Below are 60,948 nucleotides of genomic sequence, written 5' to 3' on the forward strand. Positions count from 1 at the left end.
TTTGGAAGCACAGAGGGCAACATAAAAGGGAGGGGAAAAAAAATAAACAATTAAAAATCGCGGATTGTGAGCCCTACGGTAACTCCCCCAGCGGAGAAGCAGTGCAGACGCCAGCACACGGCATTAGCAAGCGGGGGCTGGGCAGGGAAGCGCGGCGCGGGCTGTGTCCCTTAGAGTAAGAATCCGCCCGAATGTCCTGAGCGCTATCTGAGCAAAATAATTTGGGCTAGCAAACCAGACTGTGGGATATCTACCACGCGAAAAGCCAGCCCTAACCTAAGACACCGCCAGGCCCGCGCACGGAACAAAGGACTGAGCAGAGATAGCTGGCTGCAGACCTTCCCCCTCCGGTGACAGGCAGCCAGAGCTGGAAGGGGGCAATCGCAGCCCCAGAGAGACACTATCTATAAAACTGTAAGCAGGCTTCTTTGCTAACTAAAACTTCTTGGGGGTCTGGACAGTCAACATCTGCCTGAGAAGGTGCGCCGGTTTTACACCCAGATAACCGAGTGGCGGGGAGGCGATAAGTCGCAGCATTGGCGCCCGCCAAACACATCACCTGAGCTGCTCGGATCTGGGAAGAGCACAAAACGCAGGCCCAACCGAGTCTGCGCCTCTGAGGACTACCCGAGTGCCTGAACCTGAGCAGCTTGGACCTGGGAGCTCAGCCCAGGGCCGGCCTCTGATTGTTCCCGGCGGAACAACCTAGAGCCCCAGCAGTGTGGGCAGGGAGGCTACACGCGCCGTGAGCGGGGGCAGACCCAGTGTGGCTGAGGCACTGCGAGCGCACGCCAGTGTTATCTGTTTGCAGCATCCCTCCCTCCCTCCCCACAGCGCGGCTGAACAACTGAGCCTAAATTAAAAAAAAAAAAAAAAAAAATAGTGTCCTCAACCATCCCCTTTGTGTCAGGGCGGGAACCAGACACTGAAGAGACCAGCAAACAGAAGAAGCTGTAACAGAGGGAAACGCCTTGGAAGCTACAGGCCATAGATTAAAACCCTGTGGTTACTACGGATTACATAGCAAGGGGCCTATAGATCTTGAGAAATATAAGTCGGACTAAGGAACTGCCAAAAATGAACTGAACCCACAATACTCACAACAAAACCAGAGAAAGACCTAGATATATTTTTACTATTTTTACGATCAATCTTTCTTTCTTTTTTTTTTTTAATTAAAAAAGAAAAAAAATTTTTAAGTCCTCTATTGTCCTTTAATTTTCACTTTTATAACTATTACTTTGCAAAAAAAAAAAAAAAAAAGACCCTATTTTTTTTTTTTTTTCTTCTTCAGCAAACTTCATATATATATTTTATAATTTTTTGACTGTGGTTTTTTTTTTTTTTCTTTTTTCTTTTTCTTCTTTTCTTTAACATTGTATTTTTGAAATTCCAAACTGTACTCTAGATTTTTAATTTTAGCCTTTTGATATATGCTATCAATTTTGTACCTATAGTTTTTTTCATAATTTATGTGACTTTTTTTTTCCTCTGTTTCTTTCTCTTCTTCTTTTATATAACATCATATATCTGCAATTCCAAACTCTACTCAAGATTTTTAATTTATGCTTTTTGGTATTTGATATCAATTTTGTACCTGTATTTTCTTTATAATTTTTGCGACATTGTTTTTGTTGGTTTGTTTGTTTTCTCTCTTTATTTTTCTTCTTCTTCTTTTTTTTTTTTAACGTTGTATTTTTGAAATTCCAAACTCTACTCTAGATTTTTAATTTTTGCTTTTTGGTATTAGTTATCAATTTTGTACCTGTAGTTTCTTTATTACTTTCACGACCTTGTTTGTTTTTCTTTGTTCGTTTTTTCTCTCTTTCGTTTCCTTCTTCTTTTCATTAACATTGCATTTTTGAAATTCCAAACTCTACGCTAGATTTCTAATTTTTGTTTTTATGTATTTGTTACCAATTTTGTACCTTTAAGAACCCAATCTTCAGGACCCATTTTTCACTAGGGTACGAGATTACTGGCTTGACTGCTCTCTCTCCCTTTGGACTCTCCATTTTCTCCACCAGGTCACCTGTATCTCCTCCCTAACCCCTCTCTACTCTACCCAACTCTGTGAATTTCTGTGTGTTCCAGACGGTGGAGAACACTTAAGGAACTGATTACTGGCTGGATCTGTCTCCCTCCTTTTCATTTCCCCCTTTTATCCTTCTGGCCACCTCTGTCTCCTGCCTCCTTCTTCTCTTCCCTGTATAACTCCGAGAACATCTCTGAGTGGTCCAGTTGTGGAGTGCACATAAGGAAGTGACTACTGGATAGCCCACTCTCTCCACTATTGATTCCACCTCATCTCATTTGGGTCACCTCTAACTCCCTCCTCCGTCTTCTCTTCTCCATGTAACGCTGTGAACCTCTCTGAGTGACCCTCACAGTAGAGAAACTTTTCATCTTTAACGTAGATGTTTTATCAGTGGTGCTGTATAGAAGGAGAAGTTTTGAAACTACTGTAAAATTAAGACCGATAACTGGAAGTAGGAGGCTTAAGTCCAAACCCTGACTCCAGGGAACTCCTGACTCCAAGGAACATTAATTGACAGGAGCTCATCAAACGCCTCCATACCGACACTGAAACCAAGCACCACACAAGGGCCAACAAGTTCCAGGGAAAGACATAACAAGCAAATTCTCCAGCAACAAAGGAACACAGCCCTGAGCTTCAAGATACAGGCTGCCCAAAGTCACCCCAAAACCATAGACATCTCATAACTCATTACTGGACATTTCATTACACTCCAGAGAGAAGAAATACAGTTCCATCCACCAGAACATCGACACAAGCTTCCCTAACCAGGAAACCTTGACAAGCCACCTGTACAAACCCACACACAGCGAGGAAACGCCACAATAAAGAGAACTCCACAAACTGCCAGAATACAGAAAGGACACCCCAAACTCAGCAATTTAAACAAGATGAAGAGACAGAGGAATAGCCAGCAGATAAAGGAATAGGATAAATGCCCACCAAACCAAACAAAAGATGAAGAGATAGGGAATCTACCTGATAAAGAATTCCGAATAATGATAGTGAAATTGATCCAAAATCTTGAAATTAAAATGGAATCACAGATAAATAGCCTGGAGGCAAGGATTGAGAAGATGCAAGAAAGGTTTAACAAGGACTTAGAAGAAATAAAAAAGAGTCAATATATAATGAATAATGCAATAAGTGAAATTAAAAACACTCTGGAGGCAACAAATAGTATAATAACAGAGGCAGAAGATAGGATTAGTGAATTAGAAGATAGAATGGTAGAAATAAATGAATCAGAGAGGATAAAAGAAAAACGAATTAAAAGAAATGAGGACAATCTCAGAGACCTCCAGGACAATATTAAACGCTACAACATTCGAATCATAGGGATCCCAGAAGAAGAAGACAAAAAGAAAGACCATGAGAAAATACTTGAGGAGATAATAGTTGAAAACTTCCCTAAAATGGGGAAGGAAATAATCACCCAAGTCCAAGAAACCCAGAGAGTCCCAAACAGGATAAACCCAAGGCGAAACACCCCAAGACACATAGTAATCAAATTAACAAAGATCAAACACAAAGAACAAATATTAAAAGCAGCAAGGGAAAAACAACAAATAACACACAAGGGAATTCCCATAAGGATAACAGCTGATCTTTCAATAGAAACTCTTCAAGCCAGGAGGGAATGGCAAGACATACTTAAAATGATGAAAGAAAATAACCTACAGCCCAGATTATTGTACCCAGCAAGGATCTCATTCAAGTATGAAGGAGAAATCAAAAGCTTTTCAGACAAGCAAAAGCTGAGAGAATTCTGCACCACCAAACCAGCTCTCCAACAAATACTAAAGGATATTCTCTAGACAGGAAACACAAAAATTGTGTATAAATTCGAACCCAAAACAATAAAGTAAATGGCAACGGGGTCATACTTATCAGTAATTACCTTAAACGTAAATGGGTTGAATGCCCCAACCAAAAGACAAAGACTGGCTGAATGGATACAAAAACAAGACCCCTGCATATGTTGTCTACAAGAGACCCACCTCAAAACAGGGGACACATACAGACTGAAAGTGAAGGGCTGGAAAAAGATTTTCCATGCAAATAGGGACCAAAAGAAAGCAGGAGTAGCAATACTCATATCAGATAAAATAGACTTTAAAACAAAGACTGTGAAAAGAGACAAAGATGGTCACTACATAATGATCAAAGGATCAATCCAAGAAGAAGATATAACAATTATAAATATATATGCTCCCAACACGGGAGCACCGCAGTATGTAAGACAAATGCTAACAAGTATGAAAGAAGAAATTAACAATAACACAATAATAGTGGGAGACTTTAATACCCCACTCACACCTATGGATAGATCAACTAAACAGAAAATTAACAAGGAAACACAAACTTTAAACGATACAATAGACCAGTTAGACCTAATTGATATCTATAGGACATTTCATCCCAAAACAATGAATTTCACCTTCTTCTCAAGTGCACATGGAACCTTCTCCAGGATAGATCACATCCTGGGCCATAAAGCTAGCCTTGGTAAATTCAAAAAAATAGAAATCATTCCAAGCATCTTTTCTGACCACAATGCAGTAAGATTAGATCTCAATTACAGGAGAAAAACTATTAAAAAATCCAACATATGGAGGCTGAACAACACACTGCTGAATAACCAACAAATCACAGAAGAAATCAAAAAAGAAATCAAAATTTGCATAGAAACGAATGAAAATGAAAACACAACAACCCAAAACCTGTGGGACACGGTAAAAGCAGTCCTAAGGGGAAAGTTCATAGCAATACAGGCACACCTCAAGAAACAAGAAAAAAGTCAAATAAATAACTTAACTCTACACCTAAAGCAACTAGAAAAGGAAGAAATGAAGAACCCCAGGGTTAGTAGAAGGAAAGAAATCTTAAAAATTAGAGCAGAAATAAATGCAAAAGAAACAAAAGAGACCATAGCAAAAATCAACAAAACCAAAAGCTGGTTCTTTGAAAGGATAAATAAAATTGACAAACCATTAGCCAGACTCATCAAGAAACAAAGGGAGAAAAATCAAATCAATAAAATTAGAAATGAAAATGGAGAGATCACAACAGACAACACAGAAATACAAAGGATCATAAGAGACTACTATCAACAATTATATGCCAATAAAATGGACAACGAGGAAGAAATGGACAAATTCTTAGAAAAGTACAACTTTCCAAAACTCGATCAGGAAGAAATAGAAAATCTTAACAGACCCATCACAAGCACGGAAATTGAAACTGTAATCAAAAATCTTCCAGCAAACAAAAGCCCAGGTCCAGACGGCTTCACACCTGAATTCTACCAAAAATTTAGAGAAGAGCTAACACCTATCCTGCTCAAACTCTTCCAGAAAATTGCAGAGGATGGTAAACTTCCAAACTCATTCTATGAGGCCACCATCACCCTAATACCAAAACCTGACAAAGATCCCACAAAAAAAGAAAACTACAGGCCAATATCACTGATGAACATAGATGCAAAAATCCTTAACAAAATTCTAGCAATCAGAATCCAACAACACATTAAAAAGATCATACACCATGACCAAGTGGGCTTTATCCCAGGGATGCAAGGATTCTTCAATATCCGCAAATCAATCAATGTAATACACCACATTAACAAATTGAAAAATAAAAACCATATGATTATCTCAATAGATGCAGAGAAAGCCTTTGACAAAATTCAACATCCATTTATGATCAAAACTCTCCAGAAAGCAGGAATAGAAGGAACATACCTCAACATAATCAAAGCTATATATGACAAACCCACAGCAAACATTATCCTCAATGGTGAAAAATTGAAAGCATTTCCTCTAAAGTCAGGAACAAGACAAGGGTGCCCACTTTCACCATTACTATTCAACATAGTTTTGGAAGTTTTGGCCACAGCAATCAGAGCAGAAAAAGAAATAAAAGGAATCCAAATTGGAAAAGAAGAAGTAAAGCTCTCACTGTTTGCAGATGACATGATCCTCTACATAGAAAACCCTAAAGACTCCACCAGAAAATTACTAGAACTAATCAATGACTATAGTAAAGTTGCAGGATATAAAATCAACACCCAGAAATCCCTTGCATTCCTATACACTAATAATGAGAAAACAGAAAGAGAAATTAAGGAAACAATTCCATTCACCATTGCAACAGAAAGAATAAAATACTTAGGAATATATCTACCTAAAGAATCTAAAGACCTATATATAGAAAACTATAAAACACTGGTGAAAGAAATCAAAGAGGACACTAACAGATGGAGAAATATACCATGTTCATGGATTGGAAGAATCAATATAGTGAAAATGAGTATACTACCCAAAGCAATCTATAGATTCAATGCAATCCCTATCAAGCTACCAACAGCATTCTTCACAGAGCTAGAACAAATAATTTCACAATTTGTATGGAAAAACAAAAAACCTCGAATAGCCAAAGCGATCTTGAGAAAGAAGAATGGAACTGGAGGAATCAACCTACCTGACTTCAGGCTCTACTACAAAGCCACAGTTATCAAGACAGTATGGTACTGGCACAAAGACAGAAATATAGATCAATGGAACAAAATAGAAAGCCCAGAGATAAATCCACGCACATATGGACACCTTATCTTCGACAAAGGAGGCAAGAATATACAATGGATTAAAGACAATCTCTTTAACAAGTGGTGCTGGGAACTCTGGTCAACCACTTGTAAAAGAATGAAACTAGAACACTTTCTAACACCATACACAAAAATAAACTCAAAATGGATTAAAGATCTAAATGTAAGACCAGAAACTATAAAACTCCTAGAGGAGAACATAGGCAAAACACTCTCCGACATACATCACAGCAGGATCCTCTATGACCCACCTCCCAGAATATTGGAAATAAAAGCAAAAATAAACAAATGGGACCTAATTAACCTTAAAAGCTTCTGCACATCAAAGGAAACTATTAGCAAGGTGAAAAGACAGCCTTCAGAATGGGAGAAGATAATAGCAAATGAAGCAACTGACAAACAACTAATCTCGAGAATATACAAGCAACTCCTGCAACTCAACTCCAGAAAAATAAATGACCCAATCAAAAAATGGGCCAAAGAACTAAATAGACATTTCTCCAAAGAAGACATCCAGATGGCTAACAAACACATGAAAAGATGCTCAACATCACTCATTATCAGAGAAATGCAAATCAAAACCACTATGAGGTACCATTTCACACCAGTCAGAATGGCTGCGATCCAAAAGTCTACAAGTAATAAATGCTGGAGAGGGTGTGGAGAAAAGGGAACCCTCTTACACTGTTGGTGGGAATGCAAACTAGTACAGCCACTATGGAGAACAGTGTGGAGATTCCTTAAAAAACTGGAAATAGACATGCCTTATGATCCAGCAATCCCACTGCTGGGCATACACACTGAGAAAACCAGAAGGGAAAGAGACACGAGTACCCCCAATGTTCATCGCAGCACTGTTTATAATAGCCAGGACATGGAAGCAACCTAGATGTCCATCAGCAGATGAATGGATAAGAAAGCAGTGGTACATATACACAATGGAGTATTATTCAGCCGTTAAAAAGAATACATTTGAATCAGTTCTAATGAGGTGGATGAAACTGGAGCCTATTATACAGAGTGAAGTAAGCCAGAAAGAAAAACACCAATACAGTATACTAACGCATATATATGGAATTTAGAAAGATGGTAACAATAACCCTGTGTACGAGACAGCAAAAAGAGACACTGATGTATAGAACAGTCTTATGGACTCTGTGGGAGAGGGAGAGGGTGGGAAGATTTGGGAGAATGGCATTGAAACATGTAAAATATCATGTATGAAATGAGATGCCAGTCCAGGTTCGATGCACGATACTGGATGCTTGGGGCTGGTGCACTGGGACGACCCAGAGGGATGGAATGGGGAGGGAGGAGGGAGGAGGGTTCAGGATGGGGAACACATGTATACCTGTGGCGGATTCATTTTGATATTTGGCAAATCTAATACAGTTATGTAAAGTTTAAAAATAAAATAAAATTAAAAAAAAAAAAAGTGAATAGGTGGTGGGATTTTCCTTTTCAATTAAACCTTGTCTCAAACCTAAAAAAAAAAAAAAAAAAAAAGCAGAGACATCACTTTGCTGACTAAGTCCATATAGTTCATATGGCTTTTCCAGTAGTTCTGTATGAATATGAGAGTTGGACCATAAGCAAGGCTGAGTGCCAAAGAATTGATGCTTTCAAATGTGGTGCTGGAGAAGGTTCTTGAGAGTCCTTTGGACTGCAATGAGGGCAAACCAGTCAATCCTAAAGGAAATCAACCCTGAATATTCATTGGAAGGACTGATGCTGAAGTAGGAAGCTGATGCTCCAATGCTTTGGCCACCTGATGCGAAGAGCCAACTCATTGGAAAAGACCGTAATGCTGGGAAAGATTGAAGGCAAAAGGAGAAGGGGGTGGCAGGGGATAAGATGGTTACATAGCATCACCAACTCAGTGTATATGAATTTGAGCAAACTCCAAGACATAGTGAAGGACTTGGAAGACTGACATGTTGCAGTCCTTGGGGTCTTAAAGAGTCAGACACGACTTACAGACTGAACAACAGCAAGGAAAGTCAGGGCTAAGAAGTACCCTCTGAGGATACTAGAGAAGGTTATGGAAACATCGTCCTCATGACCTGCTCATGACCCAGACCTTGTGTTCCTTCAGGGACCAGGGTTGGCAGTTGGAGCCGTCTTTCCAGTTCTCTTCACCCTCTCACCTAGACTATACTATACTACAGTGAAGCCAGTATAGTCTACAGCCCTCAGCTGGAAGAACCAGGTCACAGAGAGGACACGAGGGAGAGGGAACCTTCGTGAGTAGGGGCTGCCCCCAAATCCCCTGAGGGTGGCTATGCAGTCAGCACCTGCACACACAGAGTGAGCAGTAGCCTTGCACCAGGCCGTTGGCTGCAAGTCACAGACCCCCTGGGGGAAACTTTACCACAATTCTTAGGTTTAACTGTGACAGAGGGCCCTCAATGTGGCAAGCAGTGGGAGGAGATAACCTTTAAAGCACTTTTACCATCAGGCAAACCTTCTGGCATGCATGTCATGTTCACCCATGGTTTGTTTTACTAGTTTACCCCATTTCTTCACTTTTAGTCTTTTGACATGCATTCAAGCCTTGATCATCATATTACTGATGATCATCATATCATCATCCACTTCATGAGGTTAGAATAAATCAACAAATTAAACATAATAATGTGGTGTAAGTAGTTCTAATTGGCATAAGAAAACTAGTTGTGAAAAACAAATGGTTACAATGACTCTATGTCAATGGTATATTTTTATATTCATCTGCCTCTACTGCAACTATGTAGCCAGGCTACATTGTATTCCATTAATGTAGCTTAATTATATGAAAAACTACCTTAAAACCATTAAGTTCCTAGATAAAGAGTTTCCCTCCTCACACTGCACCTTCTATTTTTCATTCTCCCTGACCAAAACCCCAATTAATTCTTGATACTATTTCTGTCAATGGATTAACTTTCAACTTTACATAAATTTAAAAAAAATAAGTGACCCAAAAAATGGGCCAAAGAACTAAATAGACATTTCTTCAAAGAAGACATACAGATGGCTAACAAACACATGAAAAGATGCTCAACATCACTCATTATCAGAGAAATGCAAATCAAAACCACAGTGAGGTACCATTTCACGCCAGTCAGAATGGCTGCAATCCAAAAGTCTACAAGCAATAAATGCTGGAGAGGGTGTGGAGAAGAGGGAACCCTCTTACACTGTTGGTGGGAAGGCAAACTAGTACAGCCACTATGGAGAACAGTCTGGAGATTCCTTAAAAAACTGGAAATAGAACTGCCATATGATCCAGCAATCCCACTGCTGAGCATACACACTGAGGAAACCAGAATTGAAAGAGACACATGTACCCCAATGTTCATCGCAGCACTGTTTATAATAGCCAGGACATGGAAGCAACCTAGATGTCCATCAGCAGATGAATGGATAAGAAAGCAGTGGTACATATACACAATGGAGTATTATTCAGCCGTTAAAAAGAATACATTTGAATCAGTTCTAATGAGGTGGATGAAACTGGAGCCTATTATACAGAGTGAAGTAAGCCAGAAAGAAAAACACCAATACAGTACACTAACGCATATATATGGAATTTAGAAAGATGGTAACAATAACCCTGTATACAAGACAGCAAAAGAGACACTAATGTATAGAACATTCTTTTGGACTCTGTGGGACAGGGAGAGGGTGGGATGATTTGGGAGAATGGCATTGAAATATGTATAATATCATATATGAAATGAGTCGCCAGTCCAGGTTCGATGCACGATACTGGATACTTGGGGCTGGTGCAATGGGATGACCCAGAGGGATGGTATGGGGAGGGAGGAGGGAGGAGGGCTCAGGATGGGGAACACATGTATACCTGTGGTGGATTCATTTTGATATATGGCAAAACCAATACAATATTGTAAAGTTAAAAAATAAAATAAAATTAAAAAAAAGTAACTTAAAAATTGGGGAAAAAAAAAAGAATAAAAAAGACTTCCTTTGGCAATTTGAGTGGGAATATCTCTGTTCGTTTCCAAGGCAAACCATTCACTATCACAGTAATCCAAGTCTATGCCCCAACCAGTAACGCTGAAGAAGCTGAAGTTGAACGGTTCTATGAAGACCTACAAGACCTTTTAGAACAAACACCCAAAAAAGACGTCCTTTTCATTATAGGGGACTGGAATGCAAAAGTAGGAAGTCAAGAAACACCTGGAGTAACAGGCAAATTTGGCCTTGGAATATGGAATGAAGCAGGGCAAAGACTAATAGAGTTTTGCCAAGAAAATGCACTGGTCATAGCAAACACCCTCTTCCAACAACACAAGAGAAGACTCGGTACGTGGACATCACCAGACGGTCAACACCGAAATCAGATGGATTATATTCTTTGCAGCCAAAGATGGAGAAGCTCTATACAGTCAGCAAGAACAAGACCAGGAGCTGACTATGGTTCAGACCATGAACTCCTTATTGCCAAATTCAGACTGAAATTGAAGAAAGTGGGGAAAACCACTAGACCATTCAGGTATGACCTAAATCAAATCCCTTATGATTATACAGTGGAAGTGAGAAATAGATTTAAGGGCCTAGATCTGATAGAGTGCCTGATGAACTAGGGACGGAGGTTCGTGACACTGTACAGGAGACAGGGATCAAGACTGTTCCCATGGAAAAGAAATGTAAAAAAGCAAAATGGCTGTCTGGGGAGGCCTTACAAATAGCTGTGAAAAGAAGAGAAGTGAAAAGCAAAGGAGAAAAGGAAAGATATAAACATCTGAATGCAGAGTTCCAAAGAATAGCAAGAAGAGATAAGAAAGCCTTCTTTAGCAATCAATGCAAAGAAATAGAGGAAAACAACAGAATGGGAAAGACTAGGGATCTCTTCAAGAAAATCAGAGATACCAAAGGAACATTTCATGCAAAGATGAGCTTGATAAAGGACAGAAATGGTATGGACCTAACAGAAGCAGAAGATATTAAGAAGAGGTGGCAAGAATACACAGAAGAACTGTACAAAAAAGATCTTCATGACCCAGATAATCACGATGGTGTGATCACTGACCTAGAGCCAGACATCCTGGAATGTGAAGTCAAGTGGGCCTTAGAAAGCATCACTATGAACAAAGCTAGTGGAAGTGATGGAATTCCAGTTGAGCTATTCCAAATCCTGAAAGATGATGCTGTGAAAGTGCTGCACTCAATATACCAGCAAATTTGGAAAACTCAGCAGTGGCCACAGGACTGGAAAAGGTCAGTTTTCATTCCAATCCCAAAGAAAGGCAATGCCAAAGAATGCTCAAACTACCACACAATTGCACTCATCTCACACGCTAGTAAAGTAATGCTCAAAATTCTCCAAGCCAGGCTTCAGCAATATGTGAACCGTGAGCTTCCTGATGTTCAAGCTCGTTTTAGAAAAGGCAGAGGAACCAGAGATCAAATTGCCAACATCCGCTGGATCATGGAAAAAGTAAGAGAGTTCCAGAAAAACATCTATTTCTGCTTTATTGACTATGCCAAAGCCTTTGACTGTGTGGATCACAAGAATCTGTGGAAAATTCTGAAAGAGATGGGAATACCAGACCACCTGACCTGCCTCTTGAGAAATTTGTATGCAGGTTAGGAAGCAACAGTGAGAACTGGACATGGAACAACAGACTGGTTCCAAATAGGAAAAGGAGTACGTCAAGGCTGTATATTGTCACCCTGTTTATTTAACTTAATGCAGAGTACATCATGAGAAACGCTGGACTGGAAGAAACACAAGCTGGAATCAAGATTGCCGGGAGAAATCTCAATAACCTCAGATATGCAGATGACACCACCCTTATGGCAGAAAGTGAAGAGGAACTAAAAAGCCTCTTGATGAAAATGAAAGAGGAGAGTGAAAAAGTTGGCTTAAAGCTCAACATTCAGAAAACGAAGATCATGGCATCCAATCCCACCACTTCATGGAAAATAGATGGGGAAACAGTGGAAACAGTGTCAGACTTTATTTTTCTGGGCTCCAAAATCACTACAGATGGTGACTGCAGCCATGAAATTAGGAGACGCTTACTCTTTGGAAGGAAAGTTATGACCAACCTAGATAGCATATTGAAAAGCAGAGACATTACTTTGCCAACAAAGGTTTGTCTAGTCAAGGCTATGGTTTTTCCTGTGGTCATGTATGGATGTGAGAGTTGGACTGTGATGAAGGCTGAGCGCTGAAGAATTGATGCTTTTGAACTGTGGTGTTGGAGAAGACTCTTGAGAGTCCCTTGGACTGCAAGGAGATCCAACCAGTCCATTCTGAAGGAGATCGGCCCTGGGATTTCTTTGGAAGGACTGATGCTAAAGCTGAAACTCCAGTACTTTGGCCACCTCATGCAAAGAGTTGACTCACTGGAAAAGACTCTGATGCTGGGAGGGATTGGGGGCAGGAGGAGAAGGGGACGACAGAGGATGAGATGGCTGGATGGCATCACTGACTCGATGGACGTGAGTCTCAGTGAACTCTGGGAGTTGGTGATGGACAGGGAGGCCTGGCGTGCTGTGATTCATGGGGTCCCAAAGAGTCGGACACGACTGAGTGACTGATCTTATCTGATTCTTTCCAGAATCCATTTAATCCTTAGTCCTAGGTATTTTAAAGAGTTATCAAATGAGGTTTCCATAACATGAAATACAAAATAATTGAGGCCAATATAACTCCACCATTATAGAAAGTTTATTACACGGTCTCTGAAGCACAAACCTGCCTCTCTCCTTTTATACCAAAATTTTCAGAGTCCATGGTCCCCCAAAAACCACAGTTTGTCCTGTCCTCCTTGTCTCCACCTTCACTTCCTGCCATATACCACCATCAGACTCTTTGCTCATTGAAGGAAAAAATTTAAATCTTTGAAACATTTCCAGAAACTTTAGGCAAAGTATGCAAGACATATATTTCAGGAAAATAAAGGAAAGAAAATAAATTCTAAAAAGAGGAATGGTGGGTCAAAACAGTCCCTGGTGTCTGCAGAACTAATATATCATAGACAAAAGGAAGGTGAAAAAAAGAAAAGAAAAAATAAAAATCTGACAAACAACTTTAGGTTGAGGCATACAATGGTAAATTGTCAACAGGACTAGGCTCAGAGATGCCAATGTTGCTAGTAGAACATTATTTCTGGGTGTATCTGTGAAGGTGTTTGTAGAAGAGAATTGCATTTGAATCATAGGCTGAGTAAAGACCTAGCCTCATCAATGCAGGTGAGCATCACCTAATCTGTTGAGGACCGGATTAAAACACAAAGGTGAAGAAAAATCTTGAGCCAGGACATCCATCTTCTCCTAACTTCAGATATCAGCACTCCTGGTTCTTGGGCCTTCAGACTCAGAGTGTTATACCGTTGGCTCCTCTGGCTCTCGGGCTTTCAGGTTTGGACTAGGACAATACTACTGGCTGCCTTGAGCCTTCAACTTGCAGACAACACATCATGAGACTTAGTCTTCTCAATCATGTGTCAGTCCCTTTGGTTATATCTATGCATGTTCTACTGGTTAAAAGGTAACTGCAGAGACTTAACAAGGTATTCTGGGCTAGAATCCTCTGTGTTTTTGGAAGAGAAGTGACATGGCAGGACAAAAAGACAAGATTTGGACTGGATGGAAATGCTGATTGATTTTTTACCACTTGTCTAACTTTGGGAAATTATTATCCTCTCTGAACCTCAGTTATCTTATCTATAAAGTGGGAGTAATTGTTCTTATAGGGCTGTTATAAGATTGAGACCTTCTAAGAAATAAATGCTTATTGTAAAGAAGGCATATAATAAGTGGTAATTTTAATATTTGGATTGCTATTATCATCATTGTTATGGAAAGCACTGTTCCTTACAGACATTCCAAAATACAATTTATCAAGAGGTCTTTAGTGAGTTTTACCCATGTTACTGCTACCACCTTTTTCCAAACACAGGCAAATGCAAAGAACCCTACATACACTCATATAGTCTAATCAATGGAGTAGACTACAGAAAGCCCACTTCTCTTCTCCAGTCTTCAGATAATATTTTAGTCAGGGTTTTTTGTTCTAGAACAGAAATCAGTTCTGGCTTACTTTTCAAAATGGGGATATTTAACTGAAAGTGTATTAGCGACTCCAAAAGTGGAATGACTAGGCTTAGGAAATGGATAGGAACAAGAAAGTAAGCAGCCCAAGCAGTAGAGCCCACAGCAAATGTCATGCTACAGAAATGTGGTCTACCCCTGATCTGTCCACTGTAGCAACCCCATACCCTAATACCACCAGCTCAAACTGCAAAGTCCTGGGGTAGAGGACTAACAGGCTGAGCATGGGTCGCACATCTATCTCTTGACAGCACAGGAATGGGGGATGGAATAGTCTTGTTCATTAGGCTTTTAAAAGGATACATTGCACTATTCCACCATGCATCAGGTGAGTCCACCTAAACAGAAATCAAAGTGATGATAAGAACGGTGTGTTGTACTCAAGACATCAAATAAAGCAAATGACAAGAGTCTGCTAGCACCACTAACTCAGTCACCTTAAAATATGACTAATTGACCCATATATATGTCTTATATATCCATGCAAATAAAGTATCTTTTTTTTTTCTTTTGGCTAAGCCCTATGACTTGCAGGATCTCAGTTCTCTGATCAGGGATCGAACCCAGGCCTTGGCAGTGAAAGTGCCAAATCCTAACCACTAGACCACAAGGGAACTTCCAAAATGTGTCTTTTTTGATTAGATACAAATAAAGTTACTACTGTAAAACAGACTATAGCAAGAATTATGACAGGCTAGAGAAAGATGCACATTGAAGAACTTAATGAACTAAAAAATAAAAGGCTGAAATTTAAAGAGGGCCTCTTTTTAGTGTTCATAAATTAAATATTACCACTATGAAATGCAGCTACATGCTCAATAAGAAACAAAAAGTTTTCTAAGTACAATAACTTTCACAGAGGGTAAATCTATAAAAGAATGTTTCTTGAGGGCAAAAATATTGTGTTTCCTGAAGATTATTGAGCATTGGCTGATGTTCAGGAAGTTGAAGATATGATTTAAGAGCTGAAAGGATAAGTGTGTGAAATTTTTAACCAATGCATGCCATTTTTACAGCAGTTTATAAAAGTATAAAGATAAATACTACCACCACCTGGAATAACTATTTACTTCAATATCTTTAAGAATTAAGGTGGAACTAAAAGGTTTGGTCCTGATGCTAATAGTGTATTGAGATAAATCACATCAGATAGTGCATGCACGTATGCTCAGTCGATTCAGTCATGTCTGACTCTTTGTGACTCACTGGACTGTAGCCCACCAGGCTACTCTGTCCATGGGATTCTTCAGACAAGAATATTGCAGTATGTTACCAAGCCCTCTTCCAGGGGATCTTCCCAACCCAGGGATCGAACCCACATCTCCTGTGTCTCCTGCATTGTAGGCAGATTCTTTACCACTGAACCACCAGGGAAAGCCATCAGATAGTAAATCTGTGTAACAAATCACCTTAAAACCTAATGGTTTAAATTAACATACATTTATTTATCTTATGATTTGGCAATACAGTTACTTGGCTTGGGTTTATCTTGACAGCTGTTTCGGCCTAGGCAGTGCTCAACAGTTATTGGCTGGTTTCTCTTATGCATTTCTGCTGTCACCTGATGATTGGGTTTGGGCTATCTGGTTTAAGTAGTGAAGGCAGAAGCATGCAAAACCTCTTGAGACATTCATGATTTTCATATCATTGCTTCTGCAACTTTTTATTGGCCAAAGCAAGACATTAGGCCAGACTGTATTCAAGAGATAAAGAAACAGATTCCCTTCTTTTATGAGAGAAGCTACCAAGTCACATTATAAGGTCACAGATGCAGGTTGGGGAAGAGTTTGTGGCTATTTTTGCATCTACCACAAGTCTTGAAAAGTTAATATGTGCTCAGTCACTCAGTCGTATCTGGCTCTTTTGTCACCCTGTGGACTGTAGTCCACCAGGTTTCTCTGTCCGTGGGATTTCCCAGGCAAGAATACTGGAGTGGGTTGCCCTCATCTTCTCCAGAGGCTTTTCCCATCCCAGGAATGTAACCTGCATACCCTGTGTCTCCTGCATTTACAGGTGGATTCTTTACCACTGAGCCACCTGGGAAACCCAAAGTTGAATATAGCCTGGTCAAAATTAGTAAGAAAAACATAAATGTGCTCTTACAGTGGTCAGTGCTAATACTGAACTTATGATTTGCAATGAAAAGGAACTAAATTTGATCATTGCACCATTCATAAGAAATCACTCTATGCTGAAACAGAACACATCTCAAACTCAATAATTAAAACCATAAGCCAGCTATATTCCTGGGATTACAGAAAGACTAGCCATGTTACTTGATGAATAAGAGGCAGAGTATAGTCATTCGTACCTGAATTTTAGGTGACTTACTTGTGACATGATACCATAGAGAACTGAAAGAAACTCATTCATGTCATCGACCTTGGCGCCCCACCAAAGATTAGGTCAAATACTTGGTTTTTTAGTGGATGATTCAATACATTTAAACACTATTTCTCAGGGAAACATTCATTAGTATTATGTGATATGCTGTGCTTAGTCGCTCAGTCATGTCTGACTCTTGGCGACCCCATGTAGCTGCCAGCCTCCTCGTCCATAGGGATTCTCCAGGCAAGAATGCTGGAGTGGCCTTCCTCTAGGGGATCTTCAAAACCCAGGGATTGAACTTGGGTCTCCTGCATTGCAGGCAAATTCACTCCCATCTGAGCCACCACGGAAGTCCAAGAATACTGGACTGTATTGACTGTACTGGACTGTATTGACTGTAAGATCCCACATGCTGTGTTGTGATCTTAGTTGAAAAAAAATGTGCTTCCTTTTGATGAGAGTTTGTATCTTTTGACTACCTTTATCCAATTCCCCCTCACAAATCCCTCCCCCATCTCAGGTAACTACAAATTTGATCACATTTCTATGCATTTGTATGTTTTTGAAGTGTAATTGACCTAAAATACAATTAGTCCCTGTCATAGAACATAGTGATTTGATGTTTCCATACATTTCAAAATGATCATCGTGATAAATCTAGTTACCATCTGTTACCATACAAAGATATTACATAATTATTGACTATATTCTCCACACTGTTCATTTCATACCCATGACTCATTTATTTTGAAACTGGAAGTTTGTTTCTTACTCTTCCTCATCTATTTCTCTTCCCCACCCCCTCACCCCTCTTCCCTCTGTGAACCACTTTTTGTTCTCTCTATCTATGACTATTTATGTTTAGTTACATTTGTTCATTTGTTTTTTAGATTTCACATATAAGTGAATAAAACAATATTCATCTTTCCCTGTCTGACTTACTTCACTAAGCATAATACCCTCTGGATCCTCCCATATTGTCACAAATGGCAAGATTTGATTCTTCTTTATGTCTGAGTACTATTTCCTTGTGCCTTTATGTATCTATCTATCTATCTATCTATATATGAACATATATACATATGCATAATACTTCCTTGTGTATATACATCACATAATACTTTATTGTGGAGAAGACAATGACACCCCACTCTAGTACTCTTGCCTGAAAAACCCCATGGACAGAGGAACCTGTCCATGCAATTGCAAGAGCTCCCAACGGCCAAAGCAGAAATATTTTAAGCAATGAGATAAAGTAGCATTAGATTATACCTAAAGTATAAAGTGAATATACATGAGTTCATAGTGATATAAACAAAGATTGAATGAATGAATGAACACACAGAGACAAATAAATAAATAATGAGGACCAAAAGACAAATCTTCCTTACAAAATTGGAACTTAACACCCTCTCAACCCCACTTCCTGAGTGTGGGTTGGACTTAGGAACTTGCTTCCAAACACTAAAGGATGGAAAGGGATAAATAGTAACATTACCTTGAAGAAAACTGGCAAACACCACCATAACCAAGTGACTGAGATAAGCAGTACTTGCAATAAGACATGTTGATGTTGTGTATCCCTTGATATGAAGTGATGAGAAGCACACTGTGGCATTCTTTCTGCAAACCTATAACCCTAGTCGAATCCTGAGAAAAACATCAGATAAATGCAGATGAAACAGCATTATAGGATATCTGGCCAATAATCCTTAAAGTCATGAAAAACAAAGACTGAGAAGCTGTCACAGACCAGGGTAGACTAAGTAGAAATATCTAAATGTAATGTGGTATCTTAGATTGGATACTACAAACAGAAAAAGAATATTAAAGGAAAAAATGGTAAAATCTGAGTAAAGTGTGAAGTTAAAATGAATGCATATATATAGAATCTAGAAAAATGGTACAGGTGAACCCATTTGCAGGGCAGGAATGGAGATGTAGATGTAGAGAACAGGCCTGTGGACGCAGTGGGGAAAGGGGAGGAGGATGGATTGGGAATCGACATATACACACACTACCATGTGTAAAATAGATAGCTAGTGGGACAAAGCCACTGTACAGCTGAGGGAGCTCAGCGTGTGCTCTGGGATGACCCAGGAGAGTGGGCTGGGCATGGGGGTGGGAGTGAGGTTCACGGGGCAGGGGATGCATGTACACATACGGCTGATTCCTTCATTGTACAGCAGAAACGTCGTAAAACAATTGTACGCCAGTAAAAATTTTAAAAAGGTAATATACCAATCAGGGTTTCTTTGTTTTGACAAATGCTCCACTATAACATGAGACAATGGATAAGGGATACATAGGAACCCTCTGTACTATCTCTGCAATTTTTCTGTAGATGTAAAATTATTCCAAAATTAAAAATTTATTTTTAAAATGCAGAGTTTTAAATATTTTTTCATACATGAAAAAGATCAGTTTCTTACATTGTCAGTAAAGATAAATATTACTGTTTCTCATTAATATAAAATCTAAAAGTTGTTCTTGATTGTTTAAGCAACTGCCTAATAAATTGTGGTATTTGCTGATGTTTTGAGATGAAACTATAGTTATGATAACATTAATATGCCTTTATAGCAGTGACTTAAACACAACAAAAATATTACTTGACTTAAACCATGTAAACTTTTACATAATGGTTGTCAATGTGATTTTTGTGCTTGGACATCTTTTGTAATGTCATAAATATAAAATTTTATTTGCTAATTGAATATCCTTCATTCATCAAAATTGATGCCAAAAACAAGAAAACAGAAGATGTGATTTCAGCTTCCCCTCTACCCAGAATCAATAATATTGAAGTACTTAGTGTAAAATACTCTTTGTAGAACATTGTATCAATTATAAAGTGCTTTCTAGTTCATAGCACTAAAATAATAATAGTGATTTATTGAATGCTTACATTGTGCTTAGCACTGGACCATGAGTTTTACATCATTATCTCATTCATACACATGACAATAGCAACATCCCCTTTGAAAGAAAGTGTTAGTCGCTCAGTTATGTCCAACTCTTTGCAACCCCATAGACTGTAGTCTGCCAGGCTCCTCTGTCCATAGGATTTCTCATCAAGAATCCTGGAGTGGGTAGCCATTTCCTCCTCCAGGGCATTTTCCTGACCCAGGGATTGAACCCAGGTCTCCTGCACTGCAGGCAGGTTTTTTACTGTCTGAGCCACCAGGGAAGCCCTTTAAGTGAATATTATATTTATCTTGTTTTTACCAGTCTTGAATCTGAGACCTAAAGAGGTTAAGTACTTTAGATTGTATTAGTTGTAAAGTCATACAACTAATAAGAGGTGGGGACAAGATCTGAATCCATGCCTCACCCCTCCTGAGACAAATAGTGACAGTTGGAAGGTGATAGGTCACAGAGCCAGGGGATAAAGGACCTAAGTGCCACCTTGACACTCTTTATGTTCCCATGGTGCCTTGTGTCTATGTATACTTTCATCCTTACCACATTTTACAAAGTCTTTAAAGGAGATGCATTTTATTTATTTTGTGATACTTCTAAGGTCATGGACATTGCCTGGAATTGATGTCCAATACAATTCCTAATTAGAGAAACAACTGTATGTATATAGAAAAATGTGATTATGAGAAAAATATGGATCATTCACCTAATTCATCCTATGTATGTCTGTTATCTCCTTCTCCTAAGAAGTCCAGGGGTCATTTAGTCACAGATGCTATGAGTGTGATGATGACAGTGATGTGACTGCCTCCACCTTTGACCACGCTCATCTCTCAGTCTACTTGGATGTCTCTTCCGTGGGAAACTTCTCCTGATTCTCCAGAACTGGGTCAGATTTCCCTTCTTTTGGACTATCAGAGCACTTTTCATTCTATTTAACTTCCTGTTGGCTTTACTGTCTCCCCATTAGGATGAAAGCTTATCGAGTCTTGCTTACCACTATTCTCCTGGCACTATGCCTGAAAGTGAAAGTGGCTCAGTCGTGTCCGACTCTTTGCAGCCCCCTGGAATAAGTCCATGGAATCCTCCAGACCAGAATACTGGAGTGGGTAGCCTTTCCCTTCTCCAGGGAGTCTTTCCAACCCAGGAATCAAACAGGAGTCTCCCACATTGCATGTGGATTCTTTACCAGCTGAGCCACAAGGGAAGCCCAAGAATACTGGAGTGGGTAGCCTATGTTTTCTCCAGTGGACTTTCCCAACCCAGGAATCAAACCAAGGTCTCTTGCATTACAGGAGGATTCTTTACCAACTGAGCTATACTTATGTAATTAATATATATATTGGTCGAGACATTCTTGTAGCAAATTTTGGATTCTAGGATCTTAAATAAAAAATTTCACAGTCCGTTCTCCAGGAAAAGCATGATGGGGCTGTAATTTATTCTTTGCAGCCTTCTTAGATCAGTCTGTATCTTCATTTGAGACAAACGAACCAGGGAATTTTCATAAAGGTCAGACAAGGTACAAGTTGTCTTATGATTCAGATACTTTGTCCTATATAAATGGTTATCTGGAGGTGGCCCAGTAGAGTTCATCAAGGGTCATTTCTGCATTGAATGGGAAGTTTTTCAACACTGGAATGATACAGCCACATCCTTGGATTATGTGGATCTCAACTGGACTGCAGTCTTACCTGATATCTGGTAGCAGAGAGGATAAGTTACAGTTTTCCCAGAAGACAGAGTCTGGAGGTTTCTGAAAATAAGACAACTAAAGCCTTGAGAAGCTATTCATACCAAGATATCTGAGCTGTTCTTAAATATTGTGATCAAATGTTGACTTTCATCGTTGAAATTTTCTCACACAGGGTAATGTGCTATTTGGTATTTAAAGAAGGATTCCTCCACTTCCCCTTTTCACTTCATTAACTTGAGCAGCGATACTCAGAGAGTATCGCTGAACTCACTCCCCAGTGCTGGGAACTGGCTTGTCTCCTATGAGATGCTCCTCAGGATGCTAGAGAAGGCTTCCATGCTGCTGTGGGCATCCTTGCTGGTCCTCGGTAAGTGGTGAGGGGAAGTCTGCTCACTGGGAAAACTGAGTCTCTCCATAGACAAATAGGTTCTCTGGGCTGGCTGCTGAAAAAAGATTTTACTCCCATTTAGAACAGCAGAAAATGAACAAAGGAGAAAGATATCAATTTAATGGAATGATAGGGAAAAAAAATTATTTCCAAAAATGTGTTCTTCATTTGCTTTTAATTGCTTAATTGAAAAATTCCTTTTACTCTCCAAAAAGTGGACTTATTTTTCCATGTAAAAAAACCTACAATTAGATTTTGTTACGTCTCTAATCACAGATCATGAAGACCAAGAGTAAAAGATGAACTAACACCCTCGTGAAAGGGCCATGTTCTGACCATGGACTGATGTAGAATGATCCTCTGCTGAGAATAGTTACTTCTTTCTCTGTATTAAGAGATCAAATCTATTCTAATGTTTGCAAAGAGCGTGAGAAGTTTTCCTTTGATTTTGCTTCCCTGCTTCTGTGTTACTTGCTAATATCTATCCAAATGAGACACTGAATCTCTAGTAGTTCAAGCTTTGGGAAATAAAGACTAGCCAGTCATTTGTACAATGAATTTTGTTAAACGTGTTTGTCTTGTTCTCAGCTATATCTCCAGGCTCTAATTAAGAAGGGAAGAGTTATTAGTGTGACTGGCGCATTATAGGAATTCAGTAAATAGTGAATGAGTGGCTATATGGGGCATAGCACAGTGTTGGGCAATGCAGAGGATGCAGAACATGGAAGACATAGACTCTGTCCTCAAGAATTGACACTCTCATAAGGAAATCAAGAGTATTTGACCTGGCAATACAAGAAAAATATTGCATAATGGGTTATAGGATAATATGTGATGATAATTAATTATTGCTGATAACCCTGTGTCAGATAGTCTTCTAAGAATATCTCACTGTGTTAATGTATCTAATTCTTTAACAAATGAAGAGCTGGAACTGCTGTAAATCCTGTTTTATGGGTGAGGAAACTAAGGCAAAGAGATGACATCTTGCCTTAAGTTTCATGCAGCTCTTAGGTGGCAGAGTCAGGATTCAAACCTCTAATCTGACAGAGTAGTTATGCTTTTAAACACTGCCCCATACTGCATGTCCAGTTGAGGATTTCATGTGAACTCAAATGGGAGGGGTTCTAAATTAAAAGAAAAGTGATGGTGCTGTGGCATAGATGTATCTCAGAGGGCTTCATGGAAGAGGTGGAATTTCACCTGGGCTTTAATGCGTGGAAGTACTTTGCTTTTGCTTCATACTGAGGTAGGAGAAAAACACTCCAGGCAAGAAGATAGCAAAGCTAAGCCTCAGCAGCAGCCACAGTTATGCTAAAAAATAATTCTAGCAACCCTTGACTGACAACTTACTAATTTAACTCCTTAAAATAAGGCCATGAGGTAACTTTGACGGTCCTAATTTTACAGATGAAGAAATTAATTGAGGCTTGGAGGTTTTATGTAGCTTGCCCAGGGTCACACAGCTAAAATTCAAACCTGTTTCCACCTGAGTCTGCAGCCTGAGACTCTGACCATGACATCACCTTGTTTCTCCAGGGTGGGTGGATCTGCGCGTGTTTTTCCTCCTTTTGGGGGGAAGTTGAAAGTGGCAGGTGGGCTCTTAGGGTGAAACTGTTTGGGACTCATCGTCTTGTGCTGACACCTGACTCTTTACTCTCTTGCAGCAGCTCCAGTCAGTGGACCACTTGGTAAGTCCTTCTTTTCCTTTCTCTTTACATTTCTGGATGTCCTAACAGACATCCTGTATCTCAAATATTTGTCAAAAGGGACCTTGTCATGCCCGCATCCTTTTCTTGAGGACTACGGGTAGATAAAAACATGTGTTAGGACTCTGACCCTAAGAGTTTGGGGGTCACACTCCAGGACCAAACTTGCTGTTGTGCTGGATGATCTTGGAGGAGGACCTGGGATAAATGTCATGGAATTCAAGGAGAAGGTGTGTCCCCTTCTGATGTGGAATTCTAGCTGATCTGACAGAATGCATAGACTCCTGAGGGGGAAGCATAGAAATAAACTATTACCTCAATGGGGGAGGTGGAGGTGCAAACAACTTGCTGGCTTCTCCATATTTCCCCCACTTTGACAGATCAGTTGCATGCTCATACTCAGCTGCTTCAGTCATGTCCTACTCTTGATCCCGTGGACTGCAACCTGCTCGGCTCCTCTGTCTATGCGGTTTCCCAGGCAAGAATACTGGAGTGGGTTGCCATTTCCTCCTTCAGGGGTTCTTCCCCACCTAGGGATCAAAGCCATGTCTTCTGTGGCTCCTGCATTGGCAGGCAGATTCTTTACCATGAGTCACCTGGGAAGCCTCTGACAAATCACTGCCCCTAAGCAAGTGCAACCAACTAATCCCAAACTTCAGCATTCTTTGTAGATATTTCTCTGTTAATAAGCTCAGATCATGATGACTTTGAGCCCCTATCCTACTACTTAGCAGAAAGTCCAGGCCTCTATGGGGAGCTGTTTCCAGGAATTTTGGCAGTCCCTGAGGATTCATTCAAGTCTCCTCTATCCAGGGAGCTGATTATGGTCAGTTAACTCCAGCCAGCGGGAGTCACTGCCCCTTGATGCACAGTGTCCCGTGAAACTTTCCAGAAGAGTCTCCCCCTCAGTGCCGTGGATACACACTTTTTCCCACAAGTAACTGGGAGGAGATCATAACTTGACAAAGCTTTCTTAAAAGTCCTATAATGGCGAAATAAAATACAGAGAGTGTCAGCCAGTAGACGTGGGTAATCTCAGAACCCACTGTCTCTGTCCCAACCTCAGAAAGACCCTGACAAGATGTGTCTCCTCCTGGCCACAGGGCTGCCTGTATGTAGCAGGGGCAACTTACTTGGTGCGGCAAGGAATGAAGCTGTGTCCACCAAAGGAAGTTTTCCCTTCTCCCTAGAAAAAGACCCACTGCCCAAGTCTCCATTTCCTCAATCCCAGGCTCTTCCCAGGAACATAGATAATGCAGATTCTTATTCTCTTCAAGAGAAACACAGTCCCATACCTGCTGGGGACATAGTATATCTGTACAAACCTCTAAAGAAAGAGAGAGAAAAAAGGTCTGCAGAGACACGTGAATGTTTATATAACCAAACAGAACACTTAGTTTGCTTGTTTAGAACAAGCATTCAGGTCACTCTACAGTTTTTGCCCCCAGAGTATTTTCATTACATTTGCATATAATTCTAAGGTGTATTTGGGCACTTCTTACGGAAAAAGTTGAGAATAGGTAAAGTCTCAGGGCTTCCCTGGTGGCTCAGCAGGAAAAAAAAAAAAATCCACCCACAATGCAGGAGCTGTAGGAGATGTGGGTTCAATCCCTGGGTCAGGAAAGTCCCCTGGAGGAGGACATGGCCACCCACTCCAGTGTTCTTGCCTAGAGAATCCCATAGACAGAGGAGCCTGGAGGGCTGTAGTTCATAGGGGCACAAAGAGTCAGACACGGCTGAAGCGACGTAGCACTCATGCATGAAAAGTCTCAAGCTTTAAAAAAAGTAATTGCACTGGGACGACCCAGAGGGATGGAATGGGGAGGGAGGAGAGAGGAGGGTTCAGGATGGGGAACACATGTATACCTGTGGTGGATTCATTTTGATATTTGGCAAAACTAATACAGTTATGTAAAGTTTAAAAATAAAATAAAATTTAAAAAAATCAGAAAAAAAAAAGTAATTGCTTATACACCTTCAAATACAGATAGTCCTTCTTATCTGAGTATGACATGTACTAAGATAAAAACACACTTAAGTGATTCCACTTACAATTTTACGGTAAACTGCATATCCTCAACACTGAGATATTATTTTTGAAAAAAAGATAATATAAATGGAAGTAATCTACTTTGTTTTCTACATCACAAAATTTAGATTACCATAGGCAATTTGTAGAACAAAGCATGAAGCAAATATTGATTTTTTTTTTTTTGGTATGTGATCGCAGTCACAGCTGCAGGCACCGTGACTGTGTGCAAGGCAGGAAAGAGGGGGAGGGAGCAGTAGGAAATTCAAACGGCAGAGGAGCTCCCCTGCTATGCTTCTCTCCCTTCATCATAAAGGAAAAACCTTTTCCCAGAATCCTCACCCCTTAGTTCACTCCTAGCTTTATTCTTCTGACATCTCCTTACTCAGAACTGTGTCACATTGCTGGGCAGTTAGTGCTTCCATTTTTCAAACTTATCGGCGGGGCAATAGGCTCAACAGATGGGCTCTGGGACTAACTTTCAGAAGCCAAACAAGTATTGTCGCTATCACTGATTTCCCCTCTTCGGTTGTTAACAGATCTTTCTCTACTACACTTGTCAGTGACTTTGGAGGCATCAGAGCAGTGGTCTCACAAAACTTTTACCACCTTCATGAATTACTGCGTCTTTGACAGAATCAGAAGTATCACTTTAACAATCAGTTTTCATTGTACATACCATGAAAGATTAGCCTGTCAAAGCATTGTTCTGTCTAGATAGCAGCTATTAAAGGAGTGAGAAAGTTTGCGTGGATATTTGTGAATAATTTGGTTTGCAATTACTTTTATTATGTCAAAGATGCAAACTTTTTTTTCTATCCTCTTATGTTTATAATGGAGAATTGCAAATTAAACTGACAAAAGATAGATTGGCAAGAGAAAATAAAAATTTTTATTCAAAACTTCAGGAGTACATAGAAAAATATAACCTAAGGAGGCATTAGAATTCGGGAATTATGTACTATCTGGATTGGAAAGAAGGGGAGAAGGGCAAGAAGGTCACTTTGTTGTTGTTGTTCAGTTGCTCAGTCGTGTCTGACTCTTAGTGACCCCAGGTACTGCAGCACGGAAGTGTTCCCTGTCCTTCAGCATCTCCCGGAGTTTGCTCAAACTCATGTCCATTGAGCCAGGGATGCCATCCAGCCATCTCATCCTCTGTCGCTCCTTTCTCCTCTTGCCCTCAACCTTTCCCAGCATCAGGCGGGGTGTTTTCCAGTGAGTCAGCTCTTGGCATCAGGTGGCCACAGTATCGGAGCTTCAGCTTCAGTATCAGGGCGTCCAATGAATATTCAGGGTTGATTTCCTTTAGGATTGACTGGAAGGCCACTTACTGGAAAACAAATAAGTTTCAGGAGAGATAAATAGGCCCTTAGAAGAACAGATGGGCGCTCAGCTAGTGTTGTCACAATGTCTGTTTAGCTGTGCTGTTGACTTTCAGTATCTGGTGATAGGAAATGATCATTTATTTGCTCCTGGGGAGGTGATTTATGACAATTGAACTGTTTTCCGTGGCTTTGCTTTTAGGCAGATAAGGGAATTCAGAAGAAATATAAATAAATAGAATCTTTTATCTTATGCCCTCAGTTCAGAATAATTTTTATGCCATAGTTGTACCTTCACCCATCTGTTACTAACTCTCACAACCTTGAAACTACAAAACTTAGAAAATAAACATTCAGATAAGAAAGAACCACAGTAATAACTGTGGGAAGTAAAATTAAAACAAAATCTGCCAACCCAGAAATCCTCTCCACAAAGGTAAGAAAGAGAGCAAATGCTTTTAGTACTAAATAAGCATTAAATCAAATCCCTTACGCTTATACAGCGGAAATGAGAAATAGATTTAAGGGACTAGAACTTATACAGTGCCTGACGAACTATGGACAGAGGTTTGTGACATTGTATAGGAGACAGGGATCAAGACCATCCCCAAGGGGCAAAAAAATGCAAAAAAGCAAAATGGCTGTCTGAGGACGCCTTACAAATAGCTGTGAAAAGAAGAGAATCCAAAAGCAAAGGAGAAAAGGAAAGATATACCCATTTGAATGCAGAGTTCCAAAGAATAGCAGGAGAGATAAGAAAGCCTTCCTCAGTGATCAGTGTATTGGAGAAGGAAATGGCAACCCACTCCAGTGTTCTTGCCTGGAGAATCCCAGGGACAGTGGAGCCTAGTGGGCTGCCGTCTATGGGGTCACACAGAGTCGAACACGACTGAAACGGCTTAGCAGTAGCACCAGTGATCAGTGCAAAAAACTAGAGGAAAACAATAGAATGGGAATGACTAGAGATCTCTTCAAGAAAATTAGAGATGCCAGGGAACATTTTAGGCAAAGATGGGCACAATAAAGGACAGAAATGGTATGGACCTAACAGAAGCAGAAGATATTAAGAAGAGGTGGCAAGAATACACAGAAGAACTGTACAAAAAAGATCTTCATGACCCAGATAATCATGATGGTGTGATTACTCACCTAGAGCCAGACATCCCGGAATGTGAAGTCAAAGGGGTGTTAGGAAGCATCACTATGAACAAAGCTAGTGGAGGTGATGGAATTTCAGTAGAGCTATTTCAAATCCTAAAAGATGATGCTGCAAAAGTGCTGCACTCAATATGCCAGCAAATTTGGAAAACTCAGCAGTGGCCACAGGACTGGAAAAGGTCAGTTTTCATTCCAATCCCCAAAAAAGGTAATGCCAAAGAATGCTCAGACTACCACACAATTGCACTCATCTCACATGCTAGTAAAGCAATGCTTAAAATTCTCCAAGCCAGACTTCAACAATACATGAACTGTGAACTTCCAAATATCCAAGCTGGTTTTAGAAAAGGCAGAGGAACCAGAGATCAAATTGCCAACATCTGTTGGATCATCGAGAAAGCAAGAGAGTTCTAGAAAAACATCTATTTCTGCTTTATTGACTACACCAAAGCCTTTGACTGTGTGGATCATAAGAAACTGCATAAAATTTTTTTTTTTTCAGAAGAAGTAATATATATATATATATATATATATATATATATATATATGTACATTTACTTTACAATATTGTATTGGTTTTGCCATACATCAACATGAATCTGCCACGGGTGTACACGTGTTCCCCATCTTGAACCCCCCTCCCACCTCCCTCCCTGTACCATCCCTCTGGGTCATCCCAGTGCACCAGCTCCAAGCATCCAGTATCGTGCATCGAACCTGGACTGCCGATTAGTTTCTTATATGATATTATACATGTTTCAATGCCATTCTCCCAAATCATCCCACCCTCTCCCTCTCCCACAGAGGCCAAAAGACTGTTCTATACATCTGTGTCTCTCGCTGTCTCGCATACAGGGTTATCGTTACCATCTTTCTAAATTCCATATATATGCATTAGTATACTGTATTGGTGTTTTTCTTTCTGGCTTACTTCACTCTGTATAATAGGCTCCAGTGTCATCCACCTCATTAGAACTGATTCAAATGTATTCTTTTTAATGGCTGAGTAATACTCCATTGTGTATATGTACCACAGCTTTCTTATCCATTCATCTGCTGATGGACATCTAGGTTGCTTCCATGTCCTGGCTATTATAAACAGTGCTGCAATGAACGCTGGGGTACACGTGTTTCTTTCCCTTCTGGTTTCCTCAGTGTGTATGCCCAGCAGTGGGATTGCTGGGTCATAAGGCAGTTCTATTTCCAGCTTTTTAAGGAATCTCCACACTGTTCTCCATAGTGGCTATACTAGTTTGCATTCCCACAAACAGTGTAAGAGGGTTCCCTTTTCTCCACACCCTCTCCAGCATTTATTGCTTGTAGACTTTTGGATCGCAGCCATTCTGACTGGCTTGAAATGGTACCTTATTGTGGTTTTTATTTGCATTTCTCTGATAATGAGTGATGTTGAGCATCTTTTCATGTGTTTGTTAGCCATATGTATGTCTTCTTTGGAGAAATGTCTATTTAGGTCTTTGGCCCAATTTTTGATTGGTTGTTTATTTTTCTGGAATTGAGCTGCAGGAGTTGCTTGTATATTTTTGAGATTAGTTGTTTGTCAGTTGCTTCATTTGCTATTATTTTCTCCGATTCCGTAGGCTGTCTTTTCACCTTGCTTATAGCTTCCTTTGTTGTGCAGAAGCTTTTAATTTTAATTAGGTCCCATTTGTTTATTTTTGCTCTTATTTCCAGTATTCTGGGAGGTGGGTCATAGAGGATCCTGCTGTGATTTATGTCGGAGAGTGTTTTGCCTATCTTCTCCACTAGGAGTTTTATAGTTTCTGGTCTTACATTTAGATCTTTAATCCATTTTGAGTTTATTTTTGTGTATGGTGTTAGAAAGTGTTCTAATTTCATTCTTTTACAAGTGGTTGACCAGTTTTCCCAGCACCACTTGTTAAAGAGATTGTCTTTAATCCATTGTATATTCTTGCCTCCTTTGTCAAAGATAAGGTGTCCATAGGTGTGTGGATTTATCTCTGGGCTTTCTATTTTGTTCCATTGATCTATATTTCTGGCTTTGTGCCAGTATCATACTGTCTTGATGACTGTGGCTTTGTAGTAGAGCCTGAAGTCAGGCAGGTTGATTCCTCCAGTTCCATTCTTCTTTCTCAAGATTGCTTTCACTAGTCGAAGTTTTTTATATTTCCATACAAATTGTGATATTATTGGTTTTAGTTCTGTGAAAAATACCATCGGTAGCTTGATAAGGATTGCATTGAATCTATAGATTGCTTTGGGTAGTACACTCATTTTCACTCTATTGATTCTTCCAATCCATGGACATGGTATATTTCTCCATCTATTAGTGTCCTCTTTGATTTCTTTCACCAGTGTTTTATAGAAAAAGCAAGAGAGTTCCAAAAAAACATCTATTTCTGCTTTATTGACTATGCCAAAGCCTTTGACTGTGTGGATCACTATAAACTGTGGAAAATTCTTCAAGAGATGGGAATACCAGACCATCTGATCTGCCTTTGAGAAATTTGTATGCAGGTTAGGAAGCAACAGTTAGAACTGGACATGGAACAACAGACTGGTTCCAAATAGGAAAAGGAGTACGTCAAGGCTGTATATTGTCACCCTGTTTATTTAACTTAATGCAGAGTACATCATGAGAAACGCTGGACTGGAAGAAACACAAGCTGGAATCAAGATTGCCGGGAGAAATATCAATAACCTCAGATATGCAGATGACACCACCCTTATGGCAGAAAGTGAAGAGGAACTAAAAAGCCTCTTGATGAAAATGAAAGAGGAGAGTGAAAAAGTTGGCTTAAAGCTCAACATTCAGAAAACGAAGATCATGGCATCCGATCCCACCACTTCATGGAAAATAGATGGGGAAACAGTGGAAACAGTGTCAGACTTTATTTTTCTGGGCTCCAAAATCACTACAGATGGTGACTGCAGCCATGAAATTAGGAGACGCTTACTCCTTGGAAGGAAAGTTATGACCAACCTAGATAGCATATTGAAAAGCAGAGACATTACTTTGCCAACAAAGATTCATCTAGTCAAAGCTATGGTTTTCCAGTGGTCATGTATGGATGTGAGAGTTGGACTGTGATGAAGGCTGAGCGCCAAAGAATTGATGCTTTTGAACTGTGGTGTTGGAGAAGACTCTTGAGAGTCCCCTGGACTGCAAAGAGATCCATTCAGTCCATCATAAAGGAGATCAGTCCTGAATATTCTTTGGAAGGACTGATGTTGAAGCTGAGTCTCCAATACTTGGCTACCTGATGCGAAGAGCTGACTCATTGGGAAAGACCCTGGTGCTGGGAATGATTGAAGGTGGAAGGAGAAGGGGATGACAGAGGATGAGATGTTTGGATATCATCACCGACTCAATGGACATGAATTTGAGTAAACTCTGGGAGTTGGTGATGGACAGGAAGGCCTGGCGTGCTGCAGTCCATGAGGTTGCAAAGAGTCAGACATGACTGAGCAAGTGAACTGAATTGAACTAAAGCATTAAAGCAGAATACAATGCCCATCACAGGCAATCCACCAAGAGATTGCAAAGATAGAAAGGGATCTCTCATTCTTATATGACCAAGGGGATTCAGCCCATTACATCCATGTTTTCAAGATTAAAGAATAATTAGTTCTCAAGCAGGAGGACTTGACAGCACCTTTTGCCACATATTTAGTGTCAGTCGCTTTGTTGTGTCTGACTCTTTTGAGACCCCATAGACTGCAGCCCACCTAGCTCCTCTGTCCATGGAATTCTTCAGGTAAAAATACTGGAGTGGGTATCCATTCACTTCTCCAGAGGATCTTCCCAACCCAGGGATCAAACCTGAGTCTCCTGTATTTTGGAGGATTCTTTACCTTCTGAGCCACCATGGAAATCCAACTTATCATTCTAGTTATCTTTTATCCAGAGGAGAAATAACTGTTTCATATATTTATGTTGGAGGCTTTCCAAGAGGCTCAGTGTGTAAAGAATCTGCCTTTGATGCAGGAGATGTGGGTTTGATCCCTAGATCAGGAAGATCCCCTGGAGGAGAGCATGGCAACCCATACGAGTATTTTTGCCTGGAGAATCCCATAGACAGAGGAGCCTGCCAGGCTGCAGTCCACAGGGTCACATAGAGTCAGACACGACTGAGGCAACTTAGCTCGCACATATCTTTAGGTAAGACTGGAGGTACTATTGCATACTGGAGCAAGGTACACACCAAAGATAAACTCTTACCCTTCCATGGTAATGGGGAGTCAGGAGCCAGAGGAGCTGTCCCCCTACATGGCTGCATTTCAAAAAGATGGCTCCTTCTTGAGAAAGATGGTTCCGAGTTGTGAGACAGGCAAGAGACTTTTTAGAAATTATAAAGATTCACATATATTTGAAAGAAATTCTGAAGAAAAAAACAGAGAGAGAGAGTTGTATCTCTTACTTTAAACAGGGAGAATGATACCTCTTCTTTTTAATTTGTATTTACGCTTACATTCTCCAGCTTCTGTCCATCAATAATTCAAAGACCTTAAGGCTTGATTTTATTCAGGGCCCATATTTTATTTTCATGAAAGAGCATCTTTGAGGTGTGGGGATTTAGAAGCACCTAGTTCCCATCACTCATACCCTTTGTAGTTATTTCAGGGTAATTCCCACTTCAGACAACAGCCTGCTCATAGCAGTGCTACCTACTTCTTGTTGGTAAAAATACTATTTAGACCCTTTTCTATAACTGCGGAACTGACCTCAAATTCCTACACTCCCTTCCTCTATAATCCCTCACCCCACTTTGTGGCCTTGCCAAACAAATGCCCATCTTAGAGAAATGCGTGTAACATGAAGAGTCTGGGTGGGAAGGAGCCCAGGAGGAATCTGCTTGAGGATGTGGCCTGTTTGAAAAGGTAAGGGGGTTGGCAAGTCTCCCATCACTGATCTCCCATGCTGAGTAGGTCCTTCTGGGGTTGCCCTCTGAAAGGCCAGTATTCTGCTGTAGACCACAGAGCAGCTGCTGACACTCTTGAGTAAGACAAACAGTCAGCAAATTTGAAACCTGGGGAAACAGCAGTCCTGCCACAGGTTCTTTCAGAGATCCTCCAAAGCCAGGTCTTCTGGTCCATTCCACACAAACCGCCCAAGTGGGAATGCAGGCACCTTCACCTCAGACTTATTTCTCTTCTCTCCAGCTACTGTACACAAATCCGTGATTTCCGTCCAGCCTCCGTGGACCACTGTCTTCCATGGAGAGAGAGTGAATCTGACTTGCAATGGATTTCACTTCTATGCACAAGAGAAATTACAAGGCTACCGTTGGTTCTCTGGGAAAGCACGTCCACGTGAAACTCCAGGAAATACCCTTGAGGTTCGTGATTCTGGACAGTACAGGTGCCAGGCCCCAGGCTCACTCCCAAGTAACCCTGTGCACTTGATCTTTTCTTCAGGTGAGAAAGTAGGTGAAGTAGTGAAAACTTGGGAAGCGGTTTCAGTACATCTTAGCTCCCTGGATTTCCCAAGGAAAGTCTTCATTCTACTCTAAGCCTTGACCTTTCAGTTTCACGTCCGACCTCCCGCATTGTCTATAGGTGTTTTTCAAACTACTATTGACATCAGAGTTCAAACGTCTAACATTAATCAGCAGACATCTTGCACACTTACATAATTAAAGGAAGGAGTTAGTTTTAGGGGATTCAGAAGTGAAGCTGTCTTAGGTCCTGTCTTTAATGACATTGTAGCCTCCTTTGGGAGAAATTGCGTCTACATGAATGTGCTGAGCACAAAATAGAAAGCAAAAAGTGCCATAAAACAAGAATTCAGAGGTGGGAAATCTCCAGCCTCAGGCCTCATGTCCTCACCTGTCTTAGGATTTGTCCCTTCTCCACTACTTTCCTGTCTAACTGGCACACATATCTCTTTGTCCAGTTTTTCCTATTCTAAAGATCTTCATTTAGAGCAGTGGTCCCCAACCTTTTTGGCACCAGGGACCACTTCAGTGGAAGATAACTCTTCCACGGAGTAGGGAGTTAGGGGATGGTTTTGGGATGATTCAAGTGCAGTAGGGTTCATGCTCCTATGAGAATCTAATGGTGCTGCTGCTCTGACAGGAAGAGGATCTCAGGTGGTGATGTGAGTGATGGGGAGCAACTGTAAATACAGGTGAAGCTTCGCTTGCTTGCCTGCTGTTCACCTCCTGCTGTGCAGCCTGGTTCCTAACAGGCCACTGTCCGTGGTCTGGGTGTTGCGGATCCCTGGTTTGATCACTCCCCAGGCATTGGTCAGTAGGAGCAGGCATTCACTGCTGTCATCTCAGAGAGAAAGTGTAGAACTTGCCTCTAATCAGAATCTGTAGAGCATGAGAGGTTCATGAGTGGATCACATTCACTGTATCTTGACCCTGGATTTGTGTCTATGACCACAAACCCTCTGCCTAGTGCACTTCAATGCACTGTAACACTTTCTAGTGTATTTCTCCAAAAACATCTTTGATAACTCCTGTTATCTAGTCAGCAGGTTGGTGCTGATCTTTGCTGTATTCAACGATGTCAGAGATTTTGGTCACGTCTCTCAGCTTTTCCTCTCCATGTTAGAATCCTTTTATTTTTGAATCTGTCCTTGAATGATTAAATAGATGTGTCTAGGATTTATTTAGGAATTGTATCTGAAGCAAGTCACACTGATTTGGAAGGAGATGAATGAGCTTGGATCAGGAGACTAAATCCTGGGGAAGGAAAAGGAAGAAAAGAAAAACTCTGCAATTAAGGAGACTCAGAGGAAAGAGTGCCTGAATGACAATGTCTTATCTCTGTGTGATTTCCAGCCTCCCTCATCCTCCAGGCGCCATATTCTGTGTTTGAAGGTGATGAGCTGGTTCTGAGATGCCAGAAAAGGGGGAGAGAGAAACTGGCTGTTGTGAAGTATACTTGGAATCGAAAAATTATTTCTGGTACTGATGAAAGCTTTGATCTTTTGATACCGAAAGCAAGTTTAAATAACAGTGGCTGTTACCAGTGCATTGCATTCTTGGAAAATGCTTATGTATTGAGAACAAGTCAGACAAATATTCAAATTCAAGGTAAACCCTTCATTTCATACACATTTCCTTATCAGTGTCAGGGTGGGATAAACTGGGCACCTGAGTGGGGATCTATATGAGTAGTTTTTCTGTTTGTTTACTGATTAGTTTTGGTGTGCCTCATGGCTTTTGGGATTTTCTTAGTTCCCTGATCAGGATTGAAACAGGGCTCTTGGCAGTGAAAGCACACTGTCCTTACAACTAGACCTCCAGGAAATTCCCTATATAAGTCGATACCTTAGCAAATGTTGGATAAATTCATGACCTAAGTCCTCTAAGAGGTAGAGAAAGCGGAGTAATTTAACTTAAAGAGTCCTGGGAAAGAAAAATGTAATGGGCTAATAAGTTTGTCTTGTTAAATGCCTGAAGTTTTCTGCAACCAAGAATCCAAGCCAGCCTCATACTGAGAGCTTGGTTTCCCTCTTCTCTCTAGAACTATTTTCACGTCCAAAGCTGGAAGTCACAGATTCCCAGCCTATAGAGGGGAAGCCTGTAAACCTGAGCTGCGGGACACGGCTCCCACTGGAACGGCCAGACACTCGGCTTCACTTTGTGTTCTTGAGAAACGACGGGGTCATGATCTCGAACTGGAGCAGGTCCCCGGACCTCCAGATCACAGCCATTTGGAGAGAAGACTCAGGATCATACTGGTGTGATGCTGAAACACTGACCGGTGGCATCCACAAACGCAGCCTCCCACTTCAGATTGACGTGCAGAGTGAGTGTTGGAGGGCCAGGTGGTGATGTCTCCCCTGGCTGCTCTGTCTGGCCCTGTGGGGGCCCAGCACAGATGGATTTTGTCAGCCTGACAGAGGCTCCAGGCTTAGATCTCATGAGAAGTGAGGTACTATAATAAAAGAAATACAGGATTTTGCTTCCATCTATATTTCTCTAAAAACTTAGCTTTTCTTTAAAATTCCAGCACCTTGAAATGACATAGGTGATTCACAGAGTTGGGGAAAACAAAATGAAAACATGAAGCTAAATGCTTTGCTACTGAATTGACAGATTCTAGGATGTCAGGTCTTTGGGGAAACTGTTTAGAAAACACATAACCACAGAGGTGGACCTCAGCTGATAACAATAAACAGTGGGATGTGTAAAATGGAAGAGGAGGACATACATACATAGGAAGATAAATACAGCAAATATCAGCTTGCCTTAAGTGCCAAAGAAGGACTGGTGGAAAAGGATGTAGTCTAGGCCAATGTAATGACAGCGACTATTGCTATTATCTCTGTGGGATCAAAATAATGCAGACTAGTAACTAGGACATGACATAAAACCCAAACACTTTTCCAAGGAGAGTCAATTTTTCTCTCCTGGAGCCCGTGTATCAGGATGAAAAGGTTGTTACATTTAGTGATGCTCTAGGTCTGAAATCTGCAATCTCTGGGCTACAGTGCTAGCACCTGCAGAAGAGTGTAACTTCAAGTCCCATAAAAGTGCCCCTGTCCAACATCCCAGCCCCATCCTCCTCCCATCACGCCCTCACCTGTCGTCCTGTGTTCACACAGGAATCCCTGTGTCTGGAGTGCTTCTGGAAACCCAGCCCCAAGAAGACCAGGTGGTTGAAGGGGAGACGCTGGTCCTTGTCTGCTCTGTGGCCAAAGGCACTGGGAACACCACATTCTCTTGGCACAGAGAGAACACGAGGGAGAGTCTGGGGCAGAAAAGCCAGCGCTCCCAGAGAGCAGAGCTGGAGATCCCTGTTATCGGGGAGAGCCATGCCGGGCGCTACTACTGCACAGCTGACAACGGCTACGGCCTCATCCAGAGCGAGGCAGTGAACGTCACTGTGAGAAGTAAGGTTTAATCCCCATTGATCTTATTTATTCTCATATTTCTCAAATTAGGGGTGGACATAGCCAACTATCTTTATGATTCTCCTTTTTAAATTTCATTTCCACTTTGCCATCTTCCAAGGTGATAGACACTTTCTTCCATTAAATATCAATAAATCAAGTTGTAAGGAGGTACTCCAGTGAGCTAATGCTGTCCAGGAACCATTTAACCCCTTGGGGATGATTTTGTGTGTTTTTATGCTGATCCATTGTTTTATTGCTCTCCAAGAACAGCCTCATGTCATTAGTAGTGTTTTAGGGTAGTGCATAGCTCCACCATCCTAAGTGTCAACTATATTCTCCTTTCAGTAAATCATCCCACAGGACCAAAGATCTAAGGCATCATTTTACTCTGTTACTGAGGGTCTAAGAGTATCTTAGTACCAAATGGCATGCAAGTTAAGAAGCTTGCAAGTACCAAGAGTGAATATGGAGCCCCGAAATGTCTATAGAGGAGATAAGCCTTCCTTTGGGATTGCACAGTCCTAGCTTCTATCTCTCTCTCCATTCATCTATCTCCAAGGAGTCATATAAAGTCAAGCCAGGTTTCCACTCAGCCACTGTGGCACTGAAGAAATGATTCCTATGGGGCTTCAATGCAGCCTCTATTTCAGGTTCACTTGCATCGTGGGTTAACTACGGGAAAGGAAAGATTTTCCTGCTTTCCTTTATATTTAAAACTCTTAAAAGAGTTATCTCTACTCACTGTCTTCACTTCCATTTTCTTTCAGACTCATCACTATCAGGCTTTCCTCACTCTAATAGGTACTATTATACCTATTCATCAGATGCTCCTTTTAAGTTTTTGTTACTGGACCTTCATCACATTTTTCCCTGGAGTAGGAAATGGCACTGCGCTCTGGTATTCTTGCCTGGAAAAATCCCATGGGCAGAGGAGCCTGGTGGGCTATAGCCCATGAGCCGGGCATCATTCTAGACCTTTCACCTCGAATCTACCTGCAAGTCTGATAGCTCTGCCTTCAAAATACCCCCAGAATATGACTAATTCCCACCAAGTCCACTCCTACCACCTGATCCAAGGCACCTGGATGATTGCAATAATACTGTTCTTCTGCTTCATCTGTGGTTCTACACAGCCTGTTCTCAACACAGCATCAGAGGAACTCTAAGCTGTAAATCTGTAAATCTCTAAGCTGTGATCTGTTGGTTCTACTACTGTGACCTAATGGCTCACCACTCCCCTTCTCCACCTGAGCCACCAGGGCCCCCCGTCTCTTCTTCAAACCTTTCAGTCACATTCCACCACAGGGCCTTTGCAATGCTCTTCCCTGATATCCTCATGCTCATTCCTTTGCTTCCTTCAGAACTCTACTCACCTTCTCAATGAGACCTTCCCAGCCATACTATGCAATGTAGCAGCTCTTCCTCAAGCCCTCCCTCTCCTGGTCCTTCTTGATTCTTCCTTGCAGCATGTGTCACCAACTCCCATACTATGTAGTCTTTGCTGTCTCCTTCCACACCTTCCATGAGGGCTTCCCTGGTAGCTCAGATGGTAAAGAACCTGCCTGCAATAAAGGAGACCTGGGTTCGGTCTCTGAGTTGGGAAGATCCCCTGAAGATGGGAATGGCAACCCATACCAGTATTCTTGTCTGGAGAATCCCCAAGGAGAGAGAGCCTGGTGGGCTATAGTTCATGGGGTCACAAAGAGTTGGACATGACTGAGTGACTGACACTTTCAACACTTCCACACCTACCATAGTAGCTTCATGAAGGTAGATCTCTATTTTGACCATTTGTTATCACAAGTACCTATTCTACTGATCAGCTCATAATAAGCATTCAGTAAATATTTGCTGAGTGAATATATTTTGCATATATCACTTTTACTTATCATAGTAATAATCCTAGAAAAGAAAGAAATCGTTATCTTCATTCTACAGAAAAAGAGAGTGAAACTCAAAAAAGTTTGCTGATTTGCATTAGGTCACAAAGCTTCTACCTAGCAGCCTGGATTTGAACCTCAATACAATCTTTTAGTTCAGAGAGACAGAAACCATTGTCAAAGTTTTTTGAAGAAGTACCACTATCCACCATGCTAAATAAGCATAGAACTGTGCTATTTATATAAAACCAGTCAGCCCTGACTGAGTCATAAACCTAAACAGTTCGGTGAGTGGCTCTGGCAAGGGGTTGCTATGCTAATGGCACAGCTGCTCTACAATTTTCCCTTCAACTCCCTCGGGGCATGTCCCGTGATCAAGCAGGGCCTTCCCAAGTCAGGGGAACTGACATGTCTTCCCCCAAATAGATGCCACAGGAGGGCCTGCATGTCACCCTCAAAATTTCTTGAACAGTAATATTTGGTGTAATTCCCAGCAGAGAAGGACAGAGACTAAGCCTGAAATACCATTAAAATGACATTTCAAGAATTAGGTGGGTGAAGGGAAAAAGAGATTAGCAAAGTTGAAAGCTGCCCAAAGACACCCTCTGAAGAGTCTTGAACGCCCTAGAATCCAGAGTGACACTGAGGGTAGGAACATTGCTTCTCCAGGAAGGCTTTTCTTTGCTAACTGATTTTCTTTTAACTTTGATTGTAGTATAGTTGATTTACAATGTTGTGTTAGTTTCAGGTGTGTGGCAAAATGAATCTGCTATACATATACATATATCAATTCTTTTTAAGATTCTTTCCCCATATAGGTCATTATGGAGCATTGAGCTATATATATGGAGTATTGAGATATATCCTGTGCTATATAGGACTTCCTGGTGGCCCAAATGGTGAAGAATCCACCTGCAATAAGAAGACCCAGGTTTGATCTCTGTGCTGGGAAGATCCCCTGGAGAAGGGAATGGCAACCCACTCCAGTATTCTTGCCTGGAAAATTTCATGGACACATGAGCCTGGAGGGCTACAGTCCATGGGGTTGTGAGAGTCAGACACAACTGAGCAACTAACAATTACCCTGTGCTATACAGTGGGTCCTTATTAGTGATCTGTTTTGTATGTAGCAGTGTATGTATGGGAAGGCATGGCAACCCACTCCAGTATTCTTGCCTGGAGAATCTCCATGGACAGAGGAACCTGGTGGGCTCCAGTCCACAGGGTCACAAAGAGTCAGACACAACTGAAGCAACTTAGCATGCATGCGCACTGTGCATACATCAATCCCAATCTCCTAATTTATCCCTTAGTAACCATAAGTTTGTTTTGTATGCTTGTGTTTAGTCGCTCAGTCATGTTCGACTCTGCAATTCCATGGACCATAGCCCATCAGGCTCCTCTGTCCATGGGATTCTCCAGGCAAGAATACTGGAGTGGATAGCCATTCTCTTCTCAAGGGGATCTCCCAGACCCAGGGATCAAACCCGGATCTCCTGCACTGAAGGCAGATACGTTACCATCTGAGCCGCCAGGGGAGCCCAAGTTTGCTTTCCACCTCTGTAACTATTTCAGTTTTGCAGATAAGTTCATTCGTACCCTTTTTTTCTCAGACTCTACATATAAATGGTATCATGTGATATTTGTCTTTCTCTCTTTGATTTACTGCACTCAATATGAGTCCAGGAAGATGCATACTGAAAAGTTTACTTACAATCCCTGAAAGAGAATAATTGTGAATCTGTTGGTAATTTACACCTACAGGTAAAATTTCTCATCTTTCCTTTTGAATTTTAAGGTCAGTAGAATGAATCAGCATCCTCTGATACAGGCAGTGAACTGGTTCCTTCACACATGTAATTTCATTTTATTCTCACAACTGTTCTGCAAGGAAACAGATGATCTCAGAGTTTAAGCAGATTTCGAGGATTCAGTTGATATGCAACAGAACCAGAATGTCTTCTTTTTAATTTGTGGACCTCCTGCAAAATCTCTGTGCTTAGAAATGTTATATAGCATAGCAAATAGCATAGCAGGATAGAAACTCTGAGGTAGCCTGGAGCACTAGTGCCAAGGTAGGCTGTCTTAGCTTGCATTGCTATAACAAGATACAGTAGACAGGGTGACTTTAAGAGCAGGAATTTATTTCTTACAGTTTCAGAGGCTGGAAGTCTGAGATCAGGACTGAAATCAGGATGCTGGCATGGTTAGTTTCTGGAGAGACCCCTCTTCCTGGTCTGCAGACTGCTGCCCTCTCCCTGTGTCCTCATGAGACAGAGTTGGGGAGAGAGTGAGAGAGATCTCTGCAATCTCTTCTTTTAAGGGCCCTAATCCCATCAATAAACTGTGGAAAATTCTGAAAGAGATGGGAATATTAGACCACCTGACCTGCCTCTTGAGAAACCTATATACAGGTCAGGAAGCAACAGTTAGAACTGGACATGGAACAACAGACTGGTTCCAAATAGGAAAAGGAGTACGTCAAGGCTGTATATTGTCACCCTGCTTATTTAACTTATATGCAGAATACATCATGAGAAATGCTGGGCTGGAAGAAGAACATGCTGGAATCAAGATTTCCAGGAGAAATATCAATAGCCACAGATATGCAGATATGAATACCACCTTTATGGCAGAAAGTGAAGAGGAACTAAAAAGCTTATTGATGAAAGTGAAAGAGGAGAGTGAAAAAGTTGGCTTACAGAAAACTAAAACATTCAGAAAACTAAGATCATAGCATCTGGTCCCATCACTTCATGGGAAATAGATGGGGAAACAATGAAAACAGTGTCAGACTTTATTTTTCTGGGCTCCAAAATCACTGCAGATGGTGACTGCAGCCATGAAATTAGGAGACGCTTACTCCTTGGAAGGAAACTTAAGACCAACATAGATGGCATATTCAAAAGCAGAGACATTACTTTGTCAACAAAGGTCCATCTAGTCAAGGCTATGGCTTTTCCAGTGGTGATGTATGGATGTGAGAGTTGGACTGTGAAGAAAGCTGAGCATTGAAGAATTGAGGCTTTTGAACTGTGGTGTTGGAGAAGAGTCTTGAGAGTCCCTTGGACTGCAAGGAGATCCAACCAGTCCATCCTAAAGGAGATCAGTCCTGGGTGTTCATTGGAAGGACTGATGCAAAAGCTGAAATTCCAATACTTTGGCCACCTGATGTGAAGAGTTGACTCATTGGAAAAGACTCTGATGCTGGGAGGGATTGGGGGCAGGAGGAGAAGGGAATGACAGAGGATGAGATGGCTGGATGGCATCACCGACTCGGTGGCCATGAGTTTGAGTGAACTCCGGGAGTTGGTGATGGACAGGGAGGCCTGGCGTGCTGTGATTCATGGGGTGGCAAAGAGTCGGACATGACTAAGTGACTGAACTGAACTGAACTGAATCCTAGCATGAAGGACCATTCTCACGGCCTCATCTAAACCTGAGTACTTCTCAAAGGCACCATCTCCAAAGCCATCACACTAGGGTTAGAACCACTTCAGTTTATGAATTTTGGTGGAACACAATTCAGTCCATAGAATGGGCTGAAGTTGGCTAAGGTAGTGCTGTGTGCATGCATGCATGTGTGCATGCTCAGTTGTGTCCGGCTCTTTGTGACCCGAAGGACTGTAGCCCAGTAGGCTCTGCTGTCCAGGGAATAGTCCAGGCAAGAATACTGGAGTGGATTGCCATTTCTTACTCCAGGGGGTCTTCCCAACCCAGGGATTGAACCCGAGCCTCTTGTATCTCCTGCGTTGGCAGGTAGATTCTTTACCATTGTGTCACCTGATGCTGTGTGAAAGTGAGCCTAATGTGTGAGGATGTTCCTGAAACTGGTCAAAGGGCCATGAAATTTCTGAGGGTCTAGGGCATTAGAAAAGACCCTGATGCTGGGAAAGATTGAAGGCAGAAGGAGAAGGGATTGACAGATGATGAGATGATTGGATGGCATCACCAACTCGATGGACGTGATTTTGAGCAAGCTCCGGGAGTTGGTGATGGACAGGGAAGCCTAGCGTGCTGCAGTCCATGGTGTTGCAAAGAATCAGACATGACTGAGCAACTGTACTGAACTGAGGGCATAATGTAAGGGCAATGAATAAGAGCTAATACTTACATAGACATAGCACTTATCATATGTTAAAAAAAAAAAAAAGTGAAGTCACTCAGTCGTGTCTGACTCTTTGTGACCCCATGAACTGTAGCCTACCAGGATCCTCCATCCAGATTTTCCAGGCAAGAGTACTGGAGTGGGTTGCCATTTCCTTCCCCAGGGGATCTTCCCGACCCAGGGATTGAACCTGGGTCTCCCACATTGTAGGTAGACACTTTACCATCTGAGCCACCAGGGAAGTCCTATCATATGTTAAGAACCATTCAAAACACTTTATTAACTCATTTTTATCCACCAACAATAGTACTGCTATAGTTACCGTTATCTCCATTTTACAGATAAGAAAACTGACAAACAGGGAAGATTAAATAAAGGTTGCTGGCCACACAGGTAGTAAAAAGAGGAATGACTCTAACCTAACAGCCTAATTTTAGAGTTTATGCCTTCCTTTTTGTTGCTATTCAACTTACAGTGAGATATAATTGAAATACAACATCATGTAAGTTTACAGTATACAATATAGTGATTTGCTGCATTTCAAATTTATTACCACAAAAAAAGTTAGTTAACACATCCATCACCTTACACAGTTGCAATTTTGTGAGTGTATGTGTGATAAGAACTTTTATAATCTACTATCTTCAGTTCACTTCAGTTGCTCAGTTATGTCTGACTCTTTGCAAGCCCATGGACTGCAGCACACCAGGCCTCCCTGTCCATAACCAACTCCCAGAGTTTACTCAAATTCGTGTCCATTGAGTCAGTGATGCCATCCAACCATCTCATACTCTGTCATCCCCTTTTCTTCCTGCCTTCAATCTTTCCCAGCATCAGGGTCATTTCAAATGAGTCAGCTCTTCGCATCAGGTGGCCAAAGTATTGGAGTTTCAGCTTCAACATCAGTCCTTCCAATGAATATTCAGGACTGATTTCCTTTAGTATGGACTGGTTGGATCTCCTTGCAGTCCAAGGGACTCTCAAGACTCTTCTTCAACTCCACAGGTCAAAAGTATCAATTCTTTAGCACTCAGCTTTCTTTATAGTCCAACTCTCACATCCATACATGACTACTGGAAAAACCATAGCCTTAACCAGATGGACCTTTGTTGGCAAAGTAATGTCTCTGCTTTTTAATATGCTGTCTAGGTTGGTCTATCTTAGCAACTTTCAAATATATTTACAATATATTCTTAGCTATAATCACCATTGTATGCATCACATCCTCCAAACTTACTCATTTTATAACTGGAAGTTTGTATCCTTTGACCACATTCACCCATTTCTCCCACCCTCCAGCCCCTACCCTTGGCAACCACCAATTCATTCTGTTTTTGTGAGTTTTTTTTTTTTAAGAGTCTATATGTAAGTGAGATCATAAAATATTTGTCTTTCCCTCTGTCTGACTTGTTGCACTTAGCATAATGCCCTCAGGCTTCATACATGTTGTTGTAAATGGAATTTTCTTTTTTATAGCTGTATAATAGTCTATCATATTCACATTCCATCATGATTGAATAGTGTGTGTTTGTTGTCGTTAAGTTGCTAAGTCATGTCTGACTCTTTTGTGACCCCATGGAGTGTAGCATACTACGCTCCTCTGTCCATGGGATTTCCCAGGCAAGAATACTGGAGTGGGTTGCCATTTCCTTCCGTAGGGGATCTTCCCGACCTAGAATCGAACGTGTGTCTCCAGCGTTGGCTTGTGCTTTGTCACTCAGTCGTGTCTGACTCTTTGTGACCAGTTGGACTGTAGCCCTGCATTGGCAGGGGGATTCTTTACCACTGAGCCACCAGGGAAACCCTACCAGGGTCCAGCCCCAGTTGGATCCAGGGATTCCCTTAGGAGGACAGCGTTGGTTAAAGGATAGCAAAGCGGAGAGAACAGAGGCTTGATCTAACTGGTTTACACAGAAAGCCAATAAAATTTGTGACACCAAACTTGCTCTGACCATGGAGGCCACAGGCGCCCTCTCGAATAGCTGAAGGTGCCCCGCCTTAGGCACCTTCTTGAGTGGGTCTTAGAAGCCCAGGCAGTTAAGTGGTCTCAGAGGGCCCCCACGCTCCAAATTAGTCATCCTGAAGGAAGAACAGAGAAGAAAAGGAGAGAAAAGGAAACAAGAACAACACGGGGAGACCAAGCCTGATGAACAAGGCCCGTAGCTTCATTTTCAAAAGGAGCTTTTATACCCTAAGTTGTACATAGAAGATAATAGGAGGTGCAAAGTCATGCAAGGTCAGCAGTCCTTGGCCCTTATCGAAACCAGGCTTTCTTTCTGCAAACTTATCATATACAAAGGCTTTAGGTGATTTACATCATCTTCTGGTCAGGAGACCTGTTAACATTCTTATTCTGATGAAGATTAGTCAACCAGAAAAACTTATTTTCACCAGAGGTGATTTTTCTTAAAGTTTGGCGCCACTCCCTGAAAGCACTAGATAGAGTTGCATTCCTATAGGGCAAAGGCGCAGTGGGGGATAATCAAGGGAAGAATTTATTAGCTCAAGGGTCTAAGGTTATTATTAACATTAAAGCTTCTACTTATTTTTCTATATACCAACTATGTTAATCAATACACTCCCAGAGACACAGTGGGTAAGGCATATGGAAACTTGGCAGCAAGCATTAGCTCAACAAGGAAATCCTCTACTAGTTCTAGTCTAACAATTTTAACTCTCCGAGAAGCTCTAAATTGTTAAAATATCTTAAGCTTCCCGTGCCTCTTGTGGTTGGGAGGTTGTGAACAATCACATGCATAGGTGTAAGAGTTGGGAAACCTGTTAGGCAAGTTAGAAAGCTTTCTCAGGGATTTGAATTGGAGCACACCTATTATACCCTGAAGACTTATTAACTAGAGCTCTAAGTTGATTTTCTTACAGAGAAAGGTGGTCAGGGATAGCCCCCTATAAATGTCAGAGGAGTAGGTGAAAGTCATAAAATAGTAAAACAGACAGATTCTTGTTTTGGGGTAGATGCTCAGTCAGGTCCAGGGGGGCCCCCTTGAGTCCTGATTTGCCTTTGCCTTCAGGGCCTCTCCACATGACCTTTGTCATGGGTGGGAACTCCTGTGCTGGCTCCCGGCATCTCCCCCTTTTTTATTTCTTAAGACAGCCAGATGCAATTCAGTCGCGAGCACTTTCTTTATCTATTCATACATCAATGATATTTAGGTTGCACATATCTTGGTTATTGTAAATAATATTGCGGTAAACATGGGGATGCAGATATCTCTTTGAGATAGTAATTCTGTTTTCTTTGGATATATACCCAGAAGTGGGACTGCTAGATCATATAATAGTTCTTTTTTTCTTTTTTTAATTTTCTAGGAGTCTACATACTGCTTTTCACTGTGACTGCACCAATTTACATTCTCACCAACATTGTACAAGGGTTTTCTTCTCTCCTTGTCCTTACCAACACATTTCCTGTCTCCATTTTTTTTACGTTATAGGGAATAAAGTTTATTTTGATGAAAAGTGTAAAGCAAAATTAAAATTGTGTACATTAGTAACATAACTCAACATGCTTAATTTGGTATAAGTGTGACACATTTTCTTGCTTTCCTATGTTTTGCTAAATCACCATAACCTTGTTGTTGTTCAGTCATTAAGTCATGTTTGACTTTGAAACCCCATGGACTGTAGCAAGCCAGGCTTCAATATCTCCCAGAGTTTGCTCAAATTCAAGTCCAGTGGGTCAGTGATGCTGTCTAATCATCTCATCCTCTGCTGACCCCTTCTCCTTTTGCCTTCCATCTTTCCCAGTATCAGGGTCTTTTCCAGTGAGTCAGCTGTTTACATCAAGTGTAAAGCTCCAAAGTATTGGAGCTTCAGCTTCAGCATCAGTCCTTTCAATGAATATTCAGGGTTGGTTTCCTTTAGGATTGGCTCTGGTTTGGTCTCCTTGCAGTCCAAGGACACCATAACCTAGACTGCTTTATTAAAATAAGGCATGTAAACTTATTCTTAACTCTTTTGCTTACGCTCTGATTTCAAACAATTTTATTAAAAAAAGGCCATTGTAACAGGTGTGAGGTGCTACCTCACTGTGGTTTTGATTTGCATTTCCCTGATGATTAGTGATGTTGAACACGTTTTCCTGTGTCTGTTGGCATTTGCATGTCTTCTTTGTAAAAATGACTATTCAGATCCTTTGTCCATTTTTAAATTATTATTTGAAGGTTTTTTTGGCTATAGAGTTGTATGACTTCCTCATATTATTACCAAGGACTTTTCCCCTATAATTTCTCCTAGGGGTTTTATGGTTTCTGTTCTTAAAGTCTTTAATACATTTCCAGTTAATTTTTGTGAGTGGTTTAAGATGGAGGTCCAGTTTCATTCTTTTGCATGTGAATTAGCAAGTTTCCCCAGCACCATTTATTTAGAGATTATCTTTTCCACTGAGTATTTTTGACTCCTTTGTCAAATATTAGTTGATGAGATATTCACAGATTTATGTCTGGGCTCTTGATTCTATTCCACTGGTTCATGTTTCTCATGTTTTTTATGCCAATGCCAATTTCTTTTGTTTGCTCAAGCTTTGTTGTATTGTTCGAAATCAGGAAGTGTAGAGCCTCTGGCTTTGTTCTTTTGTTGCAGGATTGCTTTAGCTATTTGGTGTCTTTTGTCGTTCCATACAATTTTTTTTTTTTAATTTCTATTAAAAAATGATGTTGGAATTTTGATAGGGATTGCATTAACTCTGTTTGGCTTCAATAGCTTTGAACAATATGGACATTTTAGCAATATTAATTCTTTCAATTCACCAACATGGGATTTCTTTCTGTATATTTGTGTCTTCATTTGTTGAACCATATCTTATAGTTTTCAATATACAGATCTTTAATCTCTTTGATTAAATTTGCAATCAATAATAACTCTTTTATTGTTTTTGATGCTACTGAAAATAATATTGTTTTCTTTATTTCTTCTTCAGATAATCCCTTGTTGTATACAGCACATCTGATTTTTGTATTGATATTGTATTCTGAAACTCTATGAATTAGTTCATTAGTTCTAACAGATTTTCTGGGGAGTTTTTAAGATTTTCTTTATTTAAGGTCACATCTTCCAACAGAGACAATTTTTCTTCTTCCTTTCCAATTTTGAGGCCTTTTATTATTATTATTTTCTTGTCTGATTACTCTGGCTAGGAATTCTAGAACTATGTTGAATAGGAGTGGAGAGAGGGCACCCTGGCCTTGGAGAATGTATCTGATGAAAAAAATCAAAATTCTCCAACAATTTAGTCTATTCCTTCTATCAGTTTTTTTTTTTTTCCCCCACCTCTTCAAAGCACATAAGACTCAGGCTTCTAGGAGGAAGGAAACTGATGTCATTTCATTGTGGTGTCCCAGGTTATTATTTTAATGGAGAGCAATATCAGAGTTATTGTTGGTTCAACTAGTGCCCTAATCAGTGGAGATATTTGCTTTCTTTCTCAGGCATGTTGCTGTTCCAAGTTAGATTCTGCCAAGTCATCATAATAACATCTTTCCAGATGTCTAAGGGAAATTTCCAAATGGCCAAATTACAAGAGTACAGAATAGATAGACAACTGGTTAGATAGATAGACAGATGTAGTGTGTGTGTGCTCAGTCACTCAGTCATGTCCAACTCTTTCCAACCCCATGTACTATATAGCCTGCCAGTCTCCTCTGTCCAGGGAATTTTCCAGGCAAGAATACTAGAATGGGTTGCCTTCTACCGAAGAGATCTTCCTGACCCAGGGATTGGTTCCACAACTCTTGTGTCTCCTGCGTTAGCAGGCAGATTCTTGACCAGTGAGCCACCTGGGAAACCATATATGTCCCTCCGAATATTAATGTCCAAAGTGAAGTGAGTGGGTCAGTAGAGGGAGCTGGCTTCCTTTTCTCCCCTTTGCTACAATCCCCTCAGATTCCTGCCTTCTGCCCCCACGTGGTGAGTCACTTCCTGTCATATGCAGGTTCAGGACTGTGCTGCCCACAGTGGAAACCTGCTTCCTGTGCCACACAGTCCTAGTCCAGTCCTCAAAGGCCCTCATGGGTCCTTGTCTGCTAGATCCCTCCCTTTCCCAGGGTGCAGGACCCCAGCCAGGCCAAGGAAAGTTTCCAGGGCTTCAAGGCACCTCCAGGCTCTAGATCCCTCCCCCTGAGGCTCACACACACTTTTTCTGTCCAGGCATTCCCGGGATTAAAAGAGGCCTTGTTGCGGGAGGAACCACTGGGGGATCACTCAGCATTCTCCTGGCTGTGGCCCTGCTGTTTTACTGCTGGTACCAGAGGAAACCGGGTTTGTGTTCTCTTTTACCCTTTGCTAACCTCCACAACCTGTCCCTGCCTCAGAAACCCCATTCATTGCAGCCTTGGAAACTGCCACATTACTATTCTCCACCTCACCATCCCAGTGCTAATAGATGGGCTCACGTGCTTTCTTCAAAAGGCAGTTTTCTTAACAGATGTCTAGTCTAACTTATGAAGCCTCAGGTGAAAGATGGGGAGGGAATACACATTTTAATGTAAAGTTTCAAGAACTTCAAACAGTTTCCTTGGATAGTTTCTTTGGTCCAAACAGACTGGTCCACTAGATACTTCAGCCCATCCTACATCCCCCATAAGTGGACAATCAAATAAAACTTGAAAGGCCCTATGAAGAAATGACTGAGAATGGGAGCTGACTAATCTATCCTTCTTCCTCAGAGATGTCCTTGAGTCAAAGCCTGGGACCAGCATCTCGTATTCCAATGGCTCCGCTCTCTACAGGTCAGGCTACTGGCTCCCCCTCCACCCAGAGGAGAGAGTTTCTCCCACGTACTATCTGTTTTGCTTTCAAAGCCTTCTTGCTTTAGCCCAGGTCAGGCTAGTTTCAGCTGGTGTAGAAGCATATACAAAAGCTTTTTCAGCTCTAGTGCAGTTACCCACATGCTTTAACTTTGTGTTTTGAGTACATGCTCAGTCACGTCCCACTCTTTGTGACCCCATGGACTGTAGCCCCCCAGGCTCCTCTGTCCATGGAATTCTCCAGGCAAGAATACTGGAGTGGGTAGCCCTTCCCTTCTCCAGGGGATCTTTCCTGCCCAGGGATCAAATCCATGTCTCCTGCATTGCAGGCAGATGCTCTCCTGTCTGAGCCACCAGGGAAGCACAACTCTGTGTTTTTAACTTAATTCAACTCAACTCACCGGATCCTTCTGAGCACCTCCTGCGTATCCTGCACTGGGCTGGATGTACAGAGCTTTGGACCTCTGACCAAAGTGTCCTTAACAAGCCTGAGGTGAAGTCTGAGGTTCTGGGCATAACCACAGTTTCTTCTGGAAATCCACTTGTAACCCCACACTACTCTGCAAGAAAAACAATTTGGTTGTATTTAGTATTTCTTAAGGTATATCAACACAGCCTTGAACCCTAATCAAGTATCAGATGTTTGCATATTCAACACAGCAATGTGTAGCCCTGACCCCAGCAAGTTATGTGCTTGGTTCAGTTCTTTTTCATGGGAATCCGAGACTGCACCCACATTTGAATTGACTCTGTTAGCACATGGGCTTCCCTGGTAGCTCAGCTGGTAAAGAGTCCATCTGCAATGCAGGTGACCCCAGTTTGATTCCTGGGTTGGCAAGTTCCCCTGGAGACCTAGGCTGCCCACTCCAGTATTCTTGTGCTTCCCTGGTGGTTCAGATGGGAAAGAATTCACCTGCAATGTGGGAGACCTGGGTTTGATCCCTGGATTGGGAAGAACCCCTGGAGCAGGGCATGGCAACCCACCCCAGTATTCTTGCCTGGAGAATAGCCCTGGACAGAGGAGCCTGGCAGGCTATGGGGTCGAAAGAGCCAGACACAACTGAGCACCGCACAGCACAGCGCACAGCTCAGGTGGTACATGTGTGCAATATTTGAGGACGGGCTCCCTCTGCTGACACAAATCTGCCTTTGTTTTATTTGCAGGTGATGTCTTTCAGGGAGACACAATCAGGTGAGGTCTCAGCCTTCTGGTTTCCCAAGAATAAAACATGCAGAACTGTGGGGATACAAGATTAGGCCAAGTGATTTCTCTATGTCCCTGTGGCTTGATGCTCCCACTTTCACATTCTTTAAAATGGCCATAATCACAGCTTCTTAGAATCCTTCTAATAGTGTATACAATGGATTTTCCCACATAAATAGATCAGTTTCTTATTTCAAATTTACCCATTCCATTAAATGGATGATACTAAAGGTTATAGATTTTCTAGATTGGCACAAAATATTTCTGGTGCAAATAGTCCTATAGTTAGATCACATGTTACTATAACTGTATAAAATGATTGTTAGTCCTAGATTTTACAGTGGGGTCTCAGCTTCTAGTAATCCTCTTTTTGTCCCAAATGTGCTTATTTACTCATCAAATTTTGTGTTTTTAATTTGGTTTGGTAAATATGGTCTTGTTCTTCTATCTGTGTCAGTGTCTCGGTCTTAGGACATAGTCAGGGTCTTGGATCATGGATTATGTCTAATTGCTTCTTGAATTATCCAGGCAGAATGCTGTGAAGACACTTCCTCCTGATGATGAGGCTGGGTTTTGTTTGTTTGTTTGTTTTTTTACCAATTGAGGGTGACCATTCTGTTTATGAGATGATCATTTCTATGACGTCAAAGACTCTTCTGGCCTCGTTCTGCTGACTTCTCCCCATTCTTTTTTCTCTCTATCCCACTTTCATGTACAGTGTAATGTTCCAAGGATGATCAGTGTTTCTATGCCTTACAGGAGACCCCTGACTGTAGGCCCACCAGGACCCCTCAACCCCATGTGCCCTGCCCCTGTGGAGCTGCAGCAGTTGTACATCAATGGTGAGGACTCCCTGGTAGGAAGCTGCTCTGGGCCTGAGCCAGAGAAAGATACTTGTTTTGGGGCCTGGCAAAAGGCCCTGGTCTCCCTAAGTATCCCAGACATTCATGGTAAACAATTGTTTATGAAGAAGCATCTGTAGCATGCCCCACTGACTGGCACTGCTTACAAAGTGTTTTGTTTTGTTTTGTTTTGTTTTTTCTTCTCAGTGCATCCCAGAGAAAGAGACTTGGTATATTCTGAGATCCAGATTACGCAGCCTGGGGCAGAAGGGGAAGGTACGTTACTGGGGAGAGATTCTGGCTTCAAATTGCATCCATTCATTTGACACATGTTTGCTGAGTCTCCTTTGAGTAAAGGGAGTGAATCAGTGATCAAGACAGATTAAAAATCCCTACAGTAGCGCTTAGATTCCAAAGAAAGAGGACAGATACAGAAAGCTACGTAGCATCTTTCCTGATGTCAGAACAAAAATTAAACATTCTTCTAATAGACATTGTAATCATGAAGGCATATGTTCAAAGTTTACCTGAAAGTAATGAATGAATTATTGCAAAGCACCTACCATGTGATAAGAATATTATCATTATAATATATAAATATTAATATGTGTAATATATACACGTTTAGTTAATCTATATAACAACCCTGTGTAACCCACATACTGAGCAAGCAAGACTCATGACTTACTTACAAAAATTTTCTGTCCCCCACTGTGTCTTTAAACTTTCTTCTGTGAGAGATTTTCCTGGGCACTCGGGTTGAAAATTCTGGCAACCAAAGGCTTTTCAACACATTCTCCATTCTCTTAGGTGATAGACAGTAGGTGGACACTTTATGTCACATTCTCGTAGTCTCTTACTTAGTAAGTAAATAGAACTCCAAGTTTGAAGATGGTTAATCAGAACTTTCTCCTCACCTAGCGCAGGCAGGTTTCAGAATGAAGCTGGCAATGGTGTGGGTGATGGGGAGGACCAGGCAGAGTTGGCTTCTTCCCTATCTCTTGGGTTGACTTCCTCTAACTAGCTTGGGGAAAGGAGTGGGAAAGAAGTTACTCCAACTGGTACTGTGTAAGCTGGCTTCTGCCTTCCTGAGATGACAGATACTTAAGTGGGCACTCCATCCTATAACGTATATATATGGTCTCTCATATATATGATGGAGCCCTCCTTCCTAAAGTTCCTTAGGCACAGCTGAGGCATTTCTAATTCCATGAGTTGTTTCTTGCTCCTTCACTGGCCTCACCTCCAATCAGTCACATCCAAATTCCTGCTGCTGGAGTCCCTTGGTACCTGGAGGCTTTATTGAACAGGACTTAAGGTGACCACACTTCTGCTTGTTCTGTCTCCCATGTGGACCACATCTGTACCTGGGGACACCTGAGAATTTCAGGTCCTAGCTGGCCCAGCAGATTTCTTTTGATCCCACCACTTGTTGTGAGTTAGAACTCTCAATGCTCCTGATAAGGGGTGTTGAAATATTTTTTAATTGTAATTTGCAGTAATAAATATAAGCTGTGTAAAAAAAAAAAAGAAATACAAGTTGTACTGTCAAGAAATGTGAATGTGCACACATATATGCACACACACATACCTAAACCAAAGGTTTTAGGAGATAATGCTTAGTGTGATGCACTCAATTTTCTATTCCACTCAAATTGATTGTTTTAATCAACTTTATGGCGGTATCAACAATATAAAATATAATTCACCACTTTTAAATGCACATTCAAATTATTTTAACAAATGTATCCATTCACAGAATCACCACCACAATAACACTGTGATGTGTGAACATTTCCAGAAGCCCAGAAAATCCTTTCATACTCCTTTGCAGTTAATCTCCCTCCAGCTTCACCCTTGACAATTACTGATCTGCCTTCTGTCCTATAGTTTGCTATTCTATAATTTCACATAAACAGATTCTTTTATAATGCAATCCTTTTGTTTGGCTTCTTTCACTTAACACAATGTTTTGAAACTCATCCACATTCTAGCATAAGTAGTTCACTAATTTTTTGACATGTAAAAAGCTATGCCTATTTAATATATACAGCTCATGAGTTAGGGGATGAATCAACACCAGAGAAACTGTTACTACCATTAAGGCCATAGATATATGCACCATTTTCCAAAGTTTTCTTTCACACCCTTTATGATGATGATAATGATGATGTGTGGTAAGGACACTTAACATAAAATTTACCTTCTTACTAATTTTAAGTATACAATAAAATATAGTTAGTGATTGCAATATGTAGCTCAGTTGCTAAGTCATGTCCAAATCTTTGCTACCCCATGAACTACAACATGCCAGGCTTCCCTGTCCTTCTCTATCTCCTGGAGTTTCCTCAAACTCATGTGCATTGATGTCATCCAGCCATCTCATCCTCTGTTGCCCTCTTCTCCTCCTACCTTCAATCTTCCCCAGCTTCAGGGTCTTTTCCAGTGAGTCACTTCTTCACATTAGATGGCCAAATGATTGGAGCTTCAGCATCAGTCTTTCCAATGAATATTCAAAATTGATTTCCTTTAGAATTGACTGGTTTGATCTCCTTGCAGTCCAAGGGACTCTCAAGAGTCTTCTTCAGCATCACAGCTTGAAAGCATCAATTCTTTGGCATTCAGCCTTCTTTATGGGCCAACTCTCACATACATGACTACTGGAAAAACTATAGCTTTGACTAGATGTATCTTTGTTGGCAAAGTTATATCTCTGCTTTTTAATATGCTGTCTAGGTTTGTCATAGCTTTTCTTCCAAGGAGCAAGTGTCTTTGAATTTCATGGCTGCAGTCATCATTGCAGTGATTTTGGAGCCCAAGAAAATAAAGTCTCTCACTGTTTCCACTTTTCCCCCTTCTTTTTGCCATGAAGTGATGGGACTGGATGCCATGATCTTAGTTTTTTGAATGTTGAGTTTTAGGCCAGCTTTCTCCATTCTTCTCTTTCATCTTCATCAAGAGGTTCTTTAGTTCCTCTTTGCATTCTGCCATTAAAGTGATATCATCTGCATATCTGAGGTTGATATTTCTCCCAGCAATCTTGATATTCCAGCTTGTGCTTCATCCAGCTCAGCATTTCATATGATGTACTCTGCATTTAAGTTAATTAAGCAGAGTGACAATATATGGCCTAGATGTACTCCTTTCCCAATTTTGAACCAGTCTGTTGTTCCATGTCTGGATCTGTTGCTTCTTGTCCTACATACAGACTTCTCAGGATACAGGTAAGGTGGTCTGATAATCCCATCTCTTTAAGAATTTTCCACAGTTTCTTGTGATCCACACAGTCAAAGCCTTTAGCATAGTCATTGAAGCAGAAAAAGATTTTTTTTGCAATTCCTTTGTTTTTTCTTGGAGAAGGAATTGGCAACCCACTCCAGTACTCTTTCCTGGAAAATCCCATGGACGGAGGAATCTGGTAGGCTACAGTCCATGGGGTAGCGAAGAGTCGGACATGACTGAGCGACTTCACTTTCACTTTATGATCCAGCAGATGTTGGAAATTTGATCTCTAGTTCTTCTGCCTTTTCTAAATCCAGCTTGTACATCTGGAAGTTCTCGGTTCATGTACTGCTGAAGCCTAGCTTGAAGGATTTTGAGCATAATCTTGCTAGCATGTGAAATGAGGGCAATTGTACAAGAGTTGGAACATTCTTTGGCATTGTCCTTTTTTGGGATTGGAATGAAAGCTGACCTTTCCCAGTCCTGTGGCCATTGTTGAATTTTCCATATTTGCTGGCATATTGCGGAGAAGGCATATTGCAATGGCACCCCACTCCAGTACTCTTGCCTGGAAAATCCCATGGACGGAGGAGCCTGGCAGGCTGCAGTCCATGGGGTCGTTAGGAGTCGGACACAGCTGAGCGACTTCATTTTCACTTTTCACTTTCATGCATTGGAGAAGGAAATGGCAACCCACTCCAGTGTTCTTGCCTGGAGAATCCCAGGGATGGGGGGGCTTGGTGGGCTGCCATCTATGGGGTCGCACAGAGTCAGACACGACTGAAGCAACTTAGCAGCAGCAACTGGCATATTGAGTGCAGCTCTTTAACAGCATCATCTTTTAGGATTTGAAATGGCTCAGCTGGAATTCCGTCACCTCCACTAGCTTTGTTCGTAGTATGCTTCCTAAGGTCCACTTGACTTCACATTCCAGGATGTCTGGCTCTAGGTGAGTGACCACACCATCATGGTTATCTGGGTCATTAAGAGCTTTTTTTGCACAGTTCTGTATATTCTTGCCACCTTTTCTTAATCTCTTCTGTTTCTATTAGGTCCTTGCTGTTTCTGTCCTTTATTGTGCTTTATTGCATGAAATATTCCCTGATATCTCTAGTATTCTTGAAGAGATCTCTAGTTTTTCCCATGTATTGTTTTCCTTTATTTCTTTGCACTGTTTCCTTAAGAAGGCCTTCTTATCTCCCCTTGTTATTCTCTGTAACTCTGCATTCAGTTGGGTATATCTTTTCCTTTCTCCTTTGCCTTCCACTTCCCTTCTTACTACACAGTATATCTCCAGAATGTATTCATCCTTGATAACTCAAACTTTGCACCTTTTGAGCCTTACTTCTAGTTTCCTTTCCCCAAGCTCCTTGTAACCACCATTCTACTCTGCTTCTGTGAGTTTGAAAAAAATACAATATTTGTCCTTCTGTATCTGGCTTATTTTTCTTAGCATAATGTCTTCCAGATCGAACTGTGTTGTCACAAATGACAGGATTTCCTTCTTTCTTAAGGTGGAATAATATTCCATTGTATGTGTGTGTGTATGTCTGTGTGTGTGTATCATATTTCTGTTTTCATTCATCCACCAATAAACTTTTAAGTTGTTTCTATATCTTGCTCTGATCTATTCAAGATCCTAATTTCAATTCCTTTGGGTATGTACTTAGAAGTGGAATTGCTGGATCATACAGTAGTTTTATTTTTAACTGTTTAAGAAACTCCATACAGTTTTCCATATTAACAGTACCAATTTACACTCTCACCAACAGTGTTCCAGACTTCCTTTTTCTCCACATCCTTGCCAACTCTTTTTTTTTTTTTCTTGCCAACTCTTGTTATCTTTTATCTTTTTAATGATAGCCCTCCTAACAGGTGTGATGTGATATCTCACTCTGGTTTTGATTCCACTGATGATTACTGATGTTGAGCACCTTTTCAATAACTGCTGACCATTTGTATGTCTTCTTTAGAGAAACATCTCTTCAGATCCTTTGCCCATTTTAAAATTGGGTTGTTATTATTGTTAGTTTAGCTGTTGAGTTGTATGAATTCCTTATATATTTTGCATATGAATCTCTTATCTGATATTATGGTTTGCAAGTGTTTTCTTCCATCTTGTAAGTTGCCTTTTCAGTATCCTTGTGTCTAGTAGAAATTTCAATTGTAAGCTGATCCTGAACTTGGTTTACAAATGAGGTTTAGGACTTCTGCAAGGTCCCAAATCCAATGAAGACTAAGTCTTCTGTTGTACTATAATATTTGCTGCATATAGTGCCTATTGCTATATTTGACTAATGCATATCCTCTGAACACCTGCTTTGTCTGTCACTGATTTCTCAGCCATCCTCACTAATCAGGATCTTTTGAATGATAGAATTAGAATTGCCACCAATTTGATTGGGTTAATTGGGTGCTTCTTATCGAGTCACCTTGATCAGTTGCTGCTCTTCACACTGTCTTTGACATATTTGTCAAAACACCCTTGAAGCTGAGCACTGTATTGGTGGATGAGTTATATTTCAGGCACTTTCTGTGTTGATGATCTGTAGCAATATTTCTTCACCAGTGCCTGAGTGTTTGCATGAAGGCCCTGAAATTGCATGCAGTTCCTTGGATATGTCTATTATTCCAGGGAGACAGTACATAGCTTCTATTTGGTCATTAAAAAGATCTGTAACCCCAAAAGATCCATGGAAAAAATATGGTGAAAAATAGAGTATCCCAGGATGTATCCTTTTTCCCAGGCTCTATCCCTCCATAAAATTACTATATAGTTCTCATGATTCTATCTGCTCTGAGATTCTTTATGTTTAATAAGGAGGATGTGAGAAATGGTGTGATCACTGACCTAGAACCAGACATCCTGGAATGTGAAGTCAAGTGGGCCTTAGAAAACATCACTACGAACAAAGCTAGTGGAGGTGATGGAATTCCAGTTGAGCTCTTTCAAGTCCTGAAAGATGATGCTGTGAAAGTGCTGCACTCAATATGCCAGCAAATTTGGAAACTCAGCAGTGGCCACAGGACCGAAAAAGGTCAGTTTTCTTTCCAATCCCAAAGAAAGGCAATGCCAAAGAATGCTCAAACTACCACACAATTGCACTCATCTCACACGGTAGTAAAGTAATGCTCAAAATTCTCCAAGCCAGGCTTCAGCAATATGTGAACCGTGAACTTCCTGATGTTCAAGCTCGTTTTAGAAAAGGCAGAGGAACCAGAGACCAAATTGCCAACATCCGCTGGATCATGGAAAAAGCAAGAGAGTTCAAGAAAAACATCTATTTCTGCTTTATTGACTATGCCAGAGGCTTTGACTGTGTGGATCACAATAAACTGTGGAAAATTCTGAAAGAGATGGGAATACCAGACCGCCTGACCGGCCTCTTGAGAAATTTTTATGCAGGTCAGGAAGCAACAGTTAGAACTGGACATGAAACAACAGACTGGTTCCAAATAGGAAAAGGAGTTCATCAAGGCTGTATATTGTCACCCTGATTATTTAGCTTCTATGCAGAGTACATCATGAGAAACGCTGGACTGGAAGAAGCACAAGCTGGAATCATGATTGCCGGGAGAAATCTCAATAACCTCAGATATGCAGATGACACCACCTTTATGGCAGAAAGTGAAGAGGAACTAAAAAGCTTCTTGATGAAAGTGAAAGTGGAGAGTGAAAAAGTTGGCTTAAAGCTCAACATTCAGGAAACTAAGATCGTGGCATCTGGTCCCATCACTTCATGGGCAATAGATGGGGAAACAGTGGAACCAGTGTCAGACTTCATTTTTTTGGGCTCCAAAATCACTGCAGATGGTGATTGCAGCCATGAAGTTAAAAGACGCTTAGTCCTTGGGAGGAAAGTTATGACCAACCTAAATAGCATATTCAAAAGCAGAGACATGACTTTGCCAACAAAGGTTCATCTAGTCAAGGCTATGGTTTTTCCTGTGGTCATGTATGGATGTGAGAGTTGGACTGTGAAGAAGGCTGAGTGCCAAATAATTGATGCTTTTGAACTGTGGTGCTGGAGAAGACTCTTGAGAGTCCCTTAGACTGCAAGGAGATCCAACCAGTCCATTTTGAAGGAGATCAGCCCTGGGATTTCTTTGGAAGGAATGATGCTAAAGCTGAAACTCCAGTACTTTGGCCACCTGATGCGAAGAGTTGACTCATTGGAAAAGACCCTGATGCTGGGAGGGATTGGGGGCAGGAGGAGAAGGGGATGACAGAGGATGGCTGGATGGCATCACTGACTCGATGGACGTGAGTCTGGGTGAAATCCGGGAGTTGGTGATGGACAGGGAGGCCCGGCGTGCTGCGATTCATGGGGTCGCAAAGAGTCGGACACGACTGAGCGACTGAACTGAACTGAACTGAAAGTTTTCTCTTACTGCGGCTCCATCTCCAAGAAACTTTGGCAATCAAATCAAAACCAGAACATGATAATGTAAGACAGTTTTTCCCTCAGGGCATACATTTAAAGGATTCTAGTGTGAACTTGCAGAAAAAGCAGGGGTTGGACTTTGCGATTGGTGAGATGGAGGTGCTGTAAATTAAGAGAGGCAATAATTGAAACTAAGAGAGAAATTATCTCTTAGCATCTGGTAAAGAAAGGGAGTGAGGTTTCTCTTTGTGGTATTGAGGGAGAACTTTATAGATCAATGGAGCTTCCAAAGAACATCCAGAGGATTGGGTTAAGAAATGGTAAAACAAGATCACTTGTGTTGTAGAAGGTGTTAGGTGGCAGAGAAGAGAAAATGACAATCAATGCAGAAAGCCCAATGACTCCCAGATTCTGGGAAATAAGCTAGAAGACTGGGTTTGGAGTGGATCCAAACATTCATCACCCTGTGGTTTTCTTTTTTTCCACAGCCAATACCTTCAGAACATCTCTAGAAGACCAGGTGAGTTTCATTTCCTGACTGTTTTTCTCTCCCATTACTACCTATCACCCCACATTCCCTCTCCTTCCAGTTCTTCTTCTATCTTTTTTCCACCCCAGCATGTCTCAATTGTCTACTCTGAAGTGAAGACACAGCTCTGAGATGATTCAGCTGGAAAGGTCAGCTCTAAAGATGAAGATGCCATGGAAAGTTATGAGAATATCCTACTTATACGACTTGTCTCTGATCCAAAGACCCAGCTTAGTGCAGTCCTTGAGGACTCTGGAGCGGCCAACTAGTCCCAGCTTTCCAGTTCTTCTTGCCCATGTGCGTTCACTCCAAGGACTTCTGATTCATCCAGTCTGAGGCAGTGATGGGAAGACCCCTCAGAGACTACATTGAAATGACCAAGATCCACGGTCAAGAGAGAAGCCTATATACCTTCTCTGAGCCTAACCTAATGTGCTCCTTACTATCTGATTTCAGGAGAGGGAGAAAGACTGCTGTAGAAAAACAGAAGGACAAATTTTGAAGAATTGGGATTTGTACCTAGATAGAAAGGACTGAGTGAATCAGGTCTCTGTTTAATACATATTCAGCAACTCTCCCTGTGGGGAGTAGGTTGCATCAATTGGTTTCACTATGAGTGGCTGCATGCATACTTCACAAGCAAAGCACAGGTCCATCCCTTCTGCTTACACTGCCTGTCAAGATTCAGTTGCAGACAAAAGAATCCATTTCAAGTGGTTTACAGATAAAGGAATTAAAAAGTTTATATTGGCTACTTTGAAAAATCATTTGAAGAGCTGGAGAAGCAGGCTCTAGACTGAGCTTCCAAAAGCAAAACCTGATTACATTAATGTTATTAGGGGCAAAGATTTTTAACACTGGAGACAAGAAATACAACAAATGTAAAAAGTTAAGTAACAACCTGGAAAACCTAAATTTGAA

At 41.1% G+C, this 60,948-nt stretch overlaps 1 protein-coding gene across 1 annotated transcript; it reads left to right on the forward strand.

Annotated features, from left to right (window-relative positions):
- Positions 1–21,975: 21,975 nt before the first annotated feature.
- On the forward strand, positions 21,976–60,302 carry FCRL4 (Fc receptor like 4). The gene is given in 11 exon segments (XM_055586692.1): positions 21,976–22,024; positions 33,406–33,660; positions 35,034–35,288; positions 35,722–36,006; positions 36,806–37,093; positions 49,247–49,357; positions 51,010–51,037; positions 51,809–51,891; positions 52,099–52,167; positions 59,987–60,018; positions 60,117–60,302. Coding segments are annotated over 11 exon segments (1,635 nt in total). The 3' UTR covers positions 60,297–60,302.
- The last annotated feature ends 646 nt before the right edge of the window (positions 60,303–60,948 follow it).

The sequence above is a fragment of the Bubalus kerabau genome, chromosome 6, assembly GCF_029407905.1.
Source record: "Bubalus kerabau isolate K-KA32 ecotype Philippines breed swamp buffalo chromosome 6, PCC_UOA_SB_1v2, whole genome shotgun sequence".
Taxonomy (NCBI): domain Eukaryota; kingdom Metazoa; phylum Chordata; class Mammalia; order Artiodactyla; family Bovidae; genus Bubalus; species Bubalus kerabau.